At 43.7% G+C, this 72,089-nt stretch overlaps 1 protein-coding gene across 5 annotated transcripts; it reads right to left on the reverse strand.

The window, feature by feature from the left end:
• Window positions 1-5,390: 5,390 nt before the first annotated feature.
• LOC133763538 (lathosterol oxidase-like) lies at window positions 5,391-31,048 on the reverse strand. 5 transcript variants are annotated; one of them, XM_062197293.1, is made up of 6 exons: window positions 30,973-31,024; window positions 24,327-25,122; window positions 12,171-12,388; window positions 10,302-10,434; window positions 7,585-7,685; window positions 5,391-7,263 (listed from the first exon to the last, which is right to left on the reverse strand). In XM_062197293.1, the coding sequence occupies exons 2-6, from the start codon at window positions 24,628-24,630 to the stop codon at window positions 6,808-6,810; spliced, it is 1,212 nt and encodes a 403-aa protein (XP_062053277.1). In that variant the 5' UTR covers window positions 24,631-25,122; window positions 30,973-31,024; the 3' UTR covers window positions 5,391-6,807. The 5 variants fall into 5 exon arrangements, with proteins under 5 accessions (XP_062053277.1, XP_062053276.1, XP_062053279.1 ...); XM_062197292.1 differs by lacking the exon at window positions 30,973-31,024 and having other exon boundaries at window positions 24,327-24,510; window positions 25,075-26,248; XM_062197295.1 differs by lacking the exon at window positions 24,327-25,122 and having other exon boundaries at window positions 30,973-31,048.
• Window positions 31,049-72,089: the final 41,041 nt, after the last annotated feature.

Below are 72,089 nucleotides of genomic sequence, written 5' to 3' on the forward strand. Positions count from 1 at the left end.
GCCTGTTTCCTTTCCTGTTCTCTGTCTTCTAAGTCTGATATTCTCTCTTCTGCTTCGCCCATTCTGTTTTTAAGGCTCTCTAATGTGTTTGTCATTTGATCTATTGAACTCTTCATTTCATTATGATTTCTCGTCACTATCAGAGTTTCTTGTTCCACTTTTTGTTTCATTTCATTTTGATTCCTCCTTAATATTTCACTTTCACGAGAGAGATTTTCTATCTTGTCCATGAAGGATTTCTGTAGTTCAAGAATTTGTTTTTGAGAACTTCTTAATGTTCTTATCAATTTTTTGAGATCTGCTTCTTGCATTTCTTCGATCTCTTCATCTTCATAATCTTGAATTGGGGTGTCTTTTTCATTTGGGGGCGTCATAGTGTCTTCCTTGTTCTTGTTAGCTTGGTTTTTGCGTTTGTTGTTTGGCATGTTGGAGATATTTGGTTTCTTCACTGTGGTGTTTTTTCTTGTTACACTATGGCTCTATATTAAGTGGACTGTCTGCTTTCAGTGGAGCCTTAGAGGCTTGAGATGAGTGAGGACTGAGAGCTGTGTTTGGTTCCTCAGGGTTGAGGGTGTGTCAAGGATGACACTCCCAGGTTAGGTGTGGTAAATCTCTCTTTCTTTTTTTGATTCAAAAGGGAAGTAATTCTGTGCAGCTGAACATAATTGGAGGTAGTTAGCAGGCAAATGATATACCCACAGGAGCCAGAGATCGGAAGCTCTTTCCCAAGGACCACACAGGGAATCTCTGCTGCCCTCAGTGTGGGCTCCAATTCTCCTGCAGTCTCCCACTGGGTTGCCAAGTTAGATGCTAATCTCCTGTTATTTCACCCCTCCCCACAGAGTCAGGTTTTTCTGCTAGGCTCAGGGCTGGTGCAGACCTGAGGTCGCCCTGCTTATGACGTATGTCCAAAATGGCGCCTGCTCTGTCTTGCTTGCCTTTGAGAGGTGAGCGGAGAGAGAGAAACTTGTGTCCGTATCAGTCACTTTTTTTATTTTTTTTCTCTCTCTTCTAGTTAGCCTGGTGAACTTTTCCCCACGGAGTTTCAAGCCTCGTTCCCTCTAGCCTCCTCTTTCCGCTTGCCTGCTGGTATCTCGGGCTATGGAGGTTCGGCTCACCTCGCGTTCCAGTGCTGGTGCGTTGAGTCTGCCGCTGGTGTCCCGAACTTGGGCTCCCACGCTCTCCACGCAGGTCCACTGTGAATCACTAGTTCCGGAAGTTTCCTCTGCTGTTTCATCCCCTACTCTTCCTTGACCCTGCAGTATCTCCACTTATATTAAACTTTCTCTCCCCCCGGACTAAGTGTGCTCCCTGCCTATTCCGCCATCTTGCCCAGTTGATTTTCATACTTTTAAATTTTCACTTGAGCCTACTTTAATTCTTTCTGAACTTATTTCTCTTCTCAGATCCATGTTAGCCTTGAATCCTTTTTCCCTCATGCAACTGATTTCTACTGAGGGCCTATCCAAGGTATAATGATAATAATCAGTGAACCTAGAAAGAAAGAGCATTCAGCACAATTTACATGATTAATAGCCTCAGTTGACATTTAACTGAGGGCTTCTAACTCATTTAGTCTTATTAGATAGGCAGTATTCCCATCTGTTTACTGATGGAAAAACCAGGGTCATGCAATCCATAAGCCGCGCAGCCAGGTCTCACACTTGGCTCTTCAACTCCAAAGGCTCTTAGCAACAATTCCCCTGGGGTGAAGTTACAGATCAGCCTCCTAGCTCTGCCCTTTCTTGGTGTAAATCAAGCAACGCCTTTGGGAATTTTTTAACTTTACCCCGAGTACCGAGTTAATTGTTGGGTGTATAGATTCACTCAGCATTCCAGTCCATACTCATATTGCAGATTCACGTGTGGTCAGCTTCTGGGTTACTGTTTGTTTCTAGGTTATGACTTGGAGTGAGATAAAGAGGAAAGTCTATCCCTGATGTAGAGACCATCTTTGATTCTTCTGTTTTCGCTTCTGACTCCCCTAAGTACTCAACAAATATCAGCCAATGAATCAACGAGAAACAAATTGTTAGCTAAAAACACAGTATCAGGACAGGTTACATATTTGCACCAAGCTCAGTGTTTGGCACTTATTAGGGGTTCGTTAAATATGTATTGAAGAGAATGGCATTTCTACTACTTCATTATTACATTATTTATGCAACCTCAACCACATCTTGGGTACCTTGCAAGAATGTGGGGTGTACAACAATGCCGATCTAGATGTGGTCTTTGCTATTAAGGAGTCTGGGGTCTGGAACTAATAAGACGCACACAACAACAGCTGACAGAAAGCAGGAAGTGCTGAAATAAGGCTGCCAATCAAGTGCTTTGAGTTTGAAGAAGGTAGGAAGTCAACCAAAGGAAGTCCTTTTCCTCTTGTCTTAGTCTGTTCATGCTCCTTTAACAAAATACCTTCGAGTGGCTGATTTTTAAGTAGAAAATTTTTCTTACCGTTCTGGATGCTGGGAAATCAGACTGCCAGTGGTTTTGGTGTCTGGTGTGGGCCTGTTTCTGCTTCAAACAGGCACCTTCTTACTGTGTCCTCTGGAAGGAATGAATGCTATGGCCTCACATGGTGGAAGGGATCCAAGGGCAAAAGAGATGAATAGTGCCCCCACATCTCTTTTTTTTTTTTGACAGGCAGAGTGGACAGTGAGAGAGAGAGACAGAGAAAGGTCTTCCTTTTGCCATTGGTTCACCCTCCAATGGCCGCCGCGGCTGGCGCGCTGCGGCCGGTGCACCGCGCTGATCCGAAGGCAGGAGCCAGGTGCTTCTCCTGGTCTCCCATGCGGGTGCAGGGCCCAAGCACTTGGGCCATCCTCCACTGCACTCCCTGGCCACAGCAGAGAGCTTGACTGGAAGAGGGGCAACCGGGACAGAATCTGGCGCCCCAACCAGGACTAGAACCCGGTGTGCCAGCGCCGCTAGGCGAAGGATTAGCCTGTTGAGCCATGGCGCTGGCCCCCCACATCTCTTCTTTTTAAAGATTTACTTATTTGAAAGGCAGAGTTACAGAGAGGCAGAGAGAGAGAGAGAGAGAGAGAGAGAGAGAGAGAGAGAGGTCTTCCATCCGCTCATTCACTCCCCAGATGGCTGCAACAGCCAGAGCTGTGCTGACCTGAAGCCAGGAGCCAGAAGCTTCTTCCGGGTCTCCCACATAGGTGCAGGGGCCCAAGGACTTGGGCCATCTTCTACTGCTTTCCCAGGCCATAGCAGAGAACTGGATCGGAAGTGGAGCAGCCAGGACTTGAACCAGCGCCCATAAAGGATGCTGGCACTGCAGGCCGCAGCTTTACCTGCTATGCCACAGTGCTGGCCTGGCCACACCTCTTCTATAGGCTCATTACTCTCATTCATGGGGACTCACGACTTAAGCACTTCTTTTGGGGCCAGCATTGTGGTGTAGTGTGTAAACTGTACCTTTGATGCTGGCATCCCAAATCAAAGTGCCATTTCAAGTCCCAGCTGCTCTGCTTCCAATCCAGTCCCCTGCTAGCGCACTTGGGAAAACAGTGAACATCTGCCCATGTACTTGGGCCCTTGACCTGGATGGAGTTCCAGGCTCCTGGCTTTGGCCTAGATAGCCTGACAGTTGTGGCCATCTGGGGAGTGAACCAGTATATGTAAGATTTTCTGTCTCTCCCTATCTTTCAAATACATATATAACTAAATCTTTTTTTAAGGCCCTACTTCTTAATACTATCACAGTCACTATAAAGTTTTAATAAATGAATTTTAGGGGGACACATTGAGACAACAGCACCCTTCAAGGTGGTTAGTGTTTTGGAAATATTTTTTCATGCTCTCCCTTGCATGATTTCAAACTTTTCTTCTGTCTGGGTGAACACCAATCTGTGGTCTGAGTTGCCTCGCTGGTCCTCACCTTCCTCCCAGATACTGTCTCTACAGAAACAACCAGTGTGCACTGTAAAGTCCATGTTTCAAGAACTGAGCTCATGATTCTTCCCAATCTGCCTCTGACTTCCAGAAGACGGGAGAAGTGGGAAATTCCCAGCACTTGGTCTCACAGAAACAGGTGGAAAATGCGGACTCGGCAAGCGTCTCTGCGCTTTTGAAATGTGTCCTCAAACCCTCTCTCACCACTTCCCAGTTTCTATTGTCAAAGTGGAACACGCTGCCTCGATTTTCCACTTCTGACCTGTAACTATAACAGGTTTCAAGTCGAGGGGCAGGCAAGTCTTCCACCTGATTCTCCCCCGGGAGGGATTCTGGAATAGCCTCCGAGTGCCTCCAGCAGGGGACAGGACAAGGTGACGGTGGTACAGGCTCATGTTGGGACTACTCCACACAACACAACACAACAAGACCGGAACAAGAGGAGGGTGAGGGCAGAGACAAGTCTGATCGTTCCCAACACCTTTGAGGAAGCCTCCCTCGCCCCCAAAATCATGTCCTTCCTTCTCTGCTAGCTACAAAGAAGTAAGGCTCCAGAGGACATTTTCAACACTCATATTGGAGCTAAGGAATTAGACACTCAGTAAGACAGCCAGTGCGGGAGGACGTCAGGGCTTTCGAGCTCATTCGCCAGCTCAGCACCCTATTTCCTTTATTCCCCCCAAGAAGGTAATAAATTACATGGATGTGGCAAGCCCGCTGGCGATTCAGGAAGTCGACTTCCCCTCCTCCCAGGCACGCGATGGATGCATTTCCAGAGCCTTTTCCAGGGAGGCGGGCCACGTGGCTGAATCTTGTCCAGAGAACATGCACCTGTTTTCCACACACTTTTCCTTCGCTCCCTAAGTGCTCCTTCAACTAAGAGCTCCAGGCACAGACAGGCAGGCAGCGCCCCAGCATGGAAGGAGCCTGTGGAAAACCATCCACCATCCAGACCAGAAACATCCACAGGGGACTTGAGAGGAATAGCTTGGAAAAGCCACTCACCTCTCCCGGGGTCCTAGCTTCCTCCTGCTAAGGACTTGTGTGTATGGATGCCTGTCCAAAAGGAAAAGCTCCCACACATCAGTTCTTATTCTTACTAGGAAACAGTGTGTTTATTTCACTCCTTAATTGCCTTCTTCCTTTGGGCAAAGGGAGCCCTGGGGGCAGGTGGGGTGAGTGAAAAGAACCCACCTGCATTTACCAGCTGACGAACACTAACTGTGCACTGGGACAGGCAAGACAGCCTCGTGACATTCACTCAAACAGAAAAACAAGAAAACATTTTCTTCTGGATCTCAGACATTAAATTTCAATCTAATAAAGATGTGAAATACAACAGAATATTCTATCTCTTTCTCCACTTGATACTGAACATCTTGAGGTGTTCGAACTCAGTTCTAACAATCCACATAATTTCTACAGTTTCAAATAGACACAAACTTGGTACAAACAAGACTTTCTGCTATCAGATTTAACTGATACAGTTTAATAATCATGATCGGCTTTTATTGATTTTTACATAAATAATTTATAGAATGCCTTTACAAACCCTGTTTTCCCAATATTTATGCTACAATACACATTCCTTTAGGAAAGTATATTTGCTGAGGAAGTGGAGAAAAATGAAGCAACAGTAAGATTTTAAAACAAACCTTCAGTGATAGGCATATATATTTGGCAATAATTTCCTTTCATAAAAAAATACAAGTTTGTAACTTCAAAACATATCAAAAGTGCAGTGCATCAATTTAATTAAAAAATCGGTTGTGCCAAATATAATACCTGGGCATCAAAACTTCCCTTTCTAAATATAGTCAGATGCACACATTTTTTACACTTATTAAATAATGGTTGCAAAGAGTAACCATCAAAATCTTAGTTACATAATCCCAGCTCTGGATTAAGTGATGGTAGTATTGGTATTTTTTACAATTCACATTTATGTATTCATCAGTAAAACAGAATACTTGGTAATATTCCCAGAGAAAGAGCCTATGTGTAGGAAGAGGCACTCTTGTCACACACCTGCTATTACCTAGTTCATTTACACAGCCAGTAATTCAGAACTTGTTTCTCACACAGATGTTTCCAGCTGAACAAAATACTACAATCATTATCATGCTAACACTGAAGAATGAACCATTCCTGAAGGAAGGAACCATCTTGACATTAGTATTTCTTGTTACAGTGCTTAGTCTTGGTATTATTAAGCACAAAGAATTTGTCTTAAAGAACATGGGAGGATTAAGGCAAAAGAACTCAGCCTGTCCCCTCAGTTGTTTACTCTTTTTTTTTTTTTTTTGACAGGCAGAGTGGATAGTGAGAGAGAGACAGAGAGAAAGGTCTTCCTTTTTGCTGTTGGTTCACCCTCCAATGGCCGCTGCGGCCGGCGCATCTAGCTGATCCAAAGCCAGGAGCCAGGTGCTTCTCCTGGTCTCCCATGCAGGTGCAGGGCCCAAACACTTGGGCCATCCTCCACTGCCTTCCCGGGCCACAGCAGAGAGCTGGCCTGGAAGAGGGGCAACCGGGATAGAATCCGGCACCCCGACTGGGACTAGAACCCGGTGTGCCGGCGCCGCAAGGCGGAGGATTAGCCTGTTGAGCCACAGCGCCGGCCAGTTGTTTACTCTTTAGCTTGTTTAAAATTGTTGCTGAGGCTGTACAAATCACAGCTCTGTGGGCTGAAAAGACCAGTCGTCCCGGGGACCCACATGGGGTATGCTAAGTGAGATTAGAATCCTGGTGCTCACAGCATCTTCCCTGGGTCTACCATCAATGACCACTGCTCAGCAACACCCACACTGCTCATTCTCAAACGACACCACTCACTTGCTATGTAGCTTGGCTGTACGAAGGTTACTTTTCATTATTAAAAATATCTAAGAAGAACTGGACAATAATCTATTCAGTCTTGGTAAACTCTCCATTGGATAGTTTGTCATTCTTAGGATCGTTTTCTGCATGGCTGTTGCACTGTTCTTCGGTCATCTTCCTCACGTAATTCAGAGGCCCCTTCCCCTCGAAAGAGGAAGGATTTTTGAACGAGCCTCCAATTCTATCCCACAAAGTGAAATACTGTCCATAGTTGTAGTCAAAGAACATGTGATGGTCTGTGTGGTGAGCTGAGCCATTAATAAATGGCTTTAACACGTGGGGGACGCGAAAATCCCCATCATGAATGGAAATCGTCCAGATGTTAACCAAGACGTACAAGCCCAAATAAACCACCTTGTGTAATGGAAAGACAAAAGGGTAGATGTGATAAGGCAGACTCTGAAGGAAGCCATCCACAGGGTGAAACGCGTGACTTGCGAATGGAGTGGGAATCTTCCAGATGTGATGAGGCTTATGTATGCGCTGGAGAAGAGGAGCACACAGTTAGCAACACTGACTTTACTCTGCGCTACAGTTCAGCTGAGCTCTGCACATTTGTTGTGGAAACGACCTGAACCAAAATCCTAGGACCTAGCAACATCACCTTATAAAATGCCCTTCTTCTTTACCCCGAATGGTGACAATTGAAGTCCATAAAGATTAGGAACAAAATTTACCTGGCACCTGACCTGACTATGGGTAGGCAGGCACTTACAGTAATGGAAATTCTTAGAAATGAGAACACATTTCCTACACTGCTGAAATGTGTGACATCTGTCCTCTCTCCCCCACACAGGAATTTACCTTATACACCAGTCTGTGATGAAGGCCTCTGTGAATCCAGTAGATAAGCATGTCAGTGAAAAAGAGGAAGGAAATCACACTGAAAATGAGCTGAATCCAGCCTAGAAAACAGAACAGCAGAACCAAGATTTGGCTCTCAGGATTAGAGTTTACTTTTTTGTTTGTTTGTTTGTTTTTGTTAATATTTATTTAGCTGGAAGGCAGAGCTACAGAGGGAGGGTGAGAGACAGAGAAGTAGAGAAGTAGAGAGAGAGAGAGAGAGAATGTTCTATCTGCTGCCAGACTGAAGCCAGGAGCTTCTTCCAGGTCTCCCACATGGGTGCAAGGGCCCAAGGACTTGGGCCATCCTCCACTGCTTTCCCAGACACATTAGCAGGGAGCTGGATGGGAAGTGGAGCAGATGGGACTAAAATTGGTGCCCATATATGATGCTGGCCTGTGGACAGCAACTTTACCCACTGTGCCACGACCCTGCCCCCATTTTTTAAAAAATGTATTTATTTCTTTTCATTTTTTTCATTTAAAAGGCAGAGAGAGAGGGAGAGATGTCTTTCCAAATGCCCACAACAGCTGGGGCAGGACCAGGCTGAGGCTAAGAGCCAGGAACTCAATCAAAATCTCCCTCCCGAGTGGCAGAGACCCAAATACCTGAGCCATCAGCTGCTGCTGCCCAGGCTGCACACTGGCAGGAAGCTGGACTCAGAGGCAGAGGTCCCAAGGGGCACCTGCACCCAGCGCCCGCCCCAGGAGTTTACTGTTACACATCCATCCCAGTTCCCACTGCAACCCTAAACTCACAATCCGCAAGTGACCTGTTTGGGCTAATTCACTGTATTAGAAATTAATCTCCCCTGACTCCTTGGAACGTAGTCATTTCTTCATTTCCCTCTCACAGTAACCTGAAACATCCTGCAAAAATGCTTCTTCAGTAAACTATAAAGATAGTTATGAGACAAGAAAAGGACACTCGAGTTATCTTTATTATTTAAATCTTTGGAAATAATGCTGATTAATATTCTCTTTCCTATTAATCTTTCTAAGACAAATCTTTACATATTATCTCTTTGCTCAGAACTTTATTTTCCACTAAATACCTTTAACCCAGAATTGACTCCGGGGCCCAGCCCTGTCTTACCTTGCCAACCTCACTGTTCTTATGATCCTGCTCTAACCCGCCTGCTTTCTTGGGAGTCTTCCCAATGTTTTTATGCAAACCGTTCTACAAGCTGGAATGCCCTCCTGCCCTCACCTTTCCTTGCAATCCTGCTCACTGTTCAAGGCCGAGGCACTCCGGCACCACCATGGACAGCTTTGTTCCTTCCCCTAAGTATTTAACCTAGTAGAGAGCAGGGTTCTGGTGCCAGCAGGCCTGGGCTCCGGTCTCAGAGCCACCACCTGTTTGCTGAGTGACCCATGTGAGTTCCCAGAACTGTTCACCTAGTTTACTCACTTATAAAAGGAGTAAAATAATATGGGGGGGGGGGGGGCGGGTGGCGTTGTGGTGTAAGTGGGTAAAGCCACCACCTGCAGTGCTGGCATCCCATATGGGCGCTGGTTTGAGTCCCGGTTGCTCCACTTCCTCATCCAGCTCTTTGCTATGGCCTAGGAAAGCAGTGGAAGATGGCCCAAGCCCTTGGGCCCCACCTGTGTGGGACACCTGGAGGAAGCTCCTGGCTCCTGGCTTCAGATCGTCCCAGCTCCAGCTAATGTGGCTATATGGGGAGTGAACCAGTGGATAGAGGACTTCACTCTCTCTCTCTCTGTCTCTGCCTCCCTGTAACTCTGCCTTTCAAATAAATAATCTTTAAAAAAATAATAATAATGAGGGTACTTCAAAAACTTCATGGAAAAATAGAATTAAAAGGTAAGTTTTTATTTTGATGCAAAATTTTTTGAATGTATAAACAGGTTTTTCATAATACACATTTCCCATGAACTTTTTGAAGATCCTATGTAATGCATGGATCTGAAAAACTTTTTTGGATCAAAATAAACTTAGCTTTTATTCCACTTTTCCATGAACTTTTTGAAATGCCTTACTAGTACCTATAATTCTTACAGAAAAAAATGGATTGACACATGTGAAGAACTTAAGAACTGTTGACAAGTACATATGAACATTCGATAAATGCTAGCTATTATTCTTTCTATATACTAGAAGCATATCTTAATGAAATATTTTCAAAATTTCACAAAAGTTGTCATACAGGACTGGTTATAATAGAACAAGGGAACAATCCAACAGCTGAACAAGTAAAAATCATTGAAATAAATTACTGATATCCATCCAATGAAACACTATAACTAAAATACTTATGCTAGTATAATATCAATATTCACTGACATAAAAATGTAGCTGTATTTACTGCCACAAGAAAAACGTGACAGTCCCAAACCAGCACGCATAGCAGGATCTCATTTTGTAATGTAAATAATGAAATACACAGGCATAGTAAAGTGAGAGGCTGTACGCCAAACGATGAACAGCTTATAGGGAGCAGGATAATGGACTTCTAAAAAAATCTGTATTTTCTGATTTTCAGAAATTACTACCTACACTTGACTTAAGTTTGAATTCAGTAAGGATAAGAGAAAACAAACACTCCGATCTTCACTCAGGCACAATTTTATCTACAACAGATTTTAGACTTCGTTCTTTAAAGAAGTCAACCTGTGCATATATCATTCTGCAGCTGACGGTCTTACTGTTTACTTACCATTCGGGAACTCTCCTATGTCATCATACAACTTGCTGTAACCTCTTAGCTCCAGCAGGAACAATGAAACAGTGGGAATACTTATCCATGGCAATGACTGGACCGTAAACTTAATCTCCCGGTAGACTTGATTCTGAAATTGAAATTTCCAATACTCCAAAATCAAAAAATCTCTGTTACATAGAGCTAACATAAAATTGGTTTTGACAGGACTTTTAAAATTCTTTTCTATTAAGGGACTCACCTTCAGTTTCTACACAATTGTAATAGAAGGGCAAGGATGTATGAGAAAAACATCCCTTTTGTGTTGAGTAAATGGGATACATATTTTAAATTCTGAAACCTTTTATCCTTCCACAAAATCCGTAATTTTTTAAAAGATGTATTTATTTATTTGAAAGAGTTAGAGAGAGAGAGGTAGAAGGAAAGAGAGACAGAGAGATCTTCCATCCCCTGGCTCACTCCCCAGATAACCGCAACAACCGGGGCTGGGTCAGGAGCTTCAACTGGGTCTCCCACATGGGTGGCAGAGACCCAGATAGTTGAGCCATCTTCCACTGCTTTTTCCCAGGCCATTAGCAGGGAGCTGGATCAGAAGTGGAGCAGCTGGGACACAAACTGGCACTCATATGGGATGCCAGTGTCACCGGTGTTAGCTTCACATACTATGCCAGCCCCTAGACTCTGTATTTTAAATTTCTATTTATGTAATAGTCATTTCTTTCTTTCTTATTTATTTATTTGAAAGTCAGAGTTACACATAGAAAGGAGAGGCAGAGAGACAGAGAGGTCTTCCCTTTGATGGTTCACTCCCCAATTGGCCAGAATGGCCGGAGCTGCGCCGATCTGAAGCCAGGAGCTCCTTCAGGGTCTCCCATGTGGGTGCAGGGGCCCAAGGGTTTGGGCCATCTTCTATTACTTTCCCAGGCCATAGCAGAGAGCTGGATTGGAAGTGGAACATCTGGGTCTCAAACTGGTGCCCATATGGAATGCCAGCACTTCAGGCCAGGGCGTTAACCTGCTGTGCCACAGCACCGGCCCTGCAATAATCATTTCTTTCATAATTAACTTCCATTCCTCAAGCTATTTTTTCCCAGTTCTTGGAGTAACTGATAAATACAAATAATTGAAATAGAAAAATGATTATTGAAGTGAGCATTGTATATAGCAGGTTAAACTGTCCCGTGAGACAACCACATCGCAGGAGTAGATGGGATCAAGTCTCACCTCTGCCTCCAATCCAGCTTCCTGCCAATGCACCTGGAGGCAGCAGATGGTGGCTCAAGTACTTGGGTCCTTACCATCCATGTGTGAGATCTGGATGGAGTTCCTGGCTTCAGCCTGGCCCAGCCCTGCCTGATGCAGGCATTTGGGGAATGAACCAGGAAGTGAAAGATCTCCCTCTTCCCTCTCTCTCTGTATCTCCATCTTTGTCAGTCTGCCTTTCAAAGAAAGAAAGAAAGAAATCTTAAAAAAAAAGATTGTAAAAAACTTTGAAACCCCTATCTAGTCAAACAAAAATACCTATGGTAAAAATACATTTCAGCTTTTGAGAGTTAAACAGTAAAATAATTACATCAGATGTATATTTATTTATTTGCAAACATTATCAAAGAAATTTCTACCTATGTATCTAGTAAAAGATTCTAAATTTATAGTTTTTTTAAGAGGCATTCATTTATTTGTTAAAGTAAGGAAAGGAGAGAGGCGATTAGCCCTCACAAAACCACATAACCCATTTGGGGTTGGTTTCAAAAATTTTATTTAATGGTTACATATAAGCAGTTTAACCTGAAGAATCTCATAAATACAACATACTGCTATTTTGAGTGTAACAGCTGTTGGAAAATAGGTACAGAAATCTCTTACCTTTAAAAATTGTGGATGCTTCATTAATGCATGATCAAAGACAAAGTAGTAGCTCAGGGTTGCACAGAAGAAATACAGGATGTAAGCGCCAAGGTTGGTTACAATGAGGAGACTGATCGTTTGCCGGAAGATGTCATCCTCTGGCCATGCGGCTGGATAGACATACGGCGTGAAGAAGTAGTAATCTGCCGCTCCGAGAACAAGGTCCATCTCCGCTCCTGGGAGAGGCACAGGCACCATCACTTACCAGGTGACATGCTTCTAAGCAACGTTCAGAGAGACTATGGATGAGGTTCCTGATTTAAGAGCAATTAGGGAGTCTTCCACCGTCCTACGCCCCTACATGCCATCTTTGGAGCCGCCATTGAGCTAAATGTCATCTCTAGCCCATCTCCTCATTATACACGGGGATACTGAAGCTCTGTGGGGGAAACTGAGACCCAGGAAGTGTTCCCCTAGGGTCAGGCTGGCAAGTGGCATCCGCCCCGCTCTGAGTCCACGTACTGTGTTTTCCTATTGTTTGCTACGGCAACGCAGCCAGCAGTGGGCACCAGAAACTCAGACAAACGGCTCTTCCTTCAGCTGCATCTCTCTCCTTCAAGGACTCCCAGTGCCCAGAGCTTTGTCTCAGGGAGGAGACCTAGGACAGATTCTGCAAAGGATATGGATGCCGCCCCCACAGCCACGGGACAATCTGTTCTTTGACAGGAGGAAAGGCTCACCACTTTCAGCGAGGGGACAAAGGGATCAGTGTTCTTGGCGGCGAGAGCCAGAACACATTTATTTCTCTGCCCCAATCAACATCCTAGTTCAGGGGCTGGCACACTGTGGCCCACAGCCGGACGCAGAGGCGCTCTGGTAGGAAAGCTTACTGGAACAGTGTCACTGGGATGCGCACTGATTGCCTGGGGCTGCTTTCCATCCACAAAGGAGGCCGAGTCCTGCGCACTCAGTGTGACCCACAGAACCCAAATCACTAGCTATCTAACCTGCACCAGCAAGGCTGCCCACTCCTATTCCAGACAGCACACTTCAGAAAACAAGTCTGTTCCACACTCACCCTCCTGTTACAACACAGGCCAGCAACACTCTGGCTGGCTTTTTATCCTTTAGGCTGGGCCCATTTTTCTTTGCATCAGTCACAGAGAAAAATGTGCTCAGCATTCTAAACCATCTCATGGATAACCGAAATTTCTGAACAACAAAAAACCCGCTTGACATCCTGAAACTGCCTACCCACCTTATATTTCAGGTATTCAAGTGCCTTCACCTGCCACATACTGGGCTGTGTAAATGAACACTGACTTAGGAAATAAAACAGCCTCGAGGAAAGCAAAATTATGTAAGATTTATTTATTTGAAAAGAAATGAATCTACAGAAAGAGGGGGAGACAGAGAGGGAGGGAGAGAGAGATCTTGCATCTGTTGGTTCACTCCCCAGATGCCTGCAACAATCAGGTGAGGCCAGGCTGAAGCCAGGGGCCAGAACTCCAACTGGGTCTCCCACATGGACAGCAGGAATCCAAGCACCTGGGCCATCATCTGCTGCCTCTCAAGTGCATTAGCAGGAAGCTGAATTGGAAGCCCAGGCAGGCCTCGATTCCAGACACCCTGGTGTGGGATGTGGACACGGCAACTTACTCTACTGAACCATAATGCCTGCTTCTCTTAAAACACTTATCATTTGTAACCTGTTCCCCCCACTAAATCCCACATAGTTTACAACAATAAACTGACTTTGGATACCAATTGTCATCTCTCTCTTGGCTTTCAGAGCAACCGTATTTATTAGTTTTCCATGAAGCCTTGTAGTATTTTTCCATGAAAGAGCAAATACCTACACATTTTTTCTTTTCTATCTTCCTTACAAAAAAAATGGCAATATATATACACACTGTGATGTTCCTTTCTTTTTTACATAACATGTATGTCTTGGAAGTCGGTCTACCTCGAAGTAAAGAATACTGTCATTCTTGGTTTTTAAACAGCTCTCAGATATAATTCACACATTATTACATTATGGCTGGCTTTCATCGTTTATGACAGACTCGCTCATACTTCACTGCATTACCCAGAGAAAAACGTGGCCCTCTTCAACTTTCTTCATTCCTCTTTCTGTTCCTCAGCTGGGATAATCAAATGTGTTACTTTCAGGTTCTCTGACTCTCTGTTCTGTCAACACAAGTCTTTTGTTGAGCTTGACAATTTTTAATTTTAGTTACTGTACTTTTCAGCTCCCAAATTTCTACTTGATTCTTTTAAAAATGATTCTATCAGGTTATATTCTCTAATTATGGGAAACTGCTCTTATACTTTTTTTTAGTTATTTAAATATGGTGTTCTTTCATTCTTTCACCAAATTTATATTTATAGTAGCTGATTTAGAGTCTCTGGTCAGTTAAGTCCAACATCTTGGGGCCGGCGCTGTGGCGTCGTAGGTTAAGCCTCTGCCTGTGGCACCCACATCCCATATGGGTGCTGGTTCGTGTCCCAGTTGCTCCTTTTCTGATCTAGCTCTCGGCTATGGCCTAGAAAAGCAGGGGAAGATGGCTCAAGTGCTTGGGCCCCTGCACCCATGTGGGAGACCCAGAAGAAGCTCTTGGCTCCTGGCTTCAGGTCAGCTAAGGTCGACATTGCAGCCATTTGGGGAGTAAATCAGCAGATGGAAGACCTCTTTCTCTGTCTGTAACTATGTCTCTCAATTAAATAAATTTTTTTAAAAAAGAAATATATGGGTTAATAGACGAGATAATTAAAACAATAAAAGTCCAACACCTTTGTTTCTTAAGGACAGTTTCCACTCAGCGTTCTTTCAGTGTATATGGGCCATCACTCTCTTGTTTCTTTGTGTGCCCTGTCATTTTTTGTGGAAAGTGGCAGATTCCCTGTGTGCCTGCCCTGGGGCTCAATGCCCCTGCTGTTGATCAGCAAGCTATCTTCCTGAACTCTGACACCTGCATCTATTGTTACAATTCCTTGAATGTCGGGAACCAATCAGCCTCCCAGCTCTGGCCCTGGGTTGGGCTCCGGTTTCATCACTTGTGTGGGGAATTTACGCCTCTGGCCCTAGCCTTCACTTCCTGCTGGTGTGGACACCTGAGGTCAGCCACAGAGGAGAGGTTAGGGCCTTCTCCCATCTTTCTTGGGTATCTGCACAGCCCTGCTCATGGGAATCATTCTAAACCCCCAGGAAAGTCAGAGCTGTTAAGCACCTCCTGCCGACATCCCATTCCATGGTGGTGTTTCCTTTCACTTTAAATGTTGGGGGATGGATTTGGGGGGTGGGGTTCAGGTTCTTGGTAGTGCCAATTGGTCACAGTGCCCCAGAAGCTGAATTGTAAACAAGGATTGTTCTTGACAAATACCCTAGACAGAACCATTCACAAAGAGTAAGCTCTGACAAGCCAGAGGAAGGAAAAGGCTTGAGAACGAAGCTTTTCAGAGAGGCCAGACAGTGACGTCCTGCGAACAGGGCAGGGGGAGCTGTTCGCTAGAGCTGCTCTGTCCCTCCCAAGCGGGCAGGTTGCTGTCTGTCATGGACACCGTGTCGCAAGGCTGTTAGGTGGGGGAGGATAGGCGGGGGAAGAGAGCCAGGTAAAATGCCATCAAGCTCCCTGTTCTTACTGGGATTTAGCCATTTTTCTCAAATAAATGCTCCTAGACCTTTAACTCCCAGAGGTTTTTTTCGTTTTTGTTTTTGAAGTTCATTTTGACAATTTTTGTCAGTTTGTGTTGCTTTTATAGAGGAAATTTTAGAAGGTTCCCATTCTGCTACTGTGGAAGCCATCACCTGCTTTTTTTATAGTGAAAGTTCTTACCTAAAGTAAGTATTTACTTTTTTTTTTTTTTTTAAGATTTATTTATTTGAAAGAGAGAGAGATCTTTCATCCACTGGTTCACTTTCCATATGGCTGCAATGGCCAGGGCTGGGCTGGGCTAAAGTCAGACTCAGGAGCTTCTTCCAAGTCTCCCACGTGGGTGCAGGGCCATCTTTCATTGCTTTATTCAGGCCATTAGCAGGGAGCTGGATCGGAAATGGAACAGCTGGGACACGAACTGGTGCCCATATGGGATGCTGGCATCACAGGCAGCGGCTTTACCTGCTACGCCACAATGCCCACCCCTACTTGCTTCTTACTGTACCATTCTTACTTAAAACATGGCATCAGGGCTGGTGTCTGGTTCAGTGGTTAAGATGCCGGTATTCTACAGCAGAGCGCCTGGCTTCAAGTCCTTTCACTGTTTCAGATCCAGCTTCCTGCTGATGTATACCCTGGAGGCAGCAGGTGATGGCTGTCTCTGTCTCTGCAATTCTGCATTTCAACTAAAAATAAAAGCTTATAAAAATTGGCAAAAAAATTAGCATCAGATTTATTTTGGAATTCAGAATTTCTAGATTGTAAACTCTAGAAATTATGGGCCATAATATAAGCCAATCAGTGAATACCTTAACATCAGTTTATCAAAAGTATGGATATTCAAGTAGGATAAAAACGTAAACAGTATTACAGTTTATTTGTATGATATTCATGCAGTAATTATATATGCAATGTAATTACCTATATAGTTCAAGAAATGACAGATGAAAAACAGAATTGGTGCAGACTATAAATACTTTAGTACTTCTTTTTTTCAAGGAAAACAGTAAACTTCCAAAATCAAAGTTAAATCCACACAAACAGTAAACTTCCAAAGTTAAATCCACACATGCATGCACACATGTGAGTGCACGTAATAAATATTCGTTGCATCTGGAAGATGAAAATCTTCAAGAGAAGGGTCCACTGGGCTGGAAGCAGACCTTGAGGATGGGCTGGGATGAAGATTCTCAAGGGACAAAGTAACACTACCCTAGATGGCCCTCTGAAAAGACCTCTACAAATGTCATCTGTCTTATTCACATGTTTCTGCATAAACAACTGGTGTTTAATTAATCACCATAATGTCTTCAGCGATGTTCCCACCTGGGTTCACAATGCAGCCACTGCTGTCATCACTATCGCTGTCACACCATCCGCAAGCTTGTGTGTGCTGAACAACCTTCCAGCAATTTCCCCATTACTCACGAAACGCCTCATGGAAGTGTCAGGATCAATGTTAATCATTTCTTCACTTTCGACTTTTCCTGGCTTATTTATGGGATTGGCCATTAAATCTAAGGTGTAACGAATGAGGTTAGGTATCATCTTCTCATTAGTGACAGGAAATTCTTCCAAAAATTGGCATGCCTACTTTCAAACTTCACTGTCAGCCTAAAATGTTAGGCAGTAATTAATGCTGATTTATCAACATCATTTTAAGCATGAAGTAATTCTGAGAACAGGATCTTTATAACTAACCTTGTACAGGAAGTTCTGATTCCTGGACCTCTGCGAACTGCACTGGGGTATGAGTTTAACCCTTGTTTTTCCTAGAGTACAACATTCCTTGGTGAAAAAGGCTGTATTCTAATGACGGTAGGTAGGGAAATGCCCAAAGCACTACTTTTACACAAAGTTGAGGACAAGAAAACACAAGAGTTTTCTAAGAGTAATAAAATTTTTCAACCGTCTTTTGCCACACTTTTGGATATTTTTAAGCACACTGCTTCCTAAATGTCTGAATCCTGCCTTCTAACAGTAATATTCATCTTCAGTACTGGTTCTCTGTACATGCTAGTGTGCTGCACGATCAACAAGGCAGCCAGTGGCATTTGCTCCCTTCCATATGTCAATCTACTTAGTGAAAACATGGTTAGTTTCCTATCTCCCATTAGTTCTTGGTCCTTGTTGCCACTACAAAATGTCATTCTATTTTTCTAGTCTTTTTTTTTTTTTTAAAACCATTTATTTACTTATTTGAGTGACAGACAGAGGGTGAGACAGAGACCTTCCATCTTCTGGCTCACTCCACAAATGCCTGTAACAGCTGGGGCTAGGGCAGGCTGAAATCAGGAGCCAGGAATTCCATCTGGGTCTCCTATGGGTGTGGCAGGTGCCCCACTTTCCCAGGTACACTGAAGGGAGCCGGATCCAAAGCAGAGCAGCCAGAAATCCCATACAGGATGCCTGCTGAAGCTTGACCCACTGTGCAACAACGCAGGCCCCTGTCTTAAGTCACATTTGGTGGCAGCTGCTGCTGGCTCCTTCAAGGGGATGCTCCACAGATGCACCAAGGCAAGCTTCTAACAACAGCTCCACACCCTGGGCTACTAATCGTCACAGACGTTTCCACGTACTCTCATGGGTACCCACCAGGCTGTCTTAGCCTATTTTTGATATTTTTACATGGGATTGCATACAAAGTAATAAAGCAACGAAACAGCAAAACAGTATCGCAAACAAAAGGCAAAAATTCCTGGTAGGTGCACCAAGACACAACAGGCACCTCAGTCAGCTGGAGTCGGGATTTCTCACCAAACGAGCCCGAGTACTGAACTTGACAGAAATAAATAACCTTTTGGTTTTCAGAGTTTTCCAGACTTTGAGATTGTGACTACCCCAGCACTGTGTAAACTTCTATGGGAAAAGAGGACCTGCACTACTAACTCTGGTAGACACGGCTCAACTGCTCCATCAGGGAGAACTACTGTGTCAGTCCCAGAACAATGCCGGACAGCGCCAGTTTCCCTACAACCTTACCAATGGGATTATCAGCAAACTTCTAGATATTCATCAAATGGGAAAAAAAGGAATCCCAGTGTGTATTTAATCTACATTTAAGTTATTATGAGTGAGGTTGATCATCACTTCGTATATTTCAAATAACATTTTTTTTCAGTGAATTATGTTTTTATCATCTGTACAGTTTCCTACTAGGATTTTAGTTTCTTCATAAAAATCAAATTCTAGAAGTTTTTATGTATTAGGAACTTTTTAAAATTTTGCTTTATGATATGCTTTCCTCATGAATTGCAAACATTTTTCTCACTTTGTTAGGGAAATACAAATTTGATTAGTCCAAAGCCAGATATTGATAGATAGCTTCCATCATATATACCATTGTCGATTCATCCAAATGGCAATTTATTAAGAGGCAAACACTATATTAGGTAATGAGCTTGGGAAATGAAAAAGATCCTGTCTGAAAACGGAACTCCATTCATAATCCCAAAAAAGAATTTTGCATATTACCTCTTGAGGGGGGAATGTTAGGTAGGAAGTCAGTTATGAGCTTATGTGTGTGTAACAGGCCTAAAGAGAAGACATCTATGTCCAGCATATGCTGCATCTCAAGGTCATCCCGATGGTGTTTCAGGGGCAGCCCAGTATTCACATCCTGCCCTGCCCCCTTCTACTTGATAACCTGCCGGGTGGAGGTCCCCACCCCTTCTGCCTGACAATCTTCCACAATCTCCCAGGTGCAGCCCAGTATCTGCATCTCAAACACCCTGCTCCCTTCCTCCTGTCTGATAACATTTGCATCCATAAAGTCCTTTGTTTCAGACCTTCAAGAGAGAAGTTTTTCTATTTACATCCAAAAAGCCCTTTGTTCCAAGAGCAGCAGAGGTGGGGAAGCAAGACCCATCTCCTTAACACCCCCCCCCCCCCTCAACCAGTCAGCGTGCTCAGCCCTCTGCCTCTCTGCTGAGCCGCCCACCTGGTCTGGCCAGGTGTAATCTCTCCACCCAACCATGTAACCTCACTCCTTCCCCCCTCAAGTCTCTCAGGCTCTGTCTGGAGAGGTGCCCATCCGTCCTTGCAGATGTCCCTTCCCTAATAAACCTTGCTATTTTACCTCCCACTAAAAAAAAAAAAAGAAAGAAAGAAAAGAAAAAGATCCTGTCTAAATCGTTTCTAAAGTAAAAAAAAAAAAAAAAACCGGAAGAGGGAGAGTGCTGTAATAAAGGTGTATAAATAAATCCTATGGAGTCAGAAAGATAACACAGCTACCCCCTCTTACTGTAAAAGGCTTCGTAACAGATATGACATTCCATCTGAGCTTTGAAGGACAGTTTCAGAGGCAAGTGTTGTTGGACCTCTCAGTTGCAGAGATGCCCACTTGCTCGAGAGGACGCCCAAAAACCCAGACTCCAAACCAGCTGATGCAAAAAGCATGAGGTATTTATTGTACGTTTGCACAAACGGGCCCCCCACCTCAGGCAGTGAGGAGCATTGAGCGGCAGTTTTACACAGGTTATATAGGCAACGAATTAGCATATTCCTAACGCATGCATAGGATTGGTCAGTTCAGAGGGACCGTTAGCATATGGGAGAATGCTGGCGAAGAATGCTGGTGGAGAGTGCTGGTATAAAATGCAGAGGTGGCACGGGATTGGTTGGTTCGGAGGGACAATTAGCATACCGGAGAATGCTGAGGGAGAGTGCTAAGGTGTTACAGGATTGGCCGGTCGCAGTGACATCATAAGTGTGCGCCTAGAGACCCTCCGAAGGGAGGGGCAGCTCTGCTCTGGGGCGCGCCCAGAGGTTTCCTGGAGGGGAGGGGCAGCTCTGCTCTGGGGCGCGCCCAGAGGTTTCCTGGAGGGGAGGGGCAGTTCTGCTCTGGGTAGCATCTAACCTCTTAAGAAGCCCCTGATATTTGCCCAGGCCTAGTTTCCTGTCCCTCTCCCCCATAAGGGTCCTTCATTCCCTCCTTTTCTCTTTGCACAGATTTTAATCCTAAAATCTATTGGACCTCGGAGATCTTTGAAGCTTGACACTGGTACTGTTGAGTCAGCACCCGGGTTTGGAGTTAAACTTGCCAAGCTAGGCGAAAGGGTGGCTGGCAAGAGGGGTGGTCTGGGGAGAGCCTGCCTCACTGGAGGGAGGGAACTCTGTTTTTGCTGGACTGGGTTGAGTCCCACTGACTGGGGACTGGGAGCCATACACGCCCCAATAGTTAAGACTATTTTTAGGGATTTTTGTCAAATTATTTTGGTCAGGTACATCCCAGGTATCTAACCCAGTAACCAGTTGACATACGTTCGGGTATAAGGTGGGCCACCATGCCCTGGGGGTATGTAACCACTAACAGACCAGGCCACCCGTCCTGTGGGGGAAATTACTTCCCGCGTTAACAATTGTGGAGCATGGGGATTGGAAAAACAATGGGGAAAGGCCAGAAACATCACAAATATTAAACAGTTTTTGAAAGTCTTAGCTTGAGCGGGTTCTGAGTGCGCTGGAGCTTCCATTTGGCTGGTCTATCCGGATCCTCGGGGCCCTGGGGGGGTAGTGCTCGCTTCACGTGTGAGGCGTGGACCCAAGCAGCGATTCCATCGACCTTGAGAGCGGTGGGAGTTGTCAACAGCACAGTGAAAGGGCCTTGCCACCGGGGCTCTAGAGTTTTAGATTCGGACATACACGGCATCACCGATTTGGAAAGGATGTGGGATAGTTGTCGTCTTGGGTTGGTAGGCTGCTGCAAGAGGTTTCCAGACCTGGTTCTGGATGATCTGGAGCGCTCTCAACCGGGCCTGTAACCTAGGGGCATCGGCAACGGAGTCACTGGCAAGGTCAAGCAAGCCTGCTATTGGTGGGGGCCCTCCACAAAGGACCTCGCATGGTGTCAGTCCGCAATGAGAGGGCGTGTTTCGGACCCGGAACAACACCATAGGGAGGAGTTGGACCCAGTCTTTAACGCCAGTCTCCAACGCTAATTTGGTCAAGGCGCCAGATGTTGGGTCTTAGTCCACCCGTACAAGGATGGACTGGGTCCGAGGAAAGGTAAGTGCGCGCCGCTCGCCCGTTCCCCAGCCTCCTGGTCCCGGAGACAATCAGACGCAGCGGGGAGTCAAGTCTAGCAAGGACTCAGTCACCTTCTGCATAATAGTACCTTTTATAACACAAAACTGCAGAGTCATTGGGGCAGGGCTAAGGACCAACCAATTACTTAAAAAACACCTTGGGGGGGGGATTTCTATAGGACTAGCCCTATGTCTATACACTTGTTACTAGTTTTGTTACCTCCCTTGTTGTTGCGCAGCCAATTAGTTTTAGTGGTAAACAACTTTGGATTCCGCCCATCTTACTTCCTCTGGGCGCCATCTTACTTGGCTCCGCGTGGCTTCGTTTCGCGCAGTTCGGTCGGGGGCACCCTGGAGCAGCTGCGCATGCAGAGCCCCCGGGCCTGGCCTGGCCTGGCCTGGCCGCGCTCATGCCCCACAGATTCCCCCTTTTTGTTTTAGCACGCGGTCCCTGTCTTAGGTTGCCCCCAGCCGTCCTTGCCCTTACCCGTCATTGGTAACCCAGGCAGCTTGGCCATGAGCCCTGTCTTAGGTTGGTGCAGGACGCTGGGTGCTTTACCCGTCTTGGGGTGTCGCGTGACTTGTAATTATGGGGGCGTGATGAGCTTTCTCCACCGCCTGTCTTAGGTTGTTCCGGTCCATCCGGAATCTTACCCGTCATTGGCAATGTGGAGAGCACCGGGGGTGCTTCCCCAGTTCAGGGGATCATAGCCCTCTGTGGCTAGCAGCCTCTGGTAATGAACCTCAACCTGTCTTACCCTAGTTGCCTCTATGCGCTGTTGTATAAACTGTATAAGCCTATTCGTTATGCATGGGCCAATAGCAAGGATTAAAAGCAGGGCAAGAAGCAGTCCAAGAAGAGAGAAGAGGTAGGGAAAGAGTCCATTAAGGCTCATCCAAAAGAGGCTTTTTTGGAGTACACACTAGATTACCCTGGAAACCAGAAATAAACACCTTGAACATAAGAGTTAGCACACAAAATCCGCACATAACTTAGAACTATTTAACAGAGCTAAAAAGAGCTTACATGACCTAACTTTAACCCACTAAGCAGACACTGTTAAAAAGAGACACTATAGTTTTTGCAAAAGCAGATCTGTAAAAGAAACAAGTTTAAAGCATATTAAGGACATATAAAAACTTGTAAGACCACCTTAGCTGGAAAGCAAAAACACGAATACAACATAGGTCCGACATCATCTACAATATTTTAATACACTGCATAATTTAAATAGACTTAAACAGTTGTTACTTTAACAAATTTAGAGTCCCATCCTTTGAGAGTTCCAGGGATCCTACTGGAAGTCCCAAAGTTGTTAGACTCCATTTGAGAATTTAAACTGTTAGAGAGTCAACCGCTTAGCCAAAAACTAGTACGTATAACCTGAATATTTTAACCAAAGCTGTGGGGCAGATCTGATCAGAGTTAGGTAATCACTCAAACATTAAAGACAGACAAATCCAATAAAACACGAAACCTTCAAGACACGTGCAAACTCTTAGATAAGTTAACTACAGCAGCACAGAAAAGAGCTGGTCATCAGCATAGAAGCCCGTTGCTTAGGACAGGGAAACACATCTGAAACAAAGCGGCAGGGAATGAGAGGCTTCCGTAGTGCTGGAGAAAAAGTTTCATTAACTGCAAATAAAGACTCATTAGGTTGGAAAGGGTTAATGGATGAAGGTTTTTGTTCCTTTAGGTAAGGCCAGTGGTAGCCAAAGGCATTTTTTCTTCCTAGTGAGGACAGCATTGAATTGTAAATGGAGAGGAAAAAAAACAGCCCAAGGACTAGTCTCCCCTAGAGTATCTGGCTGTGGTCTGCAAGGGTGCAACAGGCTACACTGACTGGAAGAGAGTGCAGAGAAAGGCCGTGGTCCCCCATTTACAGGGAAGACTGTGCACGTCGGGGCCTAGTAGGACTGGCTGTGAGGTTGGGTAGGCACGCTGTTTACAAGATGGCGGCGGGTGATTCAAGGGAGGGGAATAACCAAAAAGGGGTGGCCACATGGGCGGAATTGGAGGCGCAGTGCCTTAAGGCAGTGTTGGGCTTTTAGGGGTTGCTGCCACACCTGAAGGCTCCACCTTAGTTTTAACTGCCTCTGGGGATTTACGAGCCTCCCTCAGGCCAGTGCAGGCCTTCCCTTTCCTCCTGCTCCTTGTGGATCCTTTTTGTTGTAAATCCTTTCTGCCTCCTTCATTAAATCTTGTATAGTATATCCCTGAAGCCCCTCTAGCCGCTGCAATTTATTGCGGATGTCCGGCGCTGACTGTCCTATAAAGGACATGATTACATCTCCCTGCCGGTCCTCTGCCAGGGGGTCAAACGGGGTGTACATACGGTAGGCTTCCATTAATCTTTCTAGGAAGCCTGCCGGCGTTTCCTCAGCCCCCTGCACTACTGCACGTACCTTGGCCAAATTGGTGGGGCGCTTTCCAGCCCCTCTGAGACCCGCAAGGAGAACCTGGCGGTAAAGACGAAGTCGCTCCCTACCAGCAACGGTGGTGTAGTCCCAATCAGGACGGGTTAAGGGAAACGCCTCCTCGATTTCGTTTGGCAGTAGGGTCGGTCGGCCATCTGCTCCAGGGACGTTTTTCCGTGCCTCGAGGTAGACGCGCTGCTTTTCCTCAGTGGTGAGGAGGGTCTGCAGAAGCTGCTGACAATCATCCCAGGTGGGCTGATGAGTCAATAAAATTGACTCGATCAGCCCAGTCAGAGCCTGGGGGTCTTGAGAGAAAGAGGGGTTATGGGTTTTCCAATTGTAAAGATCGGAAGCAGAGAATGGCCAGTACTGCATCTGGCCAGCCACCGAGCGAAGAGGAAAAGCCTGCGAAGTCCAGACGCTTCCCGAGCCCCCTGCCTGCCCCCGACGGAGGCGCAGGCGGCTGGAGGGCGGGGAAGGCGCTGAGACTTCTTCCCCTTCCCTCGTGGAATCAGGGGATGGTGCAGAAGGCTGCACATCCCGCTCTGGTTGTAGTGGGGGTTCCTGCGGGGGAGCAGGTTGGCTGGGAAGATAGGGTGGGGGAGAGTCAAGGAGCAGAAAGTCCTGATCAGCCGGAAGAACCGGTGGCTTGTCAGGTTTTGGACCTCGAATCTCCTTCAGAGGGAATAGGGAGGAGGTTGGTACAACCGGGATAGGAGGAGGGGGTATCGGGGTCCGTATGGGCTCCGTCGGGAAGAAGGGTTCTATCCAGGGAGGGGGGTTACGTGAAAGATCCTCCCACGTGGTAATGTAGGCCACCTGATCAGGGTGTCCATCGGATCCTGGCCGAAAGACGCGCTCCTTAATCTGTAAAATAATATCGAGGTTAAAAGTGCCGTTCCTTGGCCAGCCGACCTCGAAGGCCGGCCACTCTGAGGAACAGAATCTTGCCCATTGTTTCTTTTTAACCTCCACTGAGAGGTGGCGCGCGCGTTCTCGAACGTCCTTCCAGTGATCTAGAGTGAGACTTAAAGGGGTGGTTATTTGTTGACCCTTGCGTATAAGGATTTCAGCCCAAACAAAAAGAACAACCATTGCACAGACATATACAGTAAGCAAGACAAAACACATGGCTAGGACAAATCGAACGCTATTGCGCTATTTTTGGGAGCGGCTGCCTGACCAGCCCTCCCCGGGAAGGAGGGAGACTTAGTCTCCGACCCACCTCCAGACCACCCCGAGTGCGTCTTCCGGGGGAACAGACCGAGGGTTTCCCCTCATAACCCGGAGCGTCCTCCGGGTAACGGGCCAAGGGTTGCTGGGCACGCCTGCCTCCCCCACTGGTCCCACAGAGTCAGGTCAGATACTGGCCAGTCAGAATACTCAAGACGAAGACAACAACAGACAGAAAACACTTAATTATACCTCCAACTGGTCCGCAGAGAATGGGTCTGAGGGCGACCTCGAGCCCCACGTTGGGCGCCAAAAATGTTGGACCTCTCAGTTGCAGAGATGCCCACTTGCTCGAGAGGACGCCCAAAAACCCAGACTCCAAACCAGCTGATGCAAAAAGCATGAGGTATTTATTGTACGTTTGCACAAACGGGCCCCCCACCTCAGGCAGTGAGGAGCATTGAGCGGCAGTTTTACACAGGTTATATAGGCAACGAATTAGCATATTCCTAACGCATGCATAGGATTGGTCAGTTCAGAGGGACCGTTAGCATATGGGAGAATGCTGGCGAAGAATGCTGGTGGAGAGTGCTGGTATAAAATGCAGAGGTGGCACGGGATTGGTTGGTTCGGAGGGACAATTAGCATACCGGAGAATGCTGAGGGAGAGTGCTAAGGTGTTACAGGATTGGCCGGTCGCAGTGACATCATAAGTGTGCGCCTAGAGACCCTCCGAAGGGAGGGGCAGCTCTGCTCTGGGGCGCGCCCAGAGGTTTCCTGGAGGGGAGGGGCAGCTCTGCTCTGGGGCGCGCCCAGAGGTTTCCTGGAGGGGAGGGGCAGTTCTGCTCTGGGTAGCATCTAACCTCTTAAGAAGCCCCTGATATTTGCCCAGGCCTAGTTTCCTGTCCCTCTCCCCCATAAGGGTCCTTCAGTGTTAGGGACAGCCATTTCAAGTAGAAGTGAGCACTGCACACTCATTCCTCTCTGGATTTGGTTGGGGGGTGCCAGTGTGACGGGGTGAAGGACGGGGGAAAGAACGTTAGGGGACGAACCCGGCAAAAGGAGAGCAGTGTCAGACTCTCAGGGGGTCTGCTGCCTTCCTAAGGACTGCACACTTCTCTCCCGTAAGAGGCTTCTGAGCAGGAAGGGGGTATTATCAGATCCATGTTTCATAAATATCATTCCACTGGGAAGATGAAGTACTGATAAGGAACAGGGAGACTAGTGCGGCCACTCTGGTGCTGTACTAAGCCGGAGAAGATGCCAGCTGGACCGCAGGTAGTGGCTGTGACAACAGCTATACTCACTGAAGATTTAGCAGGTAGAATAACCCACAGGACTTTGATAACTCCCAGATCCTGGAATGTGAAGGGGGAGATATCTGGGATGACTGTGAGATTTCATCTTGCTTGAGTAGCTGGTGGCGTCAGTATAACTGGAATAATAAATACGGGGAGAGCTAGTAGATTTGGGAAACGCAGGAATACAGGGTGGCTAGGGAATGACAGGCTCAGTTTGGGTCTGAACCTGATCTCTCGTGGCTCATCTAGACTCCTAGATAGAAGCTGTAGCCACATGTTGATAGGAATCTGAAATTGAAAAGCAAGCCCAATGTACAGGCAGTAGTCAAAGTCATGAATGGTGAAGACTGTCAAGCAACAGTGTAGCAGGGGAGGCACACTAAGTAAAACCCATGAACACAAACATTTAATCAGGGAAAAGGTCATCGCTGCACTGCTAAAGGTTGGTCAGAGTTGATGGACTAACCTACATGTTACCCATAATGCCCAAGACCCTAATTCAATGTGGTACCTGGAACAGTATGGTATAGACAACAAGAACTCAAACATGTACTACAAATCATCTTCACTCAATCCTTAATATCAGATGTAAGTAAAAACCTTAATAAGATCTCAGTTCTTAACTTTGAAAAGCTCTCTAATGTTGCTGAAACCACACTACCTGTGTTATGTTCATGCTCCCTGCACATTATTGTTCTAACAGTAAACCCATGCCAGGAAGGCAGGAGGGAGTGGACCTCAGCCAGTCTACAGGCAGTTTAGATACAGACAAAGTAAACCTGTTCTCAGAGCTTTTACAAGTTTGGTTTTGGGGGCCAGTGCCGTGGCTCACTTGGTTAATCCTCTGCCTGCGGCACCAGCATCCATATGGGCGCCGGGTTCTAATCCCGGTCGCTCCTCTTCCAGTCTAGCTCTCTGCTGTGGCCCAGGAGGGCAGTGGAGGATGGTCCGAGTGCTAGGGCCCCTGCACCCGCATGGGAGACCAGGACGAAGCACCTGACTCCTGGCTTTGGATTGGCATAGCTCTGGCTGTAGCAGCCATTTGGGGGGGGTGAACCAACGGAAGGAAGACCTTTCTGTTTGTCTCTCTCTCTCACTGTTTATCTGTCAAATGAATTAAAAAAATAATAATAATTAAAAAAAGAAGTTTGGTTTCAATTAACGCTCTTGGTTGAATGTGGTATTAGGTATTCATGAACACTGGCACTACAAAACAGAATTTTTAAAAATTTAAATGGCAGCAAAAGTGTTTGGAATCCATGTGTACATGAGGTTTCAAAAAGTTTATGGAAAATGTGTATTATGAAAAAGGATTTCAAATTTTTTTTTGTACCAAAACCTTTTAATTACACTTTCCATGGACTTTCGAAGCATGCTTCTCATACTGCTGTAATTTTTGACGTCTATCACATGAAATCTTCTAGAATCAGGAAGATCTCACAACTGCAAGTGCACTCTGAAGTTAACCCAGCTCCGTGACTTGGAGATAACACACCTATGTTGCAGACTCATAAGGCTTAGAGACTAAGCAGTCTTTTGACGCAAGCAGACAAATAGGATGCACTCAACAAACAGGAGTTACGAACTACTGTCACGACAGACAAACCTGAATCGTCCTGACTACTTCAACATACAGCAGAAACAGGAACTATTTGATTTTTCTTCAAAATAAATTAATAATGGATAATATTATGATCTGCTAAATGCTAGCTACTATAAATACGTTACACATATGAACTCATTTAACCTTTTCAAGACACCACAAGAGTTAGGTACAAGTGTTATTTGTATTTTATAGATGAAGAAAGCGGGTACAGAAAATTCTTGCTCAGAGTCACAGAGTCAACAAATGCTGGAGACAGGACAGAAGCACAGATACTCTGGCTGCAAAGTCTATGAACTCTCCCCGGGTCCTTTGGCCTCACAATCACTAGCTCTACTCTTCAGCTCCTTAATTCTTTGAATTCTTATCGACTCTACCAGCTCACATAATTTTGCATATACTTTTGATAAGTTTTCTCCCCTTGAAGTCAGGGGTCCACAGACCCTAAGTATCACTGTCTAACACAGAAGCTTATGAAGTATTATTTTACTTTTACAGAATTAAAGGAAACCCGGGGCAGGTGTTGTGGCATAGTGGGTTGGCCTGTGATGCCAGCATCCCATATGAGCACTAGTTCGAGTCCCTGCTGCTCCACTTCTCATCCAGTTCCTTGCTAATGTGCCTGAGAAAGCAGCAGAAGATGGCCCAAGTCCTTGGGCACCTGCACCCATGTGGGAGATCCGGATGAAGCTCTGGGCTCCTGGCTCTGTACGGAAGCAGCTTCAGCCATTGCAGCCGATTGAGGAGTGAATCAACGGATGGAAGATATCTCTCTCAACTCTGCCTTTCAAATAATCTCTCTCTCTCTCTTTTTTAAGATTTATTTATTTATTTGAAAGACAGAGTTACACCTTTGAGGAGAGGCAGAGAGAGAGAGAGGTCTTCCATCTGCTGGTTCACTCCCCAGTTGGCTGCAATGGCCAGAGTTGTACTGATCTGAGGCCAGGAGCTTCCTTTGGGTCTCCCACATGGGTGCAGGGGCCCAAGAACTTGGGCCGTCTTCTACTGCTTTCCCAGGCCATAGCAGAGAGCTGCATCGGGAGTGGAGCATCCAGGACTCGAACTGGTGCCCATATCGGATGCCGGCACTGCAGGCAGCGGCTTTACCTGCTAAGCCACAGTGCCTGCCCAATTAACCTCTTAATAAATTTAAAAGAATTATTTATTTGAAAGACAGTTACAGAAAGAGGTAGAGACAGAGAGAGAGGTTTTTCATCTGCTACTTCACTCCCTAAATGGCCACAACGACCAAAGCTGAGCCCATCCGAAGCCAGGAGCCAGGAGCTTCATCTGGGTCTCCCACATGGGTGCAGGGGCCCAAGGACTTAGGCCATCTTCTGCTTTCCTAGGTGCATTAGCAGGGAGCTGGATGGGAAGTGGAGCAGCCGGGACTCGAACTGGCACCCACATGGGATGCCAGAGCTGCAGCCCGGTGCTTTAACCCACTGCGCCACAGCGCCAGACCCAATAAAAATTTTTTTAATAAAACCTTTCATAAAACACAATGAATAAAAACACCATAAGGCTTAGAATAACTGAGTCTACTATTACCTTTTGGATAGCTAACACTCAACTGAGAACCAGCCATTATTTTAAGTGCTTTTTTGGTATAACTTTGTCAGACTCACTACTCTGAAGCAGATACTGCTATAATCCCCACTTTACAGACAGGGAACCTGAGGTCAGAAATGTGTAAAGAAGTTGCGCAGAAATGGTAACCTCCGTGATGCACACTCCAGTGCGGCCCTTTAACTACGACACGAGTTTCTCAAGCTGTCACCTGTGCACACAGGGAATCCTGAGTACCACCGCAGAAAGCACACGGCAAATGATCGTAGCCATGCACTGATTATTTACGAGGTATGCATCATTAGAAGCTAAACAATGACGATGATATCAGGACAGGAGATCAGCCCAACACACTGGGCTGCCACAAACTTTGCAGGCTGGAAACTCGATCTACCAAGGTCATGTCTAGTTCACTTACAGCACCTGCTGTGACACAGGGGCGCCACTATGTAGGATGCTTCCTTTTCCTGGGCTGCTGAAAGAGATGTTTGCTCCCTTCCCGTTTTCCCAGCCCGGGGACGCGTGTCCGTCCACCCCTGGCGCGCTGCGGTAACCTAGGCTTGCGCTGCAATGGTCAGAATTTCGGACACTCACCGGTTCCTCGATTCGGGGGCCCCTTTGGAAACCTCCCCCCTCCCAAAGATCGAAGGGAGATTCGTGGCAATGGGAAGCACTAGTGCTCGCTGGCCTGGCCTCCCTTGGATAAGAAGCCCACCTCAAACCCTGCATTCTGGTCAAGCCCCGTCCACGTGCCTGTCTCTCTCTGGTCCGGGCCTCCTCTCCCGCCCTGAAATGCCAGGTGTCCTCTGGCCTCGCCCCCTTCAGCCAGCCCGGGCCCCGCACGTCCCAGCACAGTCTGTTTTAAAGATGCCAGCCTCTTCCCCGCGGCCAGCGCAGGAGTCCGGCTGGTTTTCGGCCCGTACCTGGCAGCTAGGAGGCTGGACCCAGGTGGACAAAGATCCAGGTCCATCTTGGTCCAGCCGGGCTGACTCCCCTACATCTGCTTTTCGGCTCCTCCGCCCCGCGGCCCGCTCAGACGCGTTCCCCCCTGCTTCCGCCGCCCGTCCCTACCTGGAGAGGGTCCGCAGCCGCTCCGGGCGCTGGCGCTCCAGCGGCTACCAGGGCCGGCGGCAGTCGCTGCGCTGGTGGGCCGGGTGGAGCGGGCGGAGCTCGGGCGCAGAGCGGCAGCGCGGCCAGCCAATCAGGGGCCGGCCGCATAAGCTGATATGACGGCGGATCGCGCGACTCGGCTGGGCCAGGCCCTGCGTGGTCACGTGAGTGCCGCGCGCCCCGGCACGCCCCCTCGGTGCTCCCTGGCGAAAGAGCGGGCGGGAACCCGGCCGCCGAGGATGGAGTGTCACGGTTCGTGTGTTCGGATCCGTGTGCTCGCTGTGAAACCGGCGCGGGCGTCCGTTGCCGACAGTTGTACTCAGCAGGTTAACGTCACGTTATTTGTGAGCACAGTCCTACAAAATGATGACCTTGAGAAAAATGACGCGCGACCTTGGCATCACCGGAAAAGTGCGTGGCGGCGGCATTTTCCCACGCGAGCGAGGGAGACGCAAATGAAAGATTTGGGATGCTCATATTTTCCTACCCCGGGCGTCCCTTTTGTATGGAGCGCTGACTGGCCCGAAGCTGGCTAAACCGGTTGCTGTGGGTGTTTAAATGGTGCTGGGAAGAGGGTAAGAGCAGACAGCGTCTCGCAGTAGAGTTGTTCGGGAGCGACTTCGGTTTAAAGGCCAAGTTGGTTTCTTATTGGCGTTTCCTGAGCACAGAAGTGCCTGTCTTCACAACTGCTTTCCTTATAAGGGACTTACTGGTCGGGCCCAATTGGGGAACTCGGCCCCTTCTGATAGTTGCTGTGGATTTTTTCATATTTGAGGGTGGGGAAAACTGGTCCATTTAAGAGTTCAGTTTGATGAGGGCCCTTAGCACAGGTGACTCCATTCTGGTTTGATCTGGTCTGCTAGGGCTCAAGACCCCAAATGGCCTTCCATAAATTTCATTTTTCATAAAGATCTGTTTATTTATTTGAAAGGCAGAGTTACTGAGAGAGGGAGAGACAGAGAGAGAGAGAGAGAGAGGTCTTCCATCCTCTGGTTCACTCTCCAGATGGCGGCAACAGCCAGAGCTGGGCTGCACTGAAGCCAGAGCCAGGAGCTTTATCCTGGTCTCCAACAGGGGTACAGGGAGAGGCCAAGTGCTTAGGCCATCTTCTTCCTTTTTCTCAGGCATTAGCAGAGAGCCGGATCAGAATTGGAGCACCCAGGACTGGAACGAGCACCCATAGGGGATGCCAGCATCACAGCTTAACCTGCCACCCCGCAGTGACAGACCCCCATAAATTTCATCTAACAAGGTAAAGTCAGTGTCTGCAGTGTAAGCAGTAGTATCTGTGGGTTCCTAGAGGTGTGCTTTCGTGTGCAAGTGTTTTGTTTTCATTTTTTGTGGTCCTTAGGTTTTCTAAACATGGGTTACACAGTCACAATGATAAAGCGGCCTTTCTGGGAGCTTCCAGTGGAGTAACTCAAAGTGTGGTTGTCATCGTCCTCTGGGAATTTATTAGAACTGTGAATTCTTTGAAATTACCCCAGACCTTCTGTATTAGAAATTCTGGGAGACCTCAGTCTGTTTTAATAAGTCCCACAATGATTCTGATGTCTGGTAAAAGTTTGAGAGCCACTGCTCTAGTAGACTTGACTGATAAGAACATCTGATTCGTCATTCAATTTTGTTCCCTCCCAAGTGACAAATGGAAAGGACTGGGGCATGGGAGGTGACTTAAGTTTGGCAAAGATAATTTCTATTTCCTGGTAGAGCTACCTGAAGTAAAACAATGTAAGGAGAAGTTATTAGGTTCCCATTGTTAGAGCCTCCTATGTGAGTATTGTGTTAAACTATAGGTTCCTTCTATGTGAGTATTGTGTTAAAAAGAGGCTGCTTGCCTCTTTTCTTTCTCTTCCTCCTCCTTTTTCTTTTGTTTAAAAATCTATTTTATTTTATTTGAAAGTCAGAGTGAGAGAGAGAGAGAGAGATCTTCCATCTTCTGGTTCACTTCCCAAATGGCCACAGTAGCCTTAGCTTGGCTGAGTTGAAGTCATGAGCACCATCCGGGCCTCCCACATGGCTTGCAAGGACCCAGCACCTGAGCTGCTTTCCCAGGCACATTAGCAAGGAGCTAGACTGGAAGCTGAGCAGCCCAAACTGGCATATTGATATGGACAAGGCATGGAGTCTGATCCATAAATATTTTCTTCCCATTGTTTTGGGGAGCCATTGTTTTGGACTGAGTTCCTGCACTAGGCCTGAGCAAACCAAACCAAACCAAAATGGAGTCACTGATGCTAAGTGCTATATAATCAAACTGAAACGTAGAAGCAAGTAGATTCCAGACTAAATCTTCTTGAAACAGTTCGCAGCAACTAATTGAAAAGCTTAAGTTAGCAAAATAATGATTTCTCTTTTGCTTAATGTTTACAAGAAAAGTAACCCAAAGCAGCCTGAACTTAACCAGTCTGCTTTTGTCTATTGAATTGTCTTTGTTCCCATGTTATAAAAATGAACTGTTTCGTCATGCCCAGTGGAGCATTCACTCTGTTTTTACAGAATGAAATGTTGCCAGATTCTAGAACCCCAAATAAAAGTCAATTAAATCTTTAAATGTAACTTGTATTTTTATCTTTTGATAATTCCTCTACTTGAAGTAATTTCATAGTGGCTTAAGATAATGCTTGGAGCTCCCATATCCCATATCAGCATCTGGTTCAAGTTCCAGCTCCATTTCTGATTCAGTTTCCTGATAACGCACACAACGCTGGGAGGCAGTGGGTGATGGTTCAAGTACTTGCGTCCCTGCTGCCCGTGTGGAAGACCTGGATTCAGTTCCAGGTTCCTGGCTTCAGGCTGGACTAACCCTGGCTGTTGAGAGCATTTGAGGAGTTAAACAAGTAGGTGGAATATCTCCCTGTCTCCATCTCTGTGCCTTTCAAATAAAATGAAAACATGAAAAAATTTTAAAACACACAGAGACAGTTCTCTTGGAGTTTGGAAAGTGTGACCACAGTGAGCCTTGGTTTCTGCATCGTGATAATTGCCTGCGGTCAGCTGCCCCTTTAAGATGGCGTAGGCCTTGCCATTCAGTAGACCCTAGTTCGTTGTTGTCTTCCCAGCCTAGCTGGATTATACCATTTCCCTGGTAACTGTAGACATTTGAGTGAGTGTTTTCCGACCCAGCATCTTGATATTTGGGGGGAGAAACCACTTCACTTATTAACTAAATGGTAATGTGAAAAATAAATCATGTAAATGATATTAAGAAAAAACATGACCCAAATTGCCTTTGCAAAGACTTTTCTGGTAATTAAACTTTGTGTTTATATGGGATACTGGGTTACATAAAGTTAAAGTACTATAGGTGAATTTTTTAAGAAATTATTCAGATAGAATAAGTAAAAATAATTTTAACAAAATTTTTGAGTATCTACTGTGTACAATACATTGTACTAAATACTGGAAATAAAAAGGAGTGTTAAAATAATGGCAAGGCCATGGCTCACAACCTCAAAGAGTTTATGGCCTATATGTGAACTGGGCATGTATAAATGTGTCATTTATTACAAGGATAGGCAATGAACAATGACTGGTGGTAGAGGCTGGGAACACAAAGTGGCTATCTAATGGAAGAAATCAGGAAAGAATGCTGTTTTATCTAATGGCGTGCCTTGAATGAATATTAATATTTTCCTTGAGCATGGAAGGTGATCAAAGAAAGCATTTATTTAGTGAATGAAAGCTCCAAAGTGAAATGTTATAAACAAGTTTCAAATGTAATTTCCTGGGGCCAGCGCTGTGGCATAGCAGGTAAAGCTGCTGCCTGAAGTGCCGGCATCCCATATGGGCACCAGTTTCAGACCTGGTTGTTCCACTTCCAATCCAGCTATCTGCTGTTGCCTGGGAAAGCAGTATAAGATGGCCCAAGTCCTTGGGCCACTGCATCTATATGGAGACCTGGAAGAAGCTCCTGGCTCCTGGCTTCAGATCGGTCCAGCTCTGGCCGTTGTAGCCACTTGGGGAGTGAACTAGCAGATGGAAGACTTCTTTCTATGCCTCTGCCTCTCTGTAACTCTGCCTCTCAAATAAATAAATAAATCTTTATGTAATATCCTGATTAGCTAGAATTTTATTGTTGAATATGTTCTAGTTGTAATAAGTAGTCTTTTATTCTTAGGGGTTTCAAAGTTTCCAAGGTATGAAAATGTGAAATCTGTTCCTGGCAAACCTCTAAGAACAGTCATTTAAAAATTTTTTAAAAAGATTTATTTATTTATTTGAAAGTCAGAGTTACACAGAGAAAAGGAGAGGCAGAGAGAGAGGTCTTCCATCTGCTGGTTTACTCCCCAATTGACCGCAATGGCCAGAGCTGCGCCAATCCGAAGCCAGGAGCCAGGAGCTTCTTCCAGGTCTCCCACGTGGGTGCAGGGGCCCAAGGACTTGGGCCATCTACTACTGCTTTCCCAAGCCATAATTAGAGAGCTAGATCAGAAGATGAGTAGCCAGGACTAGATCCAGCGCCCATATGGGATGCCGGTGCTTCAGGCCAGGGTTTTAACCTGCTGTACCACAGCGCCACTCCAAAATTTTTTTATTTATTCAATTGAAAGGTAGAGAGATAGAGATAGAGACACAGACACAGACACAGACACAGACAAGGATATTCCATCCACTGGTTTTTTCCTCCTACCCCAAAACAGGCAGAACATTTTTTTTTCATTTATTAAACTTTTATTTAATGAATACAAATTTCCAAGGTACAGCTTATGGGTTACAATGGCATCCCCCCTCCCATAACTTCCCCCCCACCCGCAACCCTCCCCTTTCCCACTCCCTCTCCCCTTCCATTCACATCAAGATTCATTTTCAGTTCTCTTTATATTCAGAAGATCAGTTTAGTATATATTAGGTAAAGATTTCAACAGTTTGCCCCCATATAGCAACACAAAATTTAAAAAATGCTGTTGGAGTACTAGTTATAGCATTAAATAACAATGTACAGCACATTAAAGACAGAGTTCCTACATGATATTTTTAAAAAATTAATTAATTTTCTATGCCATTTCCAATTTAACACCAGGTTTTTTTTTTCATTTCTAATTATCTTTATATAAAGAAGATCGATTCAGTATATAATTAGTAAAGATCTCATCAGTTTGTACCCACGCAGAAACACAAAGTGTAAAAATACTGTTTCAGTACTAGTTATAGCATCACTGCACATTAGACAACACATTAAGGGCAGATCCCACATGGGATGTAAGTACACAGTGACTCCTGTTGCTGATTTAACAATTTGACACTCCTGTTCATGGCGTCAGTAATCTCCCTAGGCTCTAGTCATGAGTTGCCAGGGCTATGGAAACCTTTAGAGTTCGCTGACTTTGGTCTTATTCCGATAGGGTCATAGTCAAAGTGGAAGTTCTCTCCTCCCTTCAGAGAAAGGTACCTCCTTCTTTGATGGCCCCGTTCTTTCCACTGGGATCTCACTCACAGAGATCTTTCATTTAGGTCTTCTTCTTTTTTTTCTTTTCCATGGTATCTTGGCTTTCCATGCCTACAATACTCTCATGGGCTCTTCAGCCAGATCCGAATGCCTTAAGGGCTGATTCTGAGGCTAGAGTGTTGTTTAGGACATCTGCCATTCTATGAGTCTGCTGTGTATCCCGCTTCCCATGTTGGATCTTTTTCTCCCTTTTTGATTCTATCAGTAAGTATTAGCAGACACTTGTCTTGTTTGTGTGATCCCTTTGACTCTTAGACCTATCAGAGCCATCAATTGTGAACTGAAATTGATCACTTGGACTAGTGAGATGGCATTGGTACATGCCACCTTGATGGGATTGTATTGGAATCCCCTGGCACATTTCTAACTCCACCATTTGGGGCAAGTCCGATTGAGCATGTCCCAAATTGTACATCTCCTCCCTCTCTTTTTCCACTCTTATATTTAACAGGGATCACTTTTCAGTTAAAATTTAAACACCTAAGAATAATTGTGTGTTAATTACAGAGTTCAACCACTAGTACTAGAACAACAACTTTAACAACAACAACAAATACTAAAAAGGATAAAGTATTACATTGTACATCTAGAGTCAGGACAAGAGCTGATCAGGTCATTGTTGCTTATAGTGTCCATTTCACTTAACAGGTTTCCCCTTTGGTGCTCAGTTGTCGCAGATCAGGGAAAACAAGTGATATTTGTCTCTTTGGGACTGGCTTAATTCACTCAGCATGATGTTTTCCAGATTCCTCCATCTTGTTGCAAATGACTGGGTTTCATTGTTTCTTACTGCTGTATAGTATTCTATGGAGTACATGTCCCATAATTTCTTTATCCAGTCTACTGTTGATGGGCATTTGGGTTGGTTCCAGGTCTTAGCTATTGTGAATTGAGCTGCAATAAACGTTAATGTGCAGATGGCTTTTTTATTAGCCAATTTAATTTCCTTTGGGTAAATTCCAAGGAGTGGGATGGCTGGGTTGTATGGGAGGGTTATGTTCAGGTTTCTGAGGAATCTCCAGACTGACTTCCATAGTGGCTTAACCAGTTTGCATTCCCACCAACAGTGGGTTAGTGTCCCTTTTTCCCCACATCCTCTCCAGCATCTGTTGTTGGTAGATTTCTGAATGTGAGCCATTCTCACCGGGGTGAGGTGAAACCTCATTGTGGTTTTGATTTGCATTTCTCTGATTGCTAGTGATCTTGAACATTTTTTCATGTGTCTGTTGGCCATTTGGATTTCCTCTTTCGAAAAATGTCTATTGAGGTCCTTGGCCCATCTCTTAAGTGGGTTGTTTGTTCTGTTGTTGTGGATTTTCTTGATTTCTTTGTAGATTCTGGTTATCAACCCTTTATCTGTAGTATAGTTTGCAAATATTTTTTCCCATTCTTTCGGTTCAGGCAGGACATTTTTTAGAAATCTATTTAAAATGTATTAATAGCACACTCTTAGTGCAGCATGTCTATGTTTCTCCTTCCAGGCACATAGATCAGGGTAATTTATTCACTGTTTGCAAGGCTTTGTATAGACAGCCAGTGCCAAGGAACTCAAAGATAAGCCACAACGCCTACCTCTCCATGTCTGATTGGACCATGGAAACAAGCCATTCAGTTTACTGACTAAATAATTATGAAATTAAAATAAACCCAAGCACTGTTCTATGCACAGGAGATGTATTGGTGATCAAAAGACATAAAGCCTCTGTCTTCATAAAGTTTTTATACTGGATAGGAGTTTGGAGCAGTTGTTGACACAATCCCATACCAGAATGCCTGGGCCAAGTCCAGGCTACTCTGCACCCAGTCCAGCTTCCTGCTAATGGACAACCTGTGTGGCAACAGATGACCATTGAAGCATTTGGGTCCCTGTCATCCACATGGAGACCGACACAGTTCCTGCTTATTGGCTGCAGTCTGGCCCAGCCCTGGCTTTGCAGAAATGGAGGCAGTGAACCAGCAGATGGAATCAATCAATCTCTCTCTCTCTCTCTCTCTCTCTCTCTCTGCCTTTCAATTAACGTGAAAATAGAGACTTGTAAAAATAAAGCTTTTATACTAGTGAGGAGGTATAAAATAAGTAAATAGATATATAGCACAATATACAGGGATATATACAGGGATAAGGACAATGAAGAAAACAAAACAGGATGAGGGGATCAAAACTGATGGGGCTGCTGCTTCAGACAGTGTTGGTCAGACTCAGCTTCTCTACGAGGACCACACTGATTGAGAAATTCCGAGATTTACAATCTAAATGTTTTAAAATGAAAGACTTCCCTTAAATGCATCAATAATTTACCAGCCCATGTCATTACATGGCATTATATCATACAGAAGCACTAAGTAAGAGCACTAAGAGCATTGTGGTACAGCCAGTTAAGCCTCTGCTTGTGACACAGGCATCCACTATCAGGATCCCACCTGCTTCGTTTCTAATTCAACTTCCAGCTAATGGGCCTGGGAAGGCAGCAGAAGATGGTCTGGGTACTTGGGCCTCTGCCACCTCAGTTCTGGCTGTTGTGGTCATTTGGGGAGAGAACCAATGGTTGGAAGGTCTCTCTCTGTTTCTCCCTCTCTCTCTGTCACTCTGCACATCAAATAAATAAAATATTTTAAAAACTGACAACGAAATTTCTTATTTCTAAAAATTTTTATTTGTGCATACTTAGGGGCAATGTGTGAAGATCAAATCCAATCACGTAGCATTTCCGTCTCCTTAAGTTATTAAAAATGTTTTTTGATTGACACCTGATAGTTGTATTGTCTTTAAGAAGACTGTAGCTTCTGAAGTTAGGCAATGTAGGCATTTCATTTGTTATTTCATCCATGGTTTATTGACTCATGTTCATTATGTGACATTGTTCTGTTCTAAGAAACTAAGCCCTACGCTGTTTAGGGTCTGCGTGTTTGTGATGAATTTGTAGGGCTACTGGCTCACAGTACCTGCTTATTCTTTAAGACAAAATATAGATATACAAGTGTCCAGAAGCAGATCACAGGAAGAGAAAGTTTATTCCTCAACCTGGCCCCCTGGCTTAGGTTTCAGTTTGTAGTATGGTCCTGAGATCATATAGCCCTGAGAAAATTAGATGAAAGTTAAGGACTCTGTCCCCAGAAAAGCGCATGTATATAACCACCTACCACTTAACTAATGTTCTCATCCTCTTTCTGAAATATGCCAACTGATCCTAGGAGACACTGGAAGCTAGCAGCTGGTAGCTTTCCCTTGGTTCACCCCTGCGTGCTTGCTTCCACCAGCTGAATAGAATGTTTACCACTTTATTTCATTATGTTTGTTCCCAGATGATTGATTTACATGTTACTGCTCATAATTGTGTGGTTTATTTACATCAATTGATATGTGACTCTGTAAAGAAAAATAATTACTTTTCTATGAAAACCAAAGAATGCTTTAGAAAAAGTGAATAAAGGTGAGTGCTGATAAAAACAGTTGTTGTGTTAAGTATAGGCAAAGTGGCAATATAAGACAAGAGAGGGACTGGGCTGGTGTTGTGGCAGAGCAGGTTAAGCTGCCGCCTGCAATGCTATCTATCACCCCATAACAGAGTGACATTCAAGTCCTGGCTGCTCTGCTTCTGATACAGCTCCCTGCTGATGTGCCTGGGAAAGAAAGAAGCAGAAGATGATGCAAGTACTTGGGCCCTGGCACTCATGGGAAAAACCTAGATGAAATTCCTGGCTCCTGGCTTGTGCCCAACTGTTGTGACCATTTGGGGAGTGAACCAGTGGATAGAAGATCTCTCTTTATTTCTCCCTCTCTGTGTGTCACTCTGCCTTTCAAATAGATAAAATCAATCTTTAAAATAATAATAAAAGACTAGAGAAATCTTTTAAAAACCCTAAATGGAGTAAGGTTCTGCATTCAGTTTCTTTGCAGAACTATTTTGTTTCTGGTTTCTGAGTAAAGTGAAACTAGCACCAAGGCAAAGCACTAGGGGTGTGATTTGCATAAAAAGGCCATCCAGAACTCCAATAAGAGGAGCTGTTTCTTTTAAGACCCTAATGACTGGGTAATGAATATTTAGCCAGGAGCCAGGAGCTTCTTCCAGGTCTCCCACATGGGTGCAGGGGCCCAAAGACTTGGGCCGTCTTCCACTGCTTTCCCAGGCCACAGCAGAGAGCTAGATTGGAAGTGGAGCAGCAAGACCTGAACTGGTGCCCATATGGGATGCCAGCATTGCAGGCAACAGCTTTACCCGTTATGCCACAGTGCTGGCCCCAACTTCTGTGTCTTAACTGGAGACATAGGAAGGAGGGTTTGAAGCGTGCAGAGACCTCTTTAAAGCCTCCATCTGAAAACTCACACGTTACCTCTCATATTCTATTAAGACCACTCAGCCACATGGTCACACCCTTACCGTGGTCTTTATTCTGGTCATTTGTTTGTTCAGCTGAAAATCGGGGTTTCTATTACTATAATACTTACCTAATGCTTTCTAACAAATTACTCAAAAAATAGTGACTTACAATAACATTTAATTAATAAATAAACATTTGCTAAGTCTCAATTTCTGTGGGCCAGGAATTTGTGTGAAGCTTTATTGAGTGTTCTGGCTCAAGATCTTTCAGAAGACCCAGTCAAGGTGATAACAAGGGCTATGGGCATCTGAAGGCTCTTTCTGGGCAGGATCCACTCCCACGCTTGCTCATTTGGCTGTTGGCAGCTACCATGTCTTTGTTGGCCATTGCCAGAGAAATTGGTCCCTTGCCATGTGGGTCTCCCAATAGGACTGCTCACAACATGGCCACTGGTTTCCCTTAGACTAATTGGTTTTTTTACAAATAGTTTGAGAAGGAGTGATACTAGGTGTTCTTTAAGTGTTTGGAAGAGTTTACCTGCAAATCCATGGGTTCCTGGGCATTTCTGGGAAGTTTTTAATTACTGCCTCAGTATCTTCTCTTGGTATTGGTCTGTTCAGGTTTTTTTTGTTTTTTTTTTTTTTTTTGACAGGCAGAGTGGACAGTGAGAGAGAGACAGAGAGAAAGGTCTTCCTTTTGCCATTGGTTCACCCTCCAATGGCCGCCGCGGTAGCGCGCTGCGGCCGGCGCACCGCGCTGATCCGATGGCAGGAGCCAGGTGCTTCTCCTGGTCTCCCATGGGGTGCAGGGCCCAAGCACTTGGGCCATCCTCCACTGCACTCCCTGGCCACAGTAGAGAGCTGGCCTGGAAGAGGGGCAACCGGGACAGGATCGGTGCCCCGACCGGGACTAGAACCCGGTGTGCCGGCGCCGCAAGGTGGAGGATTAGCCTGTTGAGCCACGGCGCCGGCCTGTTCAGGTTTTCTGTTTCTTCATGGTTCCTTCTTGGTAGGTTGCATGTTTCTGAGAATGTTTCCATTTCTACTACGTTATTCAGTTTGTTGGCATAGAGTAGTTCATAGGAGTCTCTTAGGACCCTTTATATCTCTGTGGTATCAATGGTGACATTTACTTTTTCATTCATAATTTCATTTGAGCTATCTCTTTTTTCTTAGTTAATATAGCTAAAGATTTGTCAACTTGTTTTATCTTTTGAATAAAAAAAAACTTGTTCTTAGTTTGGTTTATTTGTTTTATTATCTTCCTAGTCTGTATTGCCATGATTTCTGCTCAGATCTTCGTGTCCTTGCTTGTAAGGCATAGGGAGCATAAATAACTTGCTGAAGGGCATACAACTTAAGAGGCTGCTGTGTTCTGAATGTCTGCGGCATCTGTAGAGTCATATGTCGAAACCTAATCAGCAATGTGATGCTATCAGGAAGTGAGGCCCTTGTGGGTAGGATTAATGATCCTATGGATGAGACAACAGAGCTGCCTTGCCCCTTTCTGCTGTGTGAGGACACAGCAAAAAGAGAGCCGTGGAACAGAAAGCAGGCCTTCACCAGACAGCACATCTACTGGCACCTGACCCTAGACTCTACAGCTTTGAGAGATGAATTTGTTATTTGTAAGCCACCCAGTCTATGGTGTTTTCTTGTAATACTCTGAATGGCCTAAGATGTAGGTGGAGCCCAAACTGAGTTTTTCCTATCTAGCTGCTAGTAGGTTGGCCCTCTGTATGAGTGTTGGGCCCTGTTCCCTCTCGTCTGAAGCCGCTGCCCTCCCCACTCCACCCCTGCAGCCCACACACTCCCCCCAGACCCCCACTCCCACCCCCACCCAGGACTGTGAAAGTTGTCAGAATCAAAATGGAATCACTTTCGTTAATCCCTAACCAAAATCCAAATAAGTAAACCAAAGAAGCTGGGAGGCTGTGATGATGAGGATCTCACTCAGGTATGCCTGACAGTAAGAATCTTTCATAAATGACTCTCAGAACCACAACCTTGCATCAAAAATACTCCTGCAAGGACATTTGCTCAACAACTGTTTGTTCACCCTGAGACTGCAGTCCTTTTGGCCAAGAGTTAATGTTTCTAAGTGTCTTATATAATCATAATTTCACTTTTTTCCCTTAAGATTTATTTTTTTTATTTGAAAGTCAGAGCCACAGAGAAGGAGAGGCAGAGGCAGAGGCAGAGGGAGAGACAGAGAGAGAGAGAGAGAGAGAGAGAGAGATCTTCCATCCACTGGTTTACTCCCCAAATGGCTACAACCACCAGGCTGGGCCAAGCAGAACTTAGGAGCCTGGAGCTCCATCCATGTCTTCCACATGGGTGCAGGGGCCCAAGAACTTGGGCCATCTTCTGTTGCCTTCCAAGGCACATTAGCAGGGAGCTCAATCAGAAGTAGATATGGGATCCCAGTGTTGCAGTCAGCAGCCTAACCTCTGCCAGCCCCAGAGAACGCAATCTGACTGCAGTACAGGGACAACTGAAAAGCATACTGTGCCATTTAAAAAAACGTCTTAGACTATTTTAGACTAGCAAAGATATAACTGCATATTTAAAAATACAAATAGGGGCTGGTGTTGTTGGCACAGCAGTGATGCTGGCATCCCATAGGAGCGCCAGTTCAAGTCCTAGCTGCTCTGCTTCTGACCCAGATTCCTGCTGATGCACCTCGGAAGGCGTGGAAGTTGGCCCAAGTACTTGGGTTCCTGCCACCTGCAGGAGTGACCTCTAAGGAGTTCCCGGTTCCTGGCCCAGACCTCACTGGGGAGTGAGCCAGTGGATGGAAAATCTCTCTCTCTCTCTCTGCCTTTTAAATAAATAAATAAATAACATTTTTAAAAGATTTATTTATTTGAGAGGCAGAGTGACAGACAGACAGAGGGAGAGACAGAGAGGGAGGTTCATTCCACTGGTTCATTCCCCAAATGGCTGCAATGGCCGGAGCTGGGCCAATCTGAAGCTAGGAGCCAGGAGCTTCTTCCAGGTCTCCCATGTGGGTGGAGACCCAAGCATTTGGGCCATCTTCCACTGCTTTTCGAGGCCATTAGCAGGGAGCTGGATTAGAAGTGGAGCAGCTGAGACTTGAACCATAGACCATATAGGATGTAGGCATGGCAGGTGGGTGCTTAACCTACTACGTCACAGTGCCAGCCCCCATAAATTTTAAAAACATAAGTACTACATAATAACTTACACAGGAAACACAAACACAGTACCCACCTCCTCATCAGGCTCTGCAGAGGCAATTGCTCTTTACCATTCTATCTCTATAATTTCTCTATAATTTGCCCTTTATTTCAGCTTCTCTCAAATATTTTTCTTTCTTCTTATAAAATGTTTGACTCAGGGCCTGTGCAGTAATGGGTAAAGCTGTGCCTGCAGCATCAGCATCTCATATGGGCACTGATTTGATTCCTGGCTGCTCCACTTCTGATCTAGTTCCCTACCAATGGGCTGAAAAAAGCAGAAGATGACCCAAGTGCTTGGGCCCCTGCACTCACATGAGAGACCCAGAAGAGGCTCCTGGCTTCAGCCTGGCCCAGTTCCGGCCTGTGCAGCCACTTGGGGAGTGAATCAGTGGATGGAAGATCAATTCTCTCTCTCTCTCTCTCTCTCTCTCTGAATCCTCTCTCTGTAACTCTGATCTTGAAATAAATAGATAAATAAATAAATCTTTAAAAAAAGTTTGACTCCTACATATGTAAATTACTGGGTACAGTGTGAGTGTGATGTTTCAGCATATGTATGCATTATGTAATGATCAAATTAGAATGATTAGCATATGCATGCTTCACCTCAAATGTTTGTCTCTTTGTAGTAGGAGTATTGAGAATGCTTTTCTATTTTGAAATATACAGTGCATCATCATTAACTGTAGTCAATCCATTGTACACTAGAACATTAGAGTAACCTCTAAGGAGTTCCAGGCCCTCTGATCTACCTGTGACATTATACCCACTGACTAATCTTTCTTCTCATTCTCCCTATTTCCTCCTCCTTCCACTTATTGTTCTATTCCCAATTTCTTTAACATCAGCTTTATTTGAGAGTCCACATATGGTGAGATTATGTGGTATTTGTCTTACGATGCTTGGTTTATTTTGCCTAACATGTCTGTGGGGTTCATCCATTCTGTTTGAAATGACAGGATTTCAACTTTTTAAGGGCTGAATAGTATCCTACAATAGATATCTCACACATTAAGTATATAATATCACATTTTATTTATCAGTTCATCTGTTTATTTAATATTTTGGCTGTTGTGAATAGAGCTGCAATAAACTTGGGAGTGCAGATATCTCCTCAACAGACTAAGAGGATTGTAGGATTGCTCTATCATGGTTTATCTCTATTTATTTTTTAAAATAAAGAATGCTAAACAATTTCATACCAGTAACTTCAGCAACTTATATGAAATGCACATGAGTTTTCAAAATCACAACTTCAGAAAAGTGACATGGAAAGAAAAAAATTGAATATCCTCATGTGAATTTTAGAAATTGAATTCATTTTTAGAATGTTCCTCCAGAGATAACTACACATCTAGATAGTTTCAGTGGTGAATCTACTAAATATTTAAGGAAGAAATAATTGCACAGTAATATGTTCTTCTAGAAAACAGAGAAGGAGTGCCGGCGCCGCGGCTCACTAGGCTTATCCTCCGCCTTGCGGCGCCGGCACACCGGGTTCTAGTCCCGGTTGGGGCACCGATCCTGTCCCGGTTGCCCCTCTTCCAGGCCAGCTCTCTGCTGTGGCTAGGGAGTGCAGTGGAGGATGGCCCAAGTCCTTGGGTCCTGCACCCCATGGGAGACCAGGAGAAGCACCTGGCTCCTGCCATCGGAACAGCGCGGTGCGCCGGCCGCAGCGCGCTACCGCGGCGGCCATTGGAGGGTGAACCAACGGCAAAGGAAGACCTTTCTCTCTGTCTCTCTCTCTCTCACTGTCCACTCTGCCTGTCAAAAAAAAAAAAAAAAAAGAAAACAGAGAAGGAACAAATGCTTTTCACCTTATTTTAAGAGATAAGGGCTGGCACTGTGATGTGGTAAGTTAAGCCTCCACCTGTCTGTGGTGCCAGCATTCCATATGGGCACCGGTTCGTGTCCTGCCTGCTCCTCTTCTGATCTAGCTCTCTGCTTATGGCCTGGCAAAGCAGTGGAAGATGGCCAAAACCCTGGGCTCCTGCACCCATGTGGGAGACCCAGAAGAAGCTCCAGGCTCCTGGCTTTGGATTGGCCCAGCTCCAGCCATTGTGCCATTTGGGAAGTGAACCAGTGGATAAAAGACTTCTCTTTCTGTGTCTGTAACTCTGCCTCTCAAATCAATAAATAAATCTTTAAAAAAACATGAAGAAAAAAAAAAGAAGAAAAAGAGACCATCATAGTCCTGATATAAAAATTTAATGAGTTTAATGAGTACAAGAAAATTAACTTATAGAACTATAGTAATAATTCATACAAGTGACAAAACCTTAACAAAATATGTAGCAAATTAAATATAGAAAAAGGTAAAACTAAAATGAGTAATTAGATTTTTTTTTCTTCCCTCTTGTGTATCTGGTCTACTGCTGAGACTTGTACTTTTGCATGTTTTCATGTTGTGTTTTACAATTTCTTGTCTTAAACATATAGGACTGATCTGATGGCAACAAATTCCTTCAGTTATTTTCTTGTCATGGAGAAAGTGCTTATTTCTCCTTTGTTTCTGAGGAGTAGCTTTGCTGGGTATAGTATTCTTGGCTGGCACTTTTTTTTTTTCTTCAGTATTTCATGTTGTTCTCTCCTATCCTATAAGTTTTCTGCTGAGAAGTGTGGCTGTTAATCTAATGGGTATTTCCGTGTAAGTGACTTGACACTTTCCTCTTGCTGTTTTTAGAATTTTTTTTCTTGTTTATTTGACAGTTGGACTGTAATGTGCCTCAGAGAGGATCTTCTGTGGTTGAAGTGATCAGTGGTCCTTTGGACGTCCTGAAGCTGAATGTCGGTATCTTTTCCAAGACTAAGTAAGTTTTTCTATGCCTTTTGCTTTATTTTCTCTTTCTAGCATACCCATATATCTGAATGCTTGCTCACTTAGTTGTACCAAGAATTCTCAATGACTTCCTCTTTCTTTCTTCTCCTCCTCCTCTGCTTCCTCCTTCCTCTTCTTTGCCTCTTCCTTCTTTCCCCCTCTTCCTCCTCCTCCTCCTTCACCTCCTCTTCTCTTCTTCCTCCTCCTTCTCCTCCTCTACCTCTTCCTTTTCCCCCTCTTCCTCCTTCTCCTCTTCCTCTTTCTCCTTCTCCTCCTTCTTCAACTCATTTCAAAAGACCTTGTGCTTCTTGTGCCCCTCCACTGGTTGTCGAGCATCTGTTGGGTCAATTGCTTCCATCAATGTAATGGGGTGGCTTTCATAGCCAAAAGACATTTTGCTGGCAGTGTCTTGGTGTTGATTGGATATGCTGTGTTGCCTCTGGTTCCAGGTGGATGCTTTAGTGTAGTGTCTGTTTAGCTTCTTCAGCTGTAATCAACATTTCCAATGTCTGCAGGTGTCTCAGTAGCCTAGGCTGCAGGGGCTGTGTGGTTGCTTCACAAGTTAGATGTACCTCACTTTGGCATAGCAGGTTACTGGCAACTCTGTGTGTGGTGCACCTACCTGCAGGTGTGGGCCTTCTTAAGTTTTTGTGAGTTGTGTGAGTGCAGGACAACCTGTGGGCCCAGTGAATGTAGTGTAACATGTCTGGTAGCGGAACAGGGCACCTGTCAGTATGTGAGGGGTGCTCAGGTAGCTTCACAGGTCCCCAGGGCACTGACCTGCTTAGGGACACCATCCCAACTGCCTCCCAGGGCAGAAGGTGAGTGGGAAAGACTGAGCATTTGTTCTCAGTGCCTCAGTGTACTCAGCTTTGGAGAACAGAATGCTCAACTTCTTCTTGGGGCCACAGGAGGATGGGCAGGGCCACCCTGTTGCTTCGTGGGGTGCCTCGAGGGGCTGAGCCACTGAGGAAAGGCTGCTTGGATGCTCCCCAGGGTCATGAGTTAGGTGGGCAGGGCCATTCGTTCACCTGCCTAGGCCTCTGTTGACTGAGCTGCTCAGGGCTGGTTATATATTTGGTTCCTATGGGTGTATAAATGGGATCACCCAGCTATTTCTTGTGCAGCAGGAGTATTAGAAGGGTTGTCCAGCTGTTTTCTGGGGGCCTCTGCAGGCTGAATCACTCATTGTGTGCCATCCAAGTTCTTCCTGGAGCCATGGGAGGTGAGGCAGGGCCCAGCTGGCTCATAGATCCAGACCTGCAGAACTGTTGGGAGAGGCTTCTTCACAATACCCCTGTGGTTGGAGTCTCAAGATGGCTCCACACAACAAGAGTCTGGGGGAGCAGGTTGCAACAAGGACTCAATTCTTTTCTCCGGGGCAATGGAGAGGTATGGTAATCCAGCAGCTCCCCAGACAGGTTTGAGATCTCTGTGAGGGCTCCAGGATCTCCAGCAATGAAAACCTCATGTGTCCATGCATGAATGGGAACTGCAAGGGTCCTCTTGCTGAACTTTTTCCCATTGAGCCATATCAAGGTTTATCTCAAAATACAGAACAGTAGGTACTTAGTTCCTTTCTTTATGAGGATTTTTTTTTTTTGAGGATATTTTTTATCACCTTACTCTACAGGATCTAATTCTGTGTTCACTTTCTTGGTGTACTCTGCAGTGAGTGGTGTCTTCCTCCAAGGTGTGCTGCCCAAGGTTGAGGGAGAGGGTGGTAGAGGCAATCCCTTACCACTTGGTTAACACAGTTCCAGACGTTCAGTTCACAGGTGCTGGCTTGGGCAGTGGGGCTCTGCCTGGTACTGAGTTTCACCATGGCAGGCCTGGTGCTAATGGCTGGACTTAATTCCCTCTCCCCCCACTAAGAGGAAGGCCCCATACAGCTTAGTGCTGGGGCATGGGTGACACAGGCAACTCTTTCCTTCCTGCTCTCTTTGCTTGTTACTGTACTAAAACCATGCACTATGGCCTCTCATCTGGCCTCCCCAGCTCTTGTAAAGGCAGACTGGCATGCGGATAGCTATTCTAACTGGTGGCTCTGTGGGGAGACAATCAGTGGAGGATCATAGTTGCCCTCTTGCTCCACCTCTGCCATTTACTTCTGTTAAAACAAAAAGAATCACACCTGCTGTGCTGCTGGGTATCTCTATGCTTTTCCACTTTGGAGCTCTGAGGTTAGGAGTCGGGGCAAGGAGCAGTACTCTTATAAAAAGCTGGTGATGTAACTCCTTTGGCAGAATGCAGAGGTGTTCACATACACACATAGGGCACACCCATAATCCCCAGAAATAACTGTGTGTGGGACCAGTGGCTCAAGGAGTGATTAGTCTGTGACGTTTGAGCTATTAATGTTGATGTGTTGTTATTCACAATCATGGACTGGTGGGGCCTGGGAAAATTTGGGTTGCAAATGCAAAATATGGGCAAAAATGGGACAGGAGCACATAGAAGATACTGATTTACTCTGCTAAGGGAGTCAGAGAAACTTCATCGCCCAAGCTAAGGCAGGGGGAAATGGGAGTTCACCAGGGCCAAGTGATAGGACTAGAAGGTGGAGGAAATTGCCTATGCAATGGATGACAAAATGAGAGACTAGAGTGTGTTTTGTGATGTGATAAGGGTACTATATAAAGCTAAAGTTAGAAATCATTTTATAAACTAGACTCAAGGATAAATTATTTCTATTGGATTTCTTTGAGACCTGGGATGAATTTCTCCATGGAGGAACTTAATTTGCTTCAGCCAGCCTTCTGGGGATACTTCTAGTCCAAGATCACTGTCATTTAAATTCTCATTTTGAGGTTTTTAATGCCAGAACATGGCAAGAGCTGTAATTTCAGTAAAAGCTGACTTCCAGTTCTAATCTGTCAGTGATTTTTCTTCCTTTGCTTTGTACCAATATTTGAGTTCCTTTACTAATTTGGTTTTATAGTACCCTGGGGTCATGAACATTCTTTATTTATTCTGGATATATCATTTGTCACTTGTTTATATTACAGACATATTCTTTCAAACTACAGCTTACATTTTCTTTGTCTTAGTGGCTTCTGTTCATATATACCTTTTGTTAACTTATTCCTATGTATTTGATTTTTAATGCTACTTAAAATGATATGATTCTTAATTTTAATATACTCAGATTATTACTGTCTTATATTTAGTGCTCTTTGGATCCTGTTTAAGCAATGTTTGCTTACCCTAGATTCACAGACATGTTATATTACCTTCTAAACAATTTGTCTTCTTTTTGTGTTATTATTATTATTTTTGTTAAAAAAGGTGAAGAAGGGTACTATATAATGATTCAGGGATCAATCCAACAGGAAGATATTGCTATAATAAATATATGTGCACCCAATTACAAGGTACCTGGCTATTTAAAAGAAATGTTAATGGACCTAAAGGGAGACATAGACTCCAACACAGTAGTAATGGGAGACTTAAATACCGTACTTTTAGCAATGGACAGATGAACCAGACAGAAAATTAGCAAGAAAACAACAGTTAATCAACACTATAGACCAAATGGACCTGATGGTTATCTATGGAACCTTTCACCCCACATTGGCAGAATACACGTCCTTCTCATCAATGCATGGAACATTCCCTAGGATAGACCATATGATAGGCCACAAAGCAAGTCTCAGCAAATTCAAAAAAACTGAAATCATTTTATGCATATTCTGAGATCACAATGGAGTGAAGCTGGAAATCAACAACCCAAAAATCTTTAGAACATATACAAGCACATGGAGACTGAGCAACATGCTCCGTAAAGAACAGTGGTTCACAGAAGAAATCAAAAGAGAAATCAAAAAATTTCTGGAAACAAATGAAAATGACAGTACATCACATAAAAACCTATGGGATACAGCCAAAGCAGTATTAAGAGGGACGTTTATAGTAATTAGTGCCTTCCATGAAGAAACTGGAAAGGTTCCAAATAAATGAGCATCAGTGCATTTCAAGGACCGAGAATATCAATGACAAACCAAACCTAAAACTAGTAAGAGGAAAGAAGTAATTAAAATTAGAGAAGAAATAAACAAAATTGAAACAAAAAATACAAAAAAATCAGTGAAATGAAAAGCTGTTTTTTTAGAAAAAAATAAGCAAAAAAAGGGAAAAGACCAAAATCAGTAAAATCAGAAATGAAAAAGGAAATGTAATAACAGATACTGCAGAAATAAAAAGAATCATCAGAAAGTATTACAGAAAGCTGTATGCCAACAAATTAGGAAACCTAGAAGAATGGATAGATTCCTAGAAATATACAATCTACCAAAATTGAGTCATGAAGATATAGAAAACCCAAACAACCAATAACCAAGATGAAAATTGAATTAGTAATAAAGACTCTCCTAACAAAGAAAAGACCAGGACTGGACAGCTTTACTTCTAAATTCTACCAGACCTCTAAAGAAAAACTGATTTCAATGCTTCTCAAGCTATTCAAAACAATTGAAAAGGAAGGAATCTTCTCAAACTCCTTCTATGAAGCCTGCACCATCTTAATACCTAAACCTGGAAAAGATGCAGCAGAGAAAGAGAACTATAGACCAATATCCCTGATGAACATGGATGTAAAAATCCTCAACAAAATATTAGCTAATTGAATTCAACAACACATCAGAAAGATCATTCACCCTGACCAAGTGGGGTTTATTCCTGGTATGCAGGGATGGTTCAACATTCACAAATCAATCAATGTGATACACCATATTAACAAACTGAAGAACCAAAATCATATGATTATCTCAATAGATGCAGAGAAAGCATTTGATAAAATATAACAACTTTCATGGTAAAAACCTTAAGCAAAATGGGTATAGAAGGAACATTCTGCAACACAATCAAAGCAATATATGACAGACACACAGCAAACATCTTATTAAACAGGGAAAAGCTGGCAACATTCTCCGTAAGGTCCAGAACCAGACAAAGATGGTCATTGTCACTATTTCTATTGAATATAGTCCTGGAAGTTTTAGCTAGAGCCATTAGGAAAAAAATAAAAATAAAAAAAAAATCAAAGGGATACAAATTAGAAAAGAGGAAGTCAAACCATCCTTATTTGCAGATGACATGATCCTATATGTAGGGAATGCAAAAGATTCCACGGAGAGACTGATAAAAGAGTTTGGTAAAGTAGCAGGATATAATCAACACAGAAAAATCAATAGCCATTATATACACAGACATTGTCACAGCTGAAAAAGAACTTTTAAGATCAGTACCATTCACACCTTTCCAAAAAGAATCAAATACCTTGGAATAAATTTAACTGAGGATGTCTAAGATCTCTACGATGAAAATTAATGAACACTAAAGAAAGAAATAGAAGAAGATATTAAAAATGGAAAAATCTTCCATGTTCATAGATTGGAAGAATAAACATCATCAAATTGTCCATACTACCAAAAGCAATTTATAGATTCAATGTGATCCTAATTAAAATGCCAAGGACATTCTTTGCAGATCTAGAGAAAACTATGCTGAAATTCATATGGAAACACAGGAGACTCCAAATAGCTAAAGTAGTCTTACACAACAAAAACAAAGCTGGAGGCATCACATTACCTGATTTCAAGACATACTACAGAGCTGTTATAATCAGAACAGCCTGGTACTGGTGCAAAACAGATTTATAGTCCAATGGAACAGAATAGAAACTCCAGAAGTCAATCCATGCATCTATAGTCAACTTATCTTTGATAAAGGAGCTAAAATCAATCTGTGGAGCAGGGACAGTCTCTTTAACAAAGTGTGCTGGAAAAACTGGATCTCCATGTACAGAAGTATGAAACTAGACTCCTACCTTACACCTTAAACAAAAATCCACTCAAAATGGATCAATGACCTAACTCTATGACCCATCAAATTATTAGAGTACATGGGGGAAACTCTACAAGATGTTGACATAGTCAAAGACTTCTTGGAAAAGACCCCAGGAGCACACGCAATCAAAGCCAAAACTGACAGATGGGATTATATCAAGCTGAGAAGCTTCTGGACTGCAAAAGAAACACTCAGCAAAATGAAGAGGCAACTGACAGAATGGGAGAAATAATTTGCAAGCTATGCAGCTGATAAAGGATTAATATAAAGAGCCCAAGAAATTCAACAAGAACAAAGCAAACAACCCAGTTAAAAAGTGGGCGAAGAACTTAAACAGGCATTTTTCAACAGAGGAAATTCAAATGGCCAACAGACACTTGAAAAAATGCTCAAGAACACTAATCATCAGGGAAATGAAAAACAAACAAACAACAACAAAAAAAAAAAACAAAACAAGAAACAGGGTCGGGCGCCACGGCTAAATAGGCTAATCCTCTGCCTGTGGCACCGGCACCTTGGGTTCTAGTCCCGGTTGGGGTGCCAGATTCTGTCCTGGTTGCTCCTCTTCCAGTCCAGCTCTCTGCTGTGGCCCAGGAAGGCAGTGGAGGATGGCCCAAGTCCTTGGGCCCTGCACCCGCACAGGAGACCAGGAGAAGCACCTGGTTCCTGGCTTCGGATCAGCGCAGTGCACCGGCCGCAGCGGCTATTTGGGGGGTGAACCAACAGAAGGAAGACCTTTCTCTGACTCTCTCTCTCACTGTCCACTCTGCCAGTCAAAAAACCAAAAAAAAAAAAAAAAAAAAAAAACACACACACAAAAACCCAAGAAACAAAAACAAACTAAAAAAATAAATAAATAAAACAAACAACAATGAGGTTTCACCTCACTCCAGTTAGAATGGCAGGCTTGCTGGCCAGCGCTGTGGCTCAATAGGATAATCCTCCGCCTTGCGGTGCCGGCATACCGGGTTCTAGTCCCGGTCAGGGCACCAGATTCTGTCCCGGTTGCCCCTCTTCCAGGCCAGCTCTCTGCTATGGCCCGGGAGTGCAGTGGAGGATGGCCCAGGTGCTTAGGCCCTGCACCCCATGGGAGACCAGGAGAAGCACCTGGCTCCTGCCTTCGGATCAGCACGGTGCGCCGGCCGCAGTTAGCTGGCCACGGCGTCCATTGGAGGGTGAACCAACGGCAAAGGAAGACCTTTCTCTCTGTCTCTCTCTCTTTCTCACTGTCCACTCTGCCTGTCAAAAAAAAAAAAAAAAAAGAATGGCTGACTTGCATACAGAAATCAAAAACAACAAATGCTGTTGTCAAGGATGTGGGGAGAAAGGTACCCTGATCCACTGATGGTGAGCATGTAAACTGGTGCAACCACTGTGGAAGAGAGTATGGAGATACCTCAGAAATATGAATATAGGCCTGCCATATGACCCAGCCATCCCACTCCTGAGAATTTACCCAAACCAAAATAAATCAGTATATAAAAAGTTGTCTGTAATCTCCCACACCATATTCATTGCAGCACAATTCATAATAGCTAAGATATGAATCAGTCCAGATGTCCATCAACTATTGAGTGAATAAAGAATTTATGGTATATATACACTATGGAGTACTACTCAGTTGTTAAAAAATGAAACTATGTCTTTTGCAACAAGATGGTCACAACTGGAAATCATTATACTTAGTGAAATAAGCCAATCCCAAAAAGACAAATATTATGTTTCCCCTGATCTGATGCAACTAATAGAATATCTGAAATGTAATGTATTGAAGCAAAATAGAAATTTTGGGAATGATGATTATTTATAGCCCTTGTCTCTTCCATTGAGGAACAATCTTTTGTTTTGCTTTTGTTTAATTTTGTTTTGTGTTCTTTTTCTTCATACTATTTACTGAACCCCTTTACTTAGAGTAAGGTGAACTATCTGTCACTAAGTATACTGGTAGTAGATCATTGTAAAAATTAAGGATGGGAAACTAAGAGGGAGGGAGTTAAAGGCCGGAAGTTGGGCTGGAGGGAGGGGCAGTCCCACTGTGTTCCTAAATCTGTATATGTAAAATAAATGAAACTTGTACAACTTAAATGAAATTTTAAAAAAAGCTAGAAGGGGGTAAAGAATTTTTCCCTGGAAGCTTTCATGCATCTATGTCTAGACCAACACCTTGATTTTAGGCTTCTAGAGTCCAGAACTGTGAGACAATACATTTCTGTTGTTTTGTCAAAAATTATCAAAAAAAAAAAATACCAGGTATCCCTTTAAGAAAAAATTGGCCAACACCTCCCCTCATAGGCCCCGGTGCTATGAGAAATGGTGCAAGTGCATTTGAGGAGAATCCAAATGTGCTTCGCAGGAGAACATTACAGGGCTGTTAAGTCCAGGAAGCTAACCTCAGAAGGGAGTGCTGTTTCTGCCAGTGGGAGGAATTTGGATTTTCACATTGTTCTTGGAATTCACACAGAATGTCAACATTGCAATATTTAGGATCCAGCTCTTTTTTAAGGATTGTTTCCATAAGAGACTTGACAAAACTCTGACCATCGTTTATATGGTAATTCTGCAATCCTCAGCATCACAGATCTGTTGGGTTTTTTTCAGACCTATCAACCTCTGAAACTACAAGGAATAAGAGGCAGTTTTCCAGGAACTGCCACAAGTTTTCTGCCTCTCCAAAGATACTTTCATCCAAGAGTTAATTTTTATTTATTTATTTTTGTTTTATTTGAAAGGCAGAGAGAGATTTTTCCATCTGCTGGTTCACTCCCCAAATGGCCTGCCAGAGCTGAGCTGAGCCTACCTAGTCAAGGCCAGGAGCCAGGAACTGTATCCAGGTCTCCCACACAGGTGGTAGGACCCAGGTACCTGAGCCATGATCTGTTGTCTCAGGGTACACATCAACAAGAAGCTGGAAGCAGAAGTAGAGCCATGACTCAAACTGAGGCACTCTGCTATGGGGTACAGGTGTCCCAAAGCAGCATCTTAACTGCTGCTCCTAATCTCTCCTCAAGATTTTAAAGCGTGAGCTTGTCATTTTCCTTCTGTGAGATGTTCAGCGTAATATGAAGCTACCAGCTCCTCTTGACAGCTGTTTCGGTTCTCATTTCTGCCCGACAGTGGTACTGCTTCCTCTATGGGTCATTTCTGAGCACTTGTGTTTCACGGAATGCCGTGGATGACTAGTGTTCCCTTTCTGCCAGTGGTGAGGTCATCCCTGATGATGTTGTGTAATCAGATAATGCAACCAACTGCAGATTTTTCAGCGTCTGCTTCCTGGTACCAATACTGATATCATAGTCTGAAATCAGAGTTCACACAGGAAGTCAGACACTACTGTAGATATTTGGAGGGACTTTAATGCATATGTTCAGATGCTTCCTGGAAGACTTGGAGGGACTGAAGGTCAGGTAGAACTGCTGAGAACTTTCAGAAAAGTAAAGAATGAAGGGATTCTAGGAAGCTGCCGTAGATAGCAGCTGCCTATAGCACTGAAGCGGGTCCTTCACAGAAGCCTGCCTAGAACCTGCTGCAAACCTTATCTGCCTTCTGCCTGCCATTGCTAGCAAGTACTGACCTCTGCATCTCTTCTCTTCCTCGCATACAGCACAAGCACCTTTTGTTGGCAGAATCTAAACTACAATCACCCTAGCAAAGGATTCTTTGAGGTGCAATATATATGCTTCCACATTGTTGTGGGAAGTGTGGTGACTTTTCTATAAAAGAATCACATTGAACTGAGATGCCCCTGAAGAATATGAGCGGCAACAGTGAATGTCACACTGAGAAGACAGCTTCCACACCATGCCCGAGACATTTCAACAGGAAGCATAGTGGATAAAGGAAATGGTGTCCAGCTGAAAGCAGTCAATCCAACACACTGGATACATACATATTTCCCAAGATATCCCACAGAATACTGATACTGTGACATCATGGTTCAGTAAAGGATTCAATAGACAAAGACATTCGAGACAAGCTGAAAACTCAGACCTATTCTTAGAGAATTCTGGTTAATACAGTCAAAGGAGCTAAGACAACTTGTAATAAAGACACCATAACTTTTCTTAATAATGCATTTCCTGACATTGTTAACTACGTACCAGTGTCTGAAGAACATCCTGAGGAATACTTAGATAAAGGCCAACAATGAACCATTTCTTTGTTTAGTTTTACAAGATTGTATTAAATTACAGTTCACTAAGAGTATAAAGAGTGAAATAAGAAACAGAAATCCAAAATATTTGAAATAGACTGAAGCAATATTGAAAGTAGTGAGAAGATGTTACTCTTACTGCAGCAGTTTATACATAAGAAGCAATATAGTGGGATTCCACCGTGACCTTAAACTGTTATCTTCTAATGAATGCCCGCTTGCCAGAAAGACACAGTTGAGGGAGCTCTTTTCACCACATTCTCTGAAGCGCAAGACACTTAATAGCACATTGCATTGGCAGTCTATAGGCAAAGCACTGGAATATAAAGCTGTGAGGACCTCTGAAAAATCTACCTCCTGGAGCTCTTTCTGATCATGTCTATGTGTAAGGTGACTCTGTTCTGATACAGGGATGAACACTAGTTCAAGTCGTGTTTTATTACTTGCCACTGAAAAGTCTTAACCAATGCAAAAATCGATTGTTGAAAATTATCTTAAAATATAAAAATCAATCTGAGTAAAGAAGCCAGAGACCACAGTGTCACATAGTATCTGATTTCATTTATATAAGGTAGCTAAACAGGTAAATCGATAGAGACGGAAAGCAGACTAGTGGTTGCTGTTTTTTTTTGTTTGTTTGTTTGTTTTTTTAATAAGTTGGAATTTCAGAGAGAAAGAGCACTTTCATCTGCTGATTTACTCCCCAGTAAATGGCAGGGGCTGGACCAGGCCGAAGCCAGGAGCCAGGAACTTCTTCCAGGTCTCCCATGTGGGTGCAGGGGCCCAAACACTTGGGCTGTCCTCTGCTGCCTTCCCAGGCATATTAGCAGGGAGTTGGATCAGAAGTCAAGCAGCCAGGACCCGAACTGGTGCTGTATGGGACATTGGTGCTCCCATCAGCAGCATAACCTGCTGTGCCTCAGCACCGGCCCCATTGCTAGGGTTTGAGGGAGAAGGAAGCAGGAAGTGATGGCTTACTGTGTACAAAGTTGCCTTTTAGAGTAATGACTATGTTTTGGGGCTGGATGAAGATGATGGTTGTATGACATTGAAAATGTATTAAATGTCACTGAATTGTACACCTTAAACTGGTTAATTTTATGGTATGTAAATTTTACCTCAATTTTTAAAATGGAAAAATACACTAAGTAATGATGATATGAGAGAGATGCCAGGAAACCTCTCCCACCCCATACTAGTTGGGAAAGCCAGCAGAGCTTAGTATGTACCAAAAAACCCAAAAATTTGGTTGAAGTATTGTCAGTTTTCTTGGTTATCCTAGATGGGGAGTCCACCAAGCTGGAGTGAAAGGTCTTAGTGCTGGGATGTTAACTCTTTCTTGCAGACTATAGTGAAAAAAAATCATGAAAGAGAAGAGGGGAGAGAGGAAATATGCAGGAGAAGGGGATAGAAAGATACTGGTTTACTGAGAAGTTCAGATTAAGCCTATAGGCAACAGCAGTACAAATATGTAACTTTGTTGAGGAAGGAGCTCTCTGTTCATAGGGATTCATCACTGGCTGCTATATGAGGTTGTGTTTTGGTTCTAGGATTTGAGGGAGAAGGAAACAGGAAGTGACGGCTTACTGTGTACAAAGTTGCCTTTTAGAGTAATGACTATGTTTTGGAGCTGGATGAAGATGATGGTTGTATGACATTGAAAATATATTAAATGTCACTGAATTGTACACCTTAAACTGGTTAATTTTATGGTATATAAATTGTTTCAGCAACCAAATTATTCATGACACCCTAAAGTTAGCAAGGATGGGATGGGATGTGAGTAATCTGGAACTGCATAACTGTATGTATTAATTATCTTGCTGCATAATCAATTAAACTCAAAATCAGCAGCTGAAAATAATCACATACGTGTTATCTGAACATTTCTATCAGGAATCTAGGCATAGCTTAGCTGGAGTCGCTGCTTCAGACTCACAGAGCTGCTGTTGAGGTGTCAGCGGGGGCCGTAATCTTAGCTGATGCACACGGCGTTGTCAGGATGCAAGTACTCAAGGCTGGTGGAGTGAGGGTCTCCGTGGAGGCCACCCTGAGTTCCTTGTCATGTGGACCTCTGCATGTTGCTTCATCAGAGAAAGCCCTCGGGATGTGCCAGAGAGTACATAACAAGTTGAAGTCATTATCTTTTGTAACCTAATCTCAGAAGTAACATCTCCTGGCTTTGGATCGGTGCAGCGTGCCGGCCATAGCAGCCATTTGAGGGGTGAACCAACAGAAGGAAGACCTTTCTCTCTGTCTCTCTCTTACTGTCTAACTGCCTGTCAAATAAAAAAAAAGTTAAAAAAATGATTTTAATCAACATTTCCTCAAAGAAGATATACAAATGAACAATAAGCAAATGAAAAGATGCTTAACGTAATGAGTCATCAGAGAAATACTACACAAAAGCGCAGTGGGATACTACTCACCCTCGCTAGGATGGCTGTTATCAGGTCATAACAAGTGTTGATAACGATGTGGAGAAATTTTAGTCCTCATATTGCTGGAGCCAGGTGCTTCCTGCTGGTTTCCCATGCGGGTGCAGGACCCAAGCACTCGGGCCATCTTCCACTGCCTTCCCAGACCACAGCAGAGAGCTGGACTGGAAGAGGAGCAACCAGGACTAGAACCCAGCACCCATATGGGATGCCAGCTCTGCAGGCGAAGGATTAACCAAGTGAGCCATGGTGCTGACCCGAAGGGAATTTTTAGGATGGAAAAAGTGAAAATAGGGAGACAAATTGGGACACTATTTCAATAACTCAGGGATTGATTGTGAGTGCCTAAAATAAGTAGTGATTACAAGGACTAAACAGAAGAATTTACATCTGCAGTTACTGCAGAGGTACGTTAGGATAATTGATCATCTCCTATTCAAAGTCAAGAATGACTTCCAAGCTAGGATTAATGGTAGGAGTTACTCAACCAAGTGGAAGTACTAGGAAGAGCAGGTTTGTCTACAAGGATAAGGAGCTCAATTTTGAACATACTCTAAAAGACATCCCATGCTAAGGAATGTACTAAGCAATGGGAATTGTAGGTCTAAGGGTGAGGAAAGTTATTATCAGGATTAGAATTGTAAATTTAAGGGTCACAAACATATATATGGCGTGGTGGAGACTGTGATGAACTAGAAATTGCACACCTATTTAGGACATTAAATTTAACAAATGAAACCAACCAAAACCAGACCCCTCTTTTCTTTCTTTCCTTTTTTTTTTTTTTTTGATAGAGTGTTCAGTGAGAGAGAGACAGAAAGGTCTTCCTTTACCGTTGGTTCACTCTCCAATGGCCGCTGCGGCCGGCACACCACGCTGATCCGAAACCAGGAGCCAGGTGCTTCTCCTGGTCTCCTATGCGGGTGCAGGGCCCAAGCACTTGGGCCATCCTCCACTGCACTCCCGGGCCACAACAGAGAGCTGAACTGGAAGAGGGGCAACCGGGACAGAATCTGGTGTGCCGGCGCCGCAGGCGAAGGATTAGCCTATTGAGCTGCGGCACCAGCCCCCTCTTTTCTGAGTACTGCATTTGGCCCATAATCAATAGTCTGTGACTTCTGATAGGTGTGGTAGTTAAAAAAAAAAAAAAAAGTAGAGGAGATGTGAGTATTCCAAGGGAGACTCTAGAATCAAAATCAAATATATTTTTAATAGAAGCTTAGGAGGTATGGAAGCCAAAGGGTTGAGCTGAGGGAAAGGATCCAGTGAAGGGATCTTAGGAGAAACTGAGACAGAAAGACCAGGGGAGTATGCGTTCATGGGCACAGGCTGGAGGGTGTTTAGTAAATGAAGTTATGATCACCATTGCCAAGTGTGTTAGAGCAATCCATTAAGATAAGGCCTAAAAAGTGAACATTAGCTTGGGCGATGGAAATAAAAATGTTATTGATGGCCAAAGAGGAGGGAGAGGAGAATGGCGGAGGTGAGATTAGAGTGTGAAAGGCTAGGACGAAGAGTTAATGGTCGTAGATAAGTTACAACAGGAGAGAGGAAAAAGCAAGGAGTAACAGGAGGATGTGTGTGCGTGCTTGCGCACTCAGGAAACTCAGGAAAGTTTAGGGGCAGGCTAAACTCTAGCTTAGTGATGAAGATTCTCGCATCCTATTTCAGAGTGCCTGCTTTCAATTCCTAGCTCTGGCTTCTAATTCAAGCTGCCTGCCAGTGCAGACTCTGAGAAGCAGCAGATGATGGCTCAAGGAGTCGGGTCTCTGCCACCCACACTGAAGATCTGGCCTGAGTTCCTGGCCCTTGGCTCCAGCCTCTGCCTGGCCCTGACCATTGAGACATTTGGGAATTGAACCAGTAGAGGAGAGATCTGTGTGTGTCTGTCTTTTTGTCTATCAAATACATTTTAAAAAAAATTTCTAAAGGAATTTAAGTCAAAAAATTTAAAAGATAATTAGGATTCTCTCTGCCATTTTCAGCACTATGGTAAAACATATAAATGCCTAAGTAAAATATGAAAAATACTTGAAAACATAACAACTGGAGTATAACGCAGGGGAAGTAAACAGAGCTCAGAATTTTTCCCTAACTTTTTTTGTGGTAAAATTTACATAAATATATAAATTCATAAATTTACATAAACAAAGTTCTATTTTAACCATTTTAATGTATATTAAGTATTTTACATTGTTGTAAAACCATCACCACTCTCCATTTTCAAAACTATTTCATCATTCCAAGTGAAAGCTCTGTATTCTTTAAAGAATAATTCCCCATCCTACTATTCCCAGCCTGTGATAACCTCTATTTTACTTTCTATCTCTATGAATTTGCTGTTTTAGGTGCTCATATGGGTAGAATTACAACATCTTCCTTTTGTGTCTGCATTACTTCACCTAGAATAATATTTTTAAGTTCCATCCATGTTATCTAGGATACCTCAGAACTTCGTTCCTTTTTAAGGCTGAGTGATACTGCATTGTGTATATTTGCGACATTTCTATCCATTTCTCTGTTATTGGACATTAGGATTATTTACCCCTTTTGGTTATTGGGAATAATGCTACTATCAATATTACTGTATGAGAATTTACTTGACACCTTGCTTTCAATGCTGTGGGATTGCTATCTATCTATGTATCTATCTATATTTCTATCACCAGAGGACAAAATTTTGAAAAGGTGATCTCCCAAGAGAAAAGGAATCCCAGAACAGGCATTTCCCCCAGCTGATGTTTGCCTTGGGTTTTAGTCCACTTGTATTGATGTGATTATTGAGACTATCAGACTAAAGATACCATCTCAGAATTTGTTTTTGTTCTTCTTTCCTATTTGTTTCTCAGCTTATCTCTTCCTGTCTCCTTTTAAAAAAGTTCTAATACAATATTTTAATAAAAGTTGTAGTTTTTAAGATAATCATTGTTTGAGCAAAGGAAGATGGTTTGCTTTCCAACATACAGTTTTAAATTCAGAATTTTAAAAAACAAAAAAAGTTTACTATCTTATTGTGACTGTTGTGAAACATTAGCTTATTCTGTTTTTTTTTCCATTCAACTTATGTTTATATTATCTTCTCCATTTATGAATGTATATATTATATACATTGAGAAAAAGTATTTGATGGTTCTGAATGGAAATGCTTATTTTTTTAGAAAAATAAGTGTTTACTGAATTAGGTAATTATTAATGCAGCCTGCAAATACAAAAGTTTCACCAAAATGCTGAAAACTCCCTGAAATAGCAAAAGAAGCTGTAGATTGTATTGGAGAAGGGGGTCAGTGAATTAAATGCTAGTTTAAGACATCAACATCTTGATGCAATGGTTCTATAACAAAGGATGCATAAGTAAATAACCTACAACTTATGAGGAAATAACTAGCTAAAAGCCATTAGGCCCAAAGCATCCCAGCTAGTAAAATACCACAAAGTGCTTTTTTTTCCTTCCAAAGATCGTAGTATTATATCACATAAACCCTCAGCAGGAGTGTTCCTCCTGAGAGACATGGAAACATCCCTTCAGCTCTAAACTTCCATCTGGTATGATTTCTTTTCTGTCTGAACAACTCTTTTTGCATTTCTTGTAGTACAGTTCCGGAGATAAAATATCTCTACTTTTTTCTAAAAAATGTCTTTATTTTACTTTTCATTTTGAAAGATTTGTTTTGTGGTGTATCACATTTTGGTTTACTGTTTTTCTTCATGCATTTAAAAGTTGTCTTTCCATTGTCATATGGCCTGCATGGTTTCCGATGAGAATTCAGAAATAGTTCATATTGTTTCCCTGTATGTAATGTCATATGTAATAGCAGCTTTTATGATCTGCCGTTTGTCTTGGTTTTCATCGGTTTGAATCTGATGTTGTACAGTGTGCTACATGACATGCACGTCTGCACAGACACATAAGCCTGCAGTTATCTTGTGTGGAGTTTGCTGACTGATATCTTTGTTTTTAAAGATTTATTTTATTTATTTGAAAGAGTTTCAGAGAGTGGTAGAGCCAGAAAGAGAGAGAGTTCTTCCATCCACTGGTTCAGTCCCCAAATGACTGCAATGGCCAGAGCTGAGCCGATCCAAAGCCAGGAGCCAGGAGCTTCTTCCAGGTCTCCCACACGGCTACAGAGATCCAATAACTTGGGCCATCTTCTGCTGCTTTCCTAGGCCATAGCAGAGAGCTGGATCAGAAGTGGAGCAGCCGGGACACAAACCGGCTCCCATACGGGATGCCAGTGCTGCAGGCCAGGGCTTTAACCCATTGCACCACAGCGCCGGCCCTACTGATTGATATCTTAATAATTTTGGAAAGCCAAATTATATCTTCAAATATTTCTTCTACCCCATTCTCCCTAATTAAATAATATGTGTCCTACAGATCTGAGTTACTGTTTTATCTTCCCTGTGTTTATATATTTTCTACTACTTTCAAGTTTATGCATTTTACCTCTTCTGTGTCTATCCAGACTACTATTGATCCCATTGAATGAATTCTTCACTTATGGTGAATTCTACCTTTCTTATCACTTATGTTTGGTCCATGTTTATACTCCCCTCCTCTCTGCTCACATTATGCTCACGAACATTGTCCAGCTTTTCCACTAGATTCTTTAACATTTTTATGATCTTTTTTTTTTTTTTTATTTTTGACAGGCAGAGTGGACAGTGAGAGAGAGACAGAGAGAATGGTCTTCCTTTTGCCGTTGGTTCACCCTCCAATGGCCGCCGCGGTAGCGCGCTGAGGCCGGCGCACCGCGCTGTTCCAATGGCAGGAGCCAGGTGCTTATCCTGGTCTCCCATGGGGTGCAGAGCCCAAGCACTTGGGCCATCCTCCACTGCACTCCCTGGCCACAGCAGAGAGCTGGCCTGGAAGAGGGGCAACCGGGACAGGATCGGTGCCCCGACCGGGACTAGAACCCGGTGTGCCGGCGCCGCAAGGCGGAGGATTAGCCTGTTGAGCCACGGCGCCGGCCTTATGATTGTTTTACAGTCCTCATCTGATAATCCCAACATCAGGTCCATCCTGATACTAGTTTCTTATCTCTCATGAATATGGATTCCATTTTCTTCCTTCCTTCTTTTTTTTTTTAAGATTTATTTTATTTATTTGAAAGAGTTAGAGAGAGAGGGAGAGACAGAGAGAGAGGTCTTCCATCCACTGGTTCACTTCCGAAATGGCTGCAGTGGAAGCCAGGAATCCCACTCAAGTCTCTGACATGGATGGCAGGAGCCCAAGCACTTGAACTATTCTCTGTTGCATTCCCAGACACACGAGCAGATAGCCAGGTCATAAGAAAAGCAGCCAGGCCCCCAACCCTCTGATATGGTATGGCAGCATCACAAGTAGCATCCAAACCTGCTCTACCACAATGCTGGCTCTTACGTATCTCATGGTTTTAATTGTACATTGAACATAGTGCACAAAAGAACAGTGGTGACTGATGGGATTCTATTTTATCCAGAAAAAATTACCCAGCCCTTCTTCTGTCAGCTGCTGTGAATCTCATGCCCTGCAGAAGCATCAAATGCCAGTAAGCCATCAAATTTCCTTGCTGATTTATAGCACAGACATGAGCTGTCTGAACCATGAGAGATTTCTCTCTGCTCCGCAGCCTGGACAGCTTGCTGAGTCCCTGGGAATTGGTCTTTGCTCTTCAGTTGTGCTCCTACCTTTAGATATGATCTCTGTACCCTACTGCCCTACTTCCAGTCTTTGGAGGATCACTGCTTTGGGCTTAGAGTGCCTTGAATGGATTTCTCTCAGCTCTCCTGCCCTTCCTCCAACTTTTGAAAGTTGCTACATTGCATTCAATGAAAGCCCAGAGTGCCTCCAAGACCTTGGTCTCTTTTTTCTGCACTGCTCCCATACTTCCTTGGGCCATTGCCTTCACTGGAGGAAGGTCTGAGCAAATCCTGCCTGTAGAATTCATTGCTTTCAGTTCTTCTGTACCTTAAGCATCCATGACTCGTGGTCCTGAGGGACACAGCAGCTGTGAAGCACTGGGTACTGGACAGAGTGACTGTGCTTTCCCTCTGTACCACGACTGCCCCATCAAACTGCTCCCTCCCTTTGCTTTCCCAAGGAACAGGCTCAAATGTGCTAATACAGGAGAAGAGCAGTCAGAATTCTGCAGGCAGTGGTTCATCAAGACTGATGGCAGAGTCCACACTGATAAAACTGGCACTCTGCTGTTAGTTTTATGCATGCCATCAGCATCGATAAAACCAGTGATAATTTCTATTTGATTTGTGGCCCAAGGGTTATCTTGCTGTTCATCAAGTTATGTCTGAGAAGGCCACACCTAAGTTTTGAGAAAGGAGAAAAGTCTTTCTGGTCCCACCCCAGCTGTCATTTGGAGCTTGGTCATACTAACTGTATGTTTCATCAAGTTCTGGTAACCTATGTTTGCTGACTGAAAGTGCTAACTGGGGACAGATTGGTTTGATAACCAAAGGGACATACAGACAGGCCACTAGACTCTTTGTATGTGGCTCATGTGAAAGAAATCAAAGGCATTAGCTTTGCCACAAGGCTTTACAACTAGAGAAGACGGCAGACCATGGATTCCCTGTCCCAACAAAAGGGCATTTGCTTCACCATGGCTGAAGACAGAGACAGGCTGTTAGCCAGAGCGTGGGGTGAAATGATCTCTGAGAGAAGTGGAGGACTACTTGTGGCTAAATAACAATAAAATTTCTCAGAGGAAAAACATAAGCAACACATTATTTTTAGACAATTTCCACTGGAAGAATTTGCACTCATAATTTTTTAATTACTGAAATATATAAGGAAACAAGCCTAAAAGAACACAAGTCAGCAGAAAAAATAAATGAACCAAATGATCAAAACTCCACAATTTATATTGGAATTATTAAATACATGTTAGAGGTCCAGAGTATCAATGTGAATTCTAGCTGTATGAGTAGATAGGACAAATCTTAAAATCATGTTAAATGAAAAAAATCTAAGTCTAAAATTTGAAAAATGGATAAACAAATTTTATCCATTTATGTAGCACAAATACCACAGGGTGATTAAAAAATGCATTACAGCCTTAATATCAACATAGATGAATCTCAGAAATAGAATAATGAGTGGAAAAAAAGGAAATCATAGAAAAATACATAAATATGAGTTTTTCCACTATAAATTTCAAAACAGACTAATTAAACATTGTATTGTTTCGGGATCATCATGTATTGTGAAACTATTTTTTAAATATAACTGATGATGTGTAATTCAGAATGATGGGTTGTCTGGGTGGGAAAGAGAGGGAGACAGAGAAGGAACTCAGTTGGCATCAAAGATTTATTTTGTTATATTTTATTGTATTTATTTTTATTTTGTTTTTTATCCTATTAACATTATTTAAATATATAATAATATTTTATTCAATATTTTGTGTAAGTTATTTTTTAAAAACTCAAAGTGATCTTATTTTAAGAAAAGCAGTCTAACTGTCATGAAGAACTCATTGAATGTAAAACTGTTCTGCTTCACATGGGACAGAATATCAGATAGGTCCATCTAGTGGTGAATTAGAGAATCTCAAATTGTGTAAGTCCACATGCACTGGTTTTCGTGTTGTTTCCAATTGAAGGTACCCTAACTGATCATATTTGAATAGAGAAGTAAGAAAAGCCCTCAAAAAATAGCTTCACAGTATCTAGCCTGGAACTTGAGTACCCTTCTGTTGAATTTCATGAATATGGTAATTGTAGAGGTGTAAACATGCCAGAGAGTAGATATTTGTAAAGGGAACTGTATTTTGCAATCTCTTGTATTAGGGATGATGAAATATGACACAGTGCTCAACATCAGTCTCGGTTAAGAGCCCTAGGACAACCATCAAGTGAAATAAGCACGTGCTTAGGATGACAAGGGAAGAGGCACCACAGAACTGATGGTGCCACACTTCATTTTAGTAGTGTTTTTTTGTGATTGTCCTTATCTGTCCTATTCCGTTTCAGTATGCGTTGTTCAAAAGCCATTTCCTTTGCTATGGTCAGTGACTAGTTTGAAGATGTCGTCAAATATCACATTTGTTTTGTCACAGATTTTTTAAGGAAGAGTTGGGGAGGGAGGGAGGGCATATCATTATGTTCTTAGAATTGTATCTACAAATCACATTGAATCTGTTAAAAAACTAATTAAAATTAATTTTTTTTGACAGGCAGAGTTAGACAGTGAGAGAGAGGGAGAGACAGAGAGAAAGGTTTTCCTTCTGTTGGTTCACATCCCAAATGGCCACTACGGCTGGCACACTGCGCCAATCCGAAGCCAGGAGCCAGGTGCTTCTTCCTGGTCTCCCATGCGGGTGCAGGGCCCAAGCACTTGGGCCATCCTCCACTGCCTTCCTGGGCCACAGCAGAAAGCTGGACTGGAAGAGGAGCAACTGGGACTAGAACTAGAACTAGAACTAGGACTAGAACCCGGGGTGCCGGCACCGCAGGCAGAAGATTAGCCAAGTGAGCTGTGGCGCCTGCCAAAATTTTTAAAAATTTATCAGAGAGATTTCCTATCCCCTGCTTTACTACCCAGATGCCCACAACGGCCAATTCTGAACCAGGAACTCAATCCAGGTCTCCCTCTTGGATGGCAGGGACCCATCTAACTACTTGAGCGATAACCTACTGCCTCCCATGCATTGGCAGGAAGCTGGAGTTAGGAGGCAGAGCCAGATTAAACCCAGACAGTCTGACGTGGGACACAGGCTACATTAACCTGCATCTTAACCTCAGTCAAATGCCCACCTATATCACAGACTTGTGTACCATGATTTATCACAAAATTTTTGTCTTATGGCATGAGAAGTTTGCTTCTTTCAAGAGTAAACATAGTATATAATGGCTAGCATTGTAACTCATCTGCTGATTTGGGTAACTGACCCTTGAGCTCTTGATTTTAAGCAATAGAAGGGCATAGGGACGGCACCATTGGGTTATGTTTGAGTTATTGGCCTTAGCTAGTCCAGCAGATACATTTCAAACTGCTAGAGGATTACATTGAGGCAGGCAAAACAAAATGCTTTCAGCAATACCTAGTGTGTTCTTCATCTCTTATTAGGTCCTACTAGATAAAAATTATGAAAATATTACCAACTTGTTATATACTTGAATTTTTTCTACATGTCATATTGAGAATAATAATCCTGTGACTATAACAATGTTCCACAATACTTCTGTAAAGGTTAATATTTAGAGTATAATTGAATTTGGTGTTTGAATGCTAAAAAAAGCAGTTTGTTTATACTGATAAGAGACTTGTAAATGTGAATTATCATTTTAATACAATTAGAAATCACTTGCAGGCTTTTCAAATTTTAATAAAGCCAATCTTAGATCATAGAAATTCATTATATTCTAATGTTTTAAAGATTAAGTAAAAAAAGTTTTAAAATCTATTTGAGAAGCAGACATGGAGACAGCAAGAACCCCCATTCTCTGATTCGCTCCCCAAATGCCCAGAATGATCCTTGTAGTTTGTGCATAGTTACTTTTGGCCTGGCACATAGTCACATTTCATCATGTTCCATACTTAAAAAGAATGTGCCCATTGCGGCAGGGTTGAGTGCAATGGATTATACCACTGCTTGACATGCCATTGTCCCTTATCTGAGTGCTAATTCAAGTCCAAGCTCCTCGCTTTTGATCCATCTTCCTGCTAATGCACCTGGGAAGGCAGGTGGTCCAAGTACTTGGGTGCCGCGGACCGGCTCTCGCGGAGTCTCAGACCGAGGGAGAACGAGGGGTGAAGGCTCTTAGGAGAATCAGGAATCGGCGGGGAAATGACAGACAGACACACACGTTATGAGTATGCTGCTGCGATTTATTGTAGTAAGGCTTGGGTTTATATAGTAAAGGACAATGTTACAGGCAAATGTAAAACTTTTATCACAAAGGTTGACAAAATGAGTTAGAACAATGCTGTCATATGAGTGGTTTTATGAGGAACATAGTGGGGACATTGTTTTTAGACAATTTACTGAGGATGAGAATTGACCTTTGGCTTAGTTTTGTTTTATGAACTGTTTAGGGGAATTACTACCCAAAGTTTTGCTTGCCTTTTAGATACTTGGAGATAATCCCTGAGCAATCTTAACATTTTTCTGTCACTATAATGGGAACCTAATGATATGTTTTGACTTGCATTCCTAGCTCCCTCGTAAACAGCTTTAGTAAACAGAGGGGCAAAGATTGTTTGAATTTTTCCATAATCTTATGGGAAACGTTAACTTTTTTTTTTTTGATTTTTTTGTTTTTGATAATTGTGAGAGCAAGCAGTAAAGTGTAAACACAGCTGGTAGATAATGCACAATGAGATCATCAACAGAGCAAGAGACACGGTGTCCCCAAAGTCAGCAAGGACAGTCTTGGCTTCCATAATGTGAGTCGGGGGTCATTACAACCGCGGACTGCACGGGAATCGCCTGAGGCTCCACTCCACAGAGCGCTAACCTCAAAACCCTGTAGCCTTAGACCCCCAACGCAGCAACATCTTGCCACGCGGGTATCACAGCTGTGGGCGTGGCAATTCCTCCTTTTTTATTTTTAAAATGAAGCTCGAAAACTTCCTGTCGGACGCTCTGTAAAGAATTAAATATGTATTTTAGAATTTCAGGAAGAAAAATTATAATTAGCAATACTACTAATGCCACTATCCCTATATAAATGAGGTAGTTTTTCCAATTTATGGGGTTTAAATTTTTGATTTCTGCTTTTAAACTAGTAGCTATATCCTGCAAATCCCCTATTTGTAGCCTTGATTGACTAGCAACAGCAATTTCCTTTTGTAAAGCGTGTAAATCATGTGTAACATCATTATCATGCCATACACCCTGCAAATGCGCTTTCACTTTCTCCCAAGATTCTGAAGAATTATATGGTAGTGGAGTAACACAGATTGACTTAAAGTTACTATGACAACGAGCAGAAAACATTGTTTGGAGGTTAGCTATATTCTGTCCTAAAGCTAAGACCACTTCCTCTAACACATTAATTTTGGCTTTTAACTTTTGATCTATTGCTTTTTGTGTAATCAATGCCATGGTAATATTTCTATTTAATGTATTGACATAGTGAGCAGTTTGAATTTCCTGAACTAAAGCAGTAGTAGCTATAGCAAAAGTTGTAATAATAGTAATCAAAGCAGTAATTCCTAAAATCAAAGCAGCAACAAAGCGTTTCAGACGCAAAAGTCCACTTAACAGATCTAGTACTTGTAAAGCAGAATTATCATACCAACTTTCTTTTCCTAATTCAACAGGTAGCAGCACAAATGGCGGTCTGCGTACTAGAAGTATGGTAGTAAAGTCTTTAGGTTCAGCAGAGGTAATGCAGTTTGTCATTTTACATGCAGCACAAGTGATTTTATAAGAGCGACCTTCTTTTGTTATATTTACAGCTTCAGTTTGAGCTAACAATATAGCACTGGGGTAAGCTACGCAAGCCTTAACACCTATGGGTTGCGAAACAGTTTGATTAGGTTGTTTTTTTAACAACATGTTTGCAGCAGCTACCAAGCGATATAAATCGGTATGTTTTCTGGTTACATTGTCTTTTACTGCAAACCAGGTAGGTTCTACAAAGCCAGGAGAAAACCATCGCCGTAAAGGTTCCCCCAATTTAAGATAAGTATAATTATGAAATTTATCACTCTTTTTTTTAAAATACTTTTTATAATTTCCATCCCCAGGATTTGAATTAGAAAAGTCCCAAATTGTTATGTCACCACCCTCAGGTTGATACCACGTAGCAACAGAAAATCCACAAGATAACCAGGTTGGGAATTTAGTTAAGGACGATAACCACGTCCTATCTGGGTTTCGATACTTTTTCACACATGGCGTGAGTGGCAGATCAATTTCTGGAACATGTGTAAAGCTGTCATTGAAATAAGGGGCCTGAGCCCCTAATGTTTGAATTTCTGTTTCCCAGACCCATCGCTTACCAGGATTGTTGTGGTCTGGGCTGTCAGTTAGGAAAGTTTTATAGCGCGTGGTGAGACAACCATTAGGAGCTCTTTCTTGCAGCGTGAGACAAATCGTCAATGAATCTGCTCTCCCCTCAAAGGAAATCATAGAGGAGGAAGAGACTCTTGCGTCAGAGTCCTGCACGCCACCTAACCGTAATGAGTCATTTGTTAACACTTTCACAGGTTCCCTATCCAACCACCCCACAGGCTGTACAATGGGAGGATTAGGAACATAAGCCCAATATGAAGTCCCCTCAGTTTTTGGAGTTGAAATCAAGGCAAGAAAAGCCACAAAAAGATAGGAAGTTGCACGAGGCTTCCCCTGCTCAGCGAGAAGCTCTTTCGCTTTCTGAGCCAGGTGACAGACCATCGTCCAGGTGATTTTCTGCCTCTGCTGGATCATTTCCAGTTTCTTCATCTGATGTTCCATGCGTTTCTTCTGCTTCTTCCAGCGTCGCTGCCTGCGGCGCTGTGCCGGGGGCCGCCCTGATGAGCCTATCTGGGATCCAGACAGGGGAGTCGGCATCCTGTGGGAAAACACAAGCATAACCTCGTCCCGAGGTGATTAGCACATCCGGACCTTTCCACATTCCTGTTAAGAGGTCTTTCCAGAGGACCTTGGGCAGGGGGGTCTTATAGACCTCCCTGTCCCAGTGTCGTAGGGCCGCTGTAAGGCCCTTTCCATCAGCATTTAAATGATTTAAAACAAACAATGAATGAGACAATATATGATGGGGTGAGAAATAAGAATTAGCAGTTTGAAGGCGTTCCAATTGTAGTTTTAATGTTTGATGAGCTCTTTCAATGATTGCCTGTCCTTGAGGATTATAAGGAATTCCTGTAATATGAGTTATGTGCCATTGGGCACAAAAATTTGCAAATG

This window comes from Lepus europaeus, chromosome 7 (assembly GCF_033115175.1).
Source record: "Lepus europaeus isolate LE1 chromosome 7, mLepTim1.pri, whole genome shotgun sequence".
NCBI lineage: Eukaryota > Metazoa > Chordata > Mammalia > Lagomorpha > Leporidae > Lepus > Lepus europaeus.

Coding starts and splice junctions, on each gene's coding strand:
- LOC133763538 (XM_062197291.1), bottom strand. CDS start 25,386: ATGTGTTTTGTCTTGCTTACTGTATATGTCTGTGCAATGGTTGTTCTT. Junction 10,435..12,170: donor AGCATCCACAATTTTTAAAG/GTAAGAGATTTC, acceptor TTTCAATTTCAG/AATCAAGTCTACCGGGAGAT. Junction 7,686..10,301: donor CATAGGAGAGTTCCCGAATG/GTAAGTAAACAG, acceptor TCTGTTTTCTAG/GCTGGATTCAGCTCATTTTC.